Here is a 72,089-nt window from a genome sequence, read left to right as displayed (position 1 = left end):
CGAACCTATTCCCACAACGGGTTCGTCCTTGTACTTTTTATGGACATCACCGAAAACTTCAAACATGGGTCGATCTTGCACCATGAAATCCCAGAAAGGGCCAAAGAGCCTATTCCGGGGATGGAACTTGATTCCACGTTTCTTCCAGTATCGCTCATTCCATCGGCCTTTTAAAAACGCAAGAATTAATATAATTATAACACACACTAAAATGATTTGCACGATCATGATGATGTTTAACAAGTGACTTTATTGCGTCTTGCGGCTTTGTAAAGATTTTATTAACCTTGTTTTTTATCGTGTGTGTATACCATTGTCCGTGTTTTGTTATCAAAACATACTTATCTACGTTAAAATATCAAACTTTATTTTTGCGCCACTTTTTGTTATTGTACGATAATGGAAAATACCACTCTGCACTTGCATCATATTGTACGATGACTCTTCTTATCCCAATTAGCTCTGTTCTTTACTTTACAAGAAAAAAGTTGTAAGACAACCTATATGGCAGCGGGACATAATGGCTTCAAGGTGAAGCAAGAAACTTATAATCATTTTTAAAATATAAACAAACATTAATGTTAAGTTCCCGGTAACAACTTATACTTAGATTATTCTAAATTCGGATAACATACACAAGCTGGTTTTACTAAAGTTTAACTTCTACAAGCTTTGTATGGCTTTAGTTCGTATTAGAGTTACAAGGAAGCACTTCAAGTTTTCAATCTGTATTCATTTCGAATCTAAAAACAAATTGATTTATTTTTCTATAAATACTCATATTACGTAAGGGTCATAAGCATTAATTTGATAACGTTTACTGATTAACGTAAAGTCAGATAAGTTAGAACCGCTCGTGTCTGAACAGGGGTGCCATCGCTTTACTTATTTATTTTTTTGAATAAATGGTATGAAGTATATGGTAAGACTCAGGTACTTAAGATGGTAGAACACACTGTGATTCGCCTCTAGCGGCACCACCGCCACACCTATTTCTGCCTCACTAACAGCAGTGTTAAGCGGTGCTGTGTTCTGGTTGGAAGGGTGTAGTAAGTGAAACACGCTTTTCCGAGGCTTTCCAGCTTAGTTTTCAAGGATAGCGGCGCATCTGTGGTCGAACTCAGCTAAAATCTAATCTTTTCTAGGGTTAATTATGAATGCCCATGGGCGACAGTAGTCACTTTCGATCAGGTGGACCCTACGCTCGTCTGCTACCATATATTATGAAAAAAACAGAGACACAAGAGAAGAACTTAGTCCATAAGAAAAGCAATACTTCCGATATCCGATATCTAGGTCCGCATACATATCATGAGTTACTAAGCTTAGCTTTTTTCATAAGTGGAAATCTAGATGCTTTTTTCACTCATCATAACCTGTATCATAAATACTATTACAAACATAAAGTCTATTACTAGACCCAGAACGAAAATCTGAATTCATTAATTCGTCCGACCGGGGATAGAACGTGGAACTCTCGTGAGTCGGGATTTGAAATAATTCTAGAAGGAGTCTATTCAATCAGAAATAATATAACACTTCAACGGAAAACCTACTGCATAATACCCACAAACGAACACATCACACAATGGTTAGACAGTCACATGCACAACTAATTTGAATAAGCCATTCTCATGGGCTCATAATACGTACTTAATGAATAATGGCAATTGCACTTGCCATTATAGTAGGCTATTACTATCAAATGGTAATGGATAGAATGGTCAATCAGTTATCGCTTGTGTTATAATTGCGTTATAATGTTAGATATTTACTCAAAATATTTTATTATACTGTTATTTTAATTATTTTGTGTTCTTTTCATTATATGTTACATTTACAATAATAGGTTCTCATTCATGTAGTCGCTGGCTGGTACGATTGTATGAGATAGCATAGAAAATAAAAGAACTCATTCAAGTTTGAGTTGTATTATGGGTGGGAATAATAAAAGTTATAAAATTGGTTGGAGAAATAGTTTTATTCCTTCATATAAGTTTATGTTTATTTCATAAAACGGTAACATTGATACAACGGACAGCAAACATTTTAAACCGATATATATTATTATGTATTGGGATGTTTTATGTTATATATAAGGCTAATACTTTTGAAAATTAGTTAACTAATAATTAATGGGCAAATAGTTATATGTTGTAAAACTGACTAAAACTCATTACTTCGATTTATATCGAAAGCATGCATAAATGTAAATTAATGAATCGAATCTCTATGCTGATTACTAGAGCTAGTTCGTTTTAGGGTTCTGTACCCAAAGGGTAAAACCCTATTACTCTCCGCTGTCTGTCCATCTGTCACAGGGCTCTTTAGAGCCGTAATAGACAGACACTTGAAGTTTTCCAGCATGTATAAAGGTGGCCGCTATACAACAAATATTTAAATAAATAATAGTTAAAAAAACTAAAAAATACGCTTTTATAAAAAAATCGACCAAAAAATGAAAAATAAATAATAGTTTAAAAAAACTAAAAAAATACACTTTTTATAGAAAAACCAACTAAAAAATAGAAAATAATGTTTTTAAAATTTGAATTAAGAATAGTGTAAATAAGATAAAAATATTTTTTATTGTAAAAAAGCGTGATGAGCGATGAGCTGAAATCATATATGCCTTTACATTTGGCAGCAAGAAATGGGAACAATGAAATAGTGGAAATCTTGTTAAAGGAAGGTGCAGATGTTGAAGTGCTGAATGAATAAGGATGATGAGACACCGCTTCATGATGCTATTAATGACGCGTCGAAGTTGAGGTCAGGTCAGGTCAGGTCAGGTCAGGTCAGGTCAGGTCAGGTCAGGTCAAGGTCAGGTCAGGTCAGGTCAGGTCAGGTCAGGTCAAGGTCAGGCAGGTCAGGTCAGGTCAAGGTCAGGTCAGGTCAGGTCAGGTCAGGTTAGGTTAGGTGATCGGCGCGCCTGGTAGATTCCTTTATTGGTCTTAACGCAGACCTTCCGGGTCTCAGGAAAACAAAAATCGCTGATCCTGATTATCCTAGTAAGGATAACGGGTCAGAATGTTTAAAATATTGAATTGTCATCGGTCCTTAATAAGTATGCCAAATTTCAAGTTAATCCGACGTTTTGAAGGGGGTTAAAAACATGTTCAAAGATTCCGTTACATACTAACATACATACGTCTGAAGCTAATAAAAGCGTATTAATAATTAATTATAGGTTAAAAACCACGCTAAAATCGCACAAGGAAAATCGTTAATTCCTGACGATCCTGAAAAGGTGAATGGAATAATATTATTAAAATCGTGTATTGTCATCGGTTCTTGATAAGTGTTCAAAATTTTAAATTAATCGGTCCGTTAATGTGGGTATAAATCAATTTCAAAGATTCCGTTACATACATACATACATACAGGTCAAACTAATAAAAGCGTGGTAAAAATAGTTTTTGATTTTATTCATAAAACCGTCATAAGTAGAAAGAACAAATCTTCACAATGAATTTACGAGTCCTTCTATGACTGCTATGATAACGAATACTAAAAATAAATCTGCTACACGTTTTTTTTATTATTTGGTAGATGTGCCACACATATAAGCTATTTGACATTAAAATGATGCATGTCATTGTAGCACTTGCGGTAAACAGTAAAATAATAGCAAGCTTAAATATAATTTATACTGTTGTTGCTATCATACGTATTCAAGCACTTTATGTATGGCGCATTATTTACATTTCAATTTTTACATACTTTATAGTTTTTCTCAGCGCTAATATCAAAAATGTTACTTTTTGTGTGCGTTTAATTTGACGGGGATACTTAAAAGTCTGCACGAAAACGTTTTGCAGAATGTAATCAAAGAAAAGTGTTTTAAAGAAAGTAAGTAGTGCTATTTGTAAGGACGGGCTTTTACAAGCCTCTCCATTTCCGCCGTTGTGTGTGTCTCCGTCATAACGTGTATGATTTGTTATAAGTGTGATAATATCACACTTATAACAAATCATACACATGTGTCATAAAATCCAAGAAAATAAAGAAATTAAATTGAAATTAAGGTTTCTGCTTGATCGAGTATGGAGCCCTCGGCGTCCAAATATGGTGACCGTTACTCTACAAACATCTTTTTTCAATTTTAATGGAGAAAAGTAAATCTGACACGTTATTGTAAAAATTGCTTTGTATTCACCGTGATTAAACGAGGGTCTTAAAGATTAATTTCTTGTTGTCTTTGATACGGTTATCCGTATATTCTTCATTGCTGTCTATAGCAGCTGCTTTATCCGCATCCATCAATACGAAGCACAGCGAAGCGGACGCCCGACTGCGCCCGAGTAATGGCTCGTAAAGATAAATTATTAGCGCCAGCGCGCTTGCTCACTTTCTATTTCCTCTTTGGAAGTGCTCTAATTCTATTGGGAATTCGGTTCAGATGGCGACTTTCGGCGATTTTACTAACATTTATATGTTAGCTAGTAAGTTTAACTTTATGATAGTTATTTCTGTAATGACTTCGTTTATCGGTTACTGTACAAGTGATGTTTTTGTTCTCTGGTTCGATTCTTGATCAGGCATCAGAATAAGGAACATAGATTATATGATGAAGATAAATGTATTCTGTTCTGATTTTGGCTTTTTGTACTTATTTTTACATGTTTGCATCTCGTCTAGGATGCAAATAATATTTGTTTACATTTAACATTCCTTTTCTAAAATATGGCACTTGAAAAAAAATGGTATAGATAATTCCTTCATTTCCTTTTATAGCAGCCGCTTTATCCGCATCCATCAATACGAAGCACAGCGAAGCGGACGCCCGACTGGGCCCGAGTAATGGCTCGTAAAGATAAATTATTAGCGCCAGCGCGCTTGCTCACTTTCTACTTCCTCTTTGGAAGTGCTCTAATTCTATTCGGAATTCGATTCAGAGGGCGGTCTTCGACGATTTTGTGAGCGATTTTCTGCTAGTTAGTAAGCTAGTAGGTTTAACTAAATGTTAAGTACTAATTTCAATGATCTAGTTAATCGGTTACTGGCAGTATACAGTAGGTACACAGTTAGATGTAGACAGTATTACTATGAATGAATGAATTATTGTATTAAATGTATATTGATTATGAATCTTAATAATACTTTTCATACGTAGAATAAAATGAAAAATAAATGAAAAAAATTTCACCCAAATAAAACAAGAATGAATCGATTGTAAATTTTGAATTAAGAATTATTGCTATTGCTATGCTAATACTTATTTAGACATTGCTATGTAAATTTGCAATACCTTCCTGGCAACAATGTATGCACAATACCGTCAGCAGTTGCTCTAATTGGATATAAGTCTCAACTCAAACGCATAGCGATACGTCAGTATGTAGATCTTTGATTTACAGTAAGATAACTGTTCTGTTAAACATTTCACAGTCTTCGTATATAGGTATTTGTTCGTATACGCCATATTTATAGACAATGTATCTTATAATTTTTAGAACGCAAAAATTGTTAAACGTCGATCTTTTGAAGGGAAAACCTTAGCTATTAAGAATGGACGATAGTTGCCTGTACCGTAACTTTTTATACTAAAGAAAGATGTAACCGATATGTTTCGAACGGGAAGGTACCATCAGCACGCATTTTTCTAGCGTGATAGAGCTCTTGTGTTTGAGTAGAGTGTGAACGACTTCTGACTTATATGTGACGCGACCATTTTAGTTCTCAGGAGAGGCTATTATGCTTGGCTTTAGGTGGAATCCATGTACCTTCAAAAGGTATCCGATGCCGTGGGAGCGACACGGGGTTATGTGGGATTCTTACCGCACTAAAACCCCACCGGTGGCCGTCCTCGGCGCATAGAGGACTCCGTGATCTCGCAACCGGAATTCTCTTAACGCGTTGCCCCGTCGGGCTCCACCCAGGGAGCAGGACGCTCGCCACACCGTCTGGTGCGTACGATGGTGGCAACCACACATACAGTCGTCCTTCCAGGGATCGCTGGCCGGGCGGTTCGGGCTCCCACTCCTGCTGTCTGCAACCCCGGAAGCCCCCTTTTAGTTGCCTTACGGCAGGCAGGAGATACCGTAGTCTTATTCTGCTCCCGGAACTATAGGGACGGGAACCCATGTACCTACTGTTCATTATGTATGTTTATCGGTGACTAAAAATGACGGTGCAGTGCTAAACTATTGACACTTAAATCATGTAAAAAAAATACGTGTGGCACTCGGAGACTGCCGCGGTAAAGCTATTGCATAGCATTTTTTATGCTATGAAAACGCTCAGAAGGAATTCCAGAAATACAATATATTCTTCCATAATCGTCAACATTTACATTAATACATCTTTATCCACTATTTTATCATATCTCCATTATATAAGACATTGCAAATATCAGCTGACATTTCATAACTCCAAGCAAGACTGAACATTCTAAAATATAAAATAGAAAAGTATTTAATAAGTGACATAAAGTATTAACAACCAGCAATATAAATGGATCAATGCGATGTGCCTGTGACATTTGGCCGAATGTTACAGGTACATCGCATTTTTCATTAATAAATGCACTTTGTTTATTCATATTTAAAACACTTTGTACACAAATTATTTGTACCATAAATCATAATGGCGTTTTGATTTTGTGCTGTCAAGTCTGTCAGTTGTAATTGTACGTTTAAAAATAACAAACACTCTTTTACGTTATTTTATCAATCCAGAATTCAACATAGCTTATGTTGATAAAACATATTATTTGGATAATATGGTAATATAATTTTGAATTTTATAATGGGAATATAAAATATACTTCACGCAATTTTAAGATTTCTGCACGGATTATAAAAAAATGTGTATTACTGCCATCTGTGTTCAAGTTGACGAATTAAGGTTATCAAATAAAATAATAAGGAATGTAAAATAATACTTTATTCAATTATATCCATATTTTTCTATTGACAGTCAACAACTCGGTTGCCTGGAGACTTGATATCCAACAGTCCTCCACCGCTATTTTCACTTACACCACCAGGGGCGCCGGCAGCATTTGGTCAAGGTGACGGCGCACCAGTATGCCATTTTCAGTTCTGACTTCATAATGGAGTCTACCTAATCTTCGGATGACGACTCCGAACTCCCATTTAACTCTTGGGTTGGTGTAACTGCGGACTTGTACCTTATCACCTTGTCCGAACTCCTGCGTTGGCGGTGCATTCTAATGTAATCTGGATAGTGGGGCGGATTTCTTAAATAAGGCATGCATATAGGTTCTTACCTCTCTGCCGAACATTAACTGATAAGGTGATAACTCTTTTGTATTAGGTGTACGTCTCAAGCGTGCCTTGACAGTTAACAGTTTATCAAATAAACTTCCGCTCTTGCTGATATATAAGAACATTTAGGTATTAGCCGATTATTTTCTTTTTGTACATTCAAAAATTTAAATTTTAGCTTTGTATATATTTCTTCAAATTCGTACCTGTATTTTATTTCCTCTTCTAAATTTTCTTCTTCTGTAAGCCATTCAATTTTTTCTTGAATCGCGTAGAATTTGTTCAAATTTTCTTGTAAAGAATTCAGTCGTATATTTATTTCTTCAATGTCAATTTTTTCTATTCCCGAAATGTAAATTTCGGTTCGTTTCATTAACCCACGTAATGTGGCTCGTATTTCCTTATTGTTTTTTAGTTCATTCGACATCTCGTCGCCAATATCAAATAAAATAATAAGGAATGTAAAATAATACTTTATTCAATTATATCCATATTTTTCTATTGACAGTCAACAACTCGGTTGCCTGGAGACTTGATAGTTGGATATCAAGTCTCCAGGCAACCGAGTTGTTGAAAGGTGTTACTTATTTTCGTTACGGAATTTCTCGATTCGGTCGCCGCGCTCAAAGCCCGCGATAAAAGCTATGCAATAGCTTAATAAATTGCAATTCTAATTAAATGCATCCTGTTTAGTATTCGCGGCTCGAGCGTGACGTCACGTTATTGGCAGGTAACGCCGGGCTACCTGCCAAGTGTAGTCTGCATACACTTGGCTTATATTAGTTTAGATAATGTAATACCTTACTAGTTAACTATATATAGCTATAACGCCTTGGTGGGTTTCAGTTTGATCGTTTCACGGGAATTTCAGGATAAACATATGAGGGTGGTAAAACTTTGTGGTTCGACTCCGACAGCCTTAGAGTTCGCAACGGCATTGTTAAGTGCTGTCGTGTTCAGGTTTGGAGGGCATCTGTAATCAATCCCAGATAACATTAGAGTCCTATCAACGGTCGGCTTTAAATGCGTTCCTACCCCTGAGGATTAAATTAGAACGCGTCGGATACATATCCCTTACCACAATCTTCAAATCTGTTACGAAGGCGTGTTTTTCTAGACCTACGGTGCCAACACCTATAAATAATAGATACTCAGTAATTTCTCTTCTATTTAGGGAAGACATATCAAGTACTCTTTAATTATAGACACATTAAGTACCGTGTTAAGTCTTCAACTCGGTCTAGTCTAGTTATTAGGTGAGCGACCTTCTAGTGGCCATTAACATGAGAGGCTTCGATAACTTTGAGGACGTTAGTCAGCGGTTATTAAGTCGAGTACCGGGCTCACTGAATAGTTGGGAGGTGACTTCATTAATGGGTTTAAGTATCGTAGTGGAGTAAAAAAGTATCGCTTGCGAAGCACTTTTGCGCGAGTAACAATAAAATGTATGTATTATACTTTGTTATTTAAAGTAACAAAATAATATATATTTTTAATTTCATTGGGTATTCATTAATTAGTTAATTCATTCATGTTAACTTTTAGCGGGTAGTTGGATTTTAGTATGTATGTGTATCATTCCTCCATCGCACCACTCGTCGAAGGATGAAAATCCAGTCACACTAGCTGGACTCGTAGCGGTCCTCCATGGTTCTATTTACACGGACATTCTTGCCACGAACGTGCAAGATGTGAAATTAACTTCCTTATGATGTATTCCCGGAGTGTTCCGGGAATACCTCATAGTGTTATGATATGGGGCTCTGCAAAGGAGGTGCAAAATAAGCTCTCCTCCAAAGCCGGCGTTGCATTGGCGAGTACTCTGGTGTTGCAAATGTCCCTAGGCGACGGTGACTGCTTTCCATCAGGTAACCCGCCTTCCTCATCGGGGTATAAATATAAAACAAAACGCAACATATGTTACATTGTTATCTAACGAGAAAAAATACATTTAATAATTGATTAAAATGTTATTACTTAATTTTCAGCGGATGATTAAGAACAAAAACGAAACTAACAGAAATGGCCACCACTGCTTCCTCGATACTTTTAGGATAGAAAGCACACTGTACTAACTATAGGTAGTCCTACTCTGAGACCCGTGCCCAGCAGTAAGACAGTGTTCAGTAATAAATTGATGACTATAGCGAGTTAACTCCACTATTAAAATACTTTCTTACCATTATATGTTTGTTACTTGGTAGTTACATCACGCAAGACGACGCTTCTGTTCGTATTATAATTTTATTACCTGAGGTACCTGTAATACTCCTGCAAGGGTCATAATATGATTAATTTACACAAAGTAAAGGGAACTTCGCACTTTTGTTTTTATTTTACTTCATGAAAGCAAATTACATTCCATATAAATGTAATAAAATATATTTGTTTACGCGATTCCATAAGTATTTCTAGCTTAGTATTTTTTTGCCAGCACTAAACGTCATAAACCCTTAACATTAAGTACATTGCATGTTGGTAAGAAACTTATGACAAAAACAAAAAAAACACATTACGTTAGGTAAGTAAGTTTCTCGTCGAATACAAATATAAAATTAATTCCCTTTCCCCACGGTTCTAGTTAGTTAGCTGTACACATACATACACAGTTTAATTACACCTTCAGTTTAAAAAAATGATCAAGCACCATTCGGAATATACGGAGGGTTCCGTACTACAACTTTTTTATTTTTTTATTCCTAGAATTTGCTATCACAGAAACTATAGAAGTACATAGTATTATCAACATTTTAATAGTATTTTATGGTGCTATAGATAAACTGAAAGACGTTGAAAAATACTTGTGTGTATGGGATACAAAATTAGTTATAAAATTGTTTTTTTTTAGTATTTTTGGTATAGCACCCCAAGTAATATACACTCTGTAAAAAGTGAAGTATCTATATAAAAAGACCTGTGACAGACGGACAAACAGCGGAGACATAGTAATAGAGTGCCGTTTTCACTCTTTGGATACAGTACCCTAAAAATGTCTGAAAGTTGCAGAAACCACGTACTAAATGGATTTGTTTTCTGCGCCTTATTTAATTCTCTTTAAAAGTTTTAATGAGACGGCGGAGTTGGCGTTAAACGGTTCCCTTTTCTTTTGTAGGGAGCAGATGGGATTATGATGGTTATACGAACTTGTATGTTATACGCTTTTTGTGGATTTCCTTTAGGAACTCGTAGTTCGTTTGCGAAACTTTGTTATAAACAGTTTCTGTTGAGTTTGAGTTTGAAGTTCTACTTTTTGTTAATGTCGTATACGGTAACGAGTGTGCAGTTCAACTGATGGTAAATGATCATTGCAGCTCATACCAGTTCTTTCTTTATTTTTAATCGTGATGTTCGTATCCTGAAGTTTTAATTACGTCGAAGTTGCTTAATTTGATGTTTAAAGTAAATTATTCGGATGGGAAAGAAGGAGGACTCTGATCTCATTAATATACAGTGTTGTAGAATGATAATGTTATTTTTAGAAATAGGATAGTATTAAATAAATTTTAATCTTATTTTTTCTACCCGTAGTCGGGTCGGAGGGTAATATTTTTCGAGCGTATGTACATATGAGCGTATGTTAAAAACGGTTTTTAACATATAGGTACGAGGTCATTGGATTTGTATTTATGCAAAATGGATCCAACCCACAAGAATCGCTTTTTTAGTTACTATCACAAATGGCATTTCCACATCAACTTTCGTATATGCAAAAAATATTCAAGCTGCATGGTACATTTTTTCTTTTGAAATATAGATATCAGTGATACCAACCATGAATTAACCAATTTAACTTTTACTAAAATACCTACTTTCTCAAAACCTAGTTTTTGTGGTTGGATCTATTTTGCATAACTACGTCCATTTGTAAGTAGTTGGCTATTTAGTTTTATAATAATTCTCTACTTCTCTATGTTGGTAAGATTCTAAAGAAAATACAAAAACAGACACACCCCTAATGTTTCCAATACATTCAATGACAACTCCATTGTCCTTCGATACCACACAAAAACATTTTTCAAACTAACTTAACGGTACCTATTTCCTACGATCCAGCAGAGAATTAGTACAAGCACGATCAATATGTTCCCAGTACACGGCACTGCTTGCCCCACGAGAGCTGTAAGGCGTAAGCGTGGACATTAATCTTGGTTAGCGCTGATAAGCCTGATTTTTCCTTATACGAAATTCGTACGTAATAAAACAATGTTTTCAATATGAAATAATCACATAAAATTGTAATCAAAGCAATAATAAGTGATCCATCCATCCATCAGCCTTTTGAGGTCCACTGCTGGACATAGGCCTCCCCTAATTGGCGCCACTCCAACCGGTCCCACGCCCTTTGAAGCCAGCGGTAATAAATAAGTGATATAATGAAACAAAAACAGATTTCTTAAAATAAAAAAAAAACTCGTACGACTGTCCCCCCATACAAACCGGCAAATTAACATATTTCCGACATCAGAGACATGTGGACTAAATAGAATGTCAATAATTTGATTCACTAGAGTTTTTTTCCGATCCTATAGACCTTTCGAATCCTATAGACGCTATGCCTATCAATGAAACGATAAATATCATAATCATAACCTTTTCTTCATTTACTATGAATCTACACAATCACATCACTAGTATTAAGAACAACACTTCATTAATCTATTGTTATTCATAAAATATTTTTATATCGCTGTCATGATGAATTAATTTAGATTAATTTTAATTATGTTAAGTTTTTTTTTCAAATTAATCATTTATCGATCTATAAACTAAACGTATAAATCTAATTTATACGTTTATATTCTTTTTTTTATTGCATTTGTTTTGAAACCATACTATCCGTTTATTTTATTATCTTTTCGCAGATTTTTCACGTGCAGCATAAAACTATGATTCAATTTGAACGTGACAAGTTCAGAGATTTGAATCGCTTTCAACAATAGACTTGAATGAACAAAAGTTTAAAGGTGGCAAAGTTTTATACAATTGAACGTTGTTGCTTCAATGATTGAACTTGTTCAGATGATATCGTTTTAGATTTTTTAGTTGATAAACTAAAATTTACTCTTTTGAAGTATAAAACAAATTACGATAGAATTTTGTTTATTCGTTGACACTGAAAAATATATAAAAATGGCTAAAAACCTAATTAGCACATGGAAGATTCCGTACCACCAATTTTTTATTTTTTCTTTTTTGTTATTTCTTAGTTAAGCGACCTGGTAGGAATACATACTCTATAAATTTTCAAGAGTCCGTCTGTTATGGTTCAAGAGATAGAGCCCTATGATAGACGGACAGGCAGTGGCTTAGTAATAATCGCCAGTTTTAAATCTTTGTCTACTGAACCCTAAAAAGTGGCTTAAGCCTTCATTTTTGCTTGCAGCGTTACATCATTATTTTACACGGTATTCCCTCTACCGACCTACGTATAAGAATTAGTACAAACATAATCAATAAGTTCTATTATTCTTAGATCTCTGTGCACGTTCCCACGAGAGCTTTAGGCCGTTAGTCTTGTTTATCGCTAATAAACTAGATTTTCTTTATCTTGCGTTGTAAGGATAAAGAAAAGGTATAATAATGATGAACAAATTTGCTATATGTTTGTAATATTCAGTAACACCCATTGGGTTTTAATATTGTCTTATATTAAAACTTCAAAAAATCATATTATTTAGTTTTTTAATGAATTATTACAAATTTAAAATTTGGATGTTTGGATGGATTTTCACAAAGTAAGACCTAATACTGTGCCAATACAATGAACTATTTAGAATTGTCAATTTTCTATAATTGTCAGGCTTCAATCGGAAATTGGTTACTAACGGGCCTTAGCGCAGTATGGAAATCTTAAACAATAAAAGCATAACTTTGATAGAAGTGATAAATGAATACAATTAACGTCAGTCGTATTAATTCAAAAAGCCATTTAGAAATAAATTTGTCTGCAGAAACATTCATCGTTACAAACACAATTCTTTCATTAAAGTTTCATTAATTTCAATTTCAAACTTCACAAGCTATTCAAAACATTTCCACATCTGCATTATTTGGGGAGATTTCGTTGGTAAATTTAATATTCTCTCTTTATTCGAAATGAGTGGTGTATGTTTAAGCTTCGTGAAATTCGGCCGGAACTTCGGCGGGATGATCTGTAATCAACGGAACAATTAAATGACTTGTTCCACTAATAACAAGTCACGATGAGCGAATATTTAGGAGATAAGATATAAGGCAGTGACTAACGTATTTTTTTCTTTGTACGGGATATTCTTATACCAAACTTTTAACGACAGAGAAAACGGCAAAATAATCAAAATAATAATCGCCACTATTTATGTTTTCAACAAACTATTGTGAAACATTTCTATAACAAAGCTTTAATATACGTTTATCTGGCTTAGCATACTAGGACAGACAGTTGGTACACAAGGACCATACTAGGATTTAAGTTGGTATGTCAACGCATACATGCATGCATGCGTAGCTATGACCAATATCACTTTTTTTTATAATATAAGAGTAGCAGACGAGCATGCAGTCCACCTGATGGTAAGTGACTACTGCCGCCCATGGACATCTGTAATCAACCCCAGATAGGATTAGATATTCCTACCTGCGGTCGGCCACAGATGCGCCGCTACCCCTGAGGACTAAGCTGTAACGCCTCGAAAAAGTATGTCTCCCTTACGACACCCTTCAAACCGGAACACAGCAGCGCCTAACACTGCTGTTATTAGGTAGAAATAGGTGTGGCGGTGGTGCCGCCGGAGTCGAACCACACAGGGTTCTACCACCTTCAAATCGATAATTGGCAGGCTTATTATCTGTATCTCCTGGAGGTATGTATTAACTCATTGTAGACGTAACTGCGTGTTACACTATAACTTAAATTTTAATCTCCTTTTCTATCGTCTATCGCTGAGCTCGTGCTAAGGGGACAAGTTCCTTAAGCTAGCCGTGTAAAATTTGGAACTTGTTCATTTTTTACTTTACCCACCTGAGCCTGTGCTAATAAATGACGAGGAAAGGAATTGTTAAATATATTGACGTTGCTATAATAAAACCATTTTGGAGTTTATTATAAAAGTGTATTTTTGTTATTTTTTGTTTTGTTTTCTTAACATTCTTAAATATAGTAGTATCAAAGGAGACGTAGTACGTGGAGAGTGGTGAGTTAGTAAGTGGCAGGGGACATGATAGTGTGGTATCCACCCCACTTTTAGATTCTAACATAGTCCTTAGGGATAGCGATATATGATGGTAGAACTTCCGTGGTTCGACTCCATCGGCACCACCGACATATCTATTTCTGCTTAAAACAGCAGTGATAAGGGCAGCTGTATTTTGGTTTAAACGGTGTGTTAAGGGAGACATATATACTTTTCTGAAGCATTCCAGACAGTCTTCAGGGGTAGCAGTGCATCTGTGGCCGATCTCAGGTAGGAATCTAATGTCATCTAGGGTTGATTGCAGATGCCCATGGGCGGCAGTAGCCGCTTACCATTGAATGGACTACATATTATACCTACTACTTCTATATTTCCGTAAATAAATCAATATACTAGCAGGTATAATCAGCTGAATAAGTTAGAACATTCCTACTTTCTGGCAGCCACAAACGCTAAAACATATCAAAACTCTTTTATGGATTGCTAAAACCATCAGAAGTTGGAATATAAAAGTTAAGCGAAGAATGCAATATCACATTTGTTTTTCCGAGAACAAAGAAGTCATTTAAGAGGAACAGTAGGGCCAAAGTGTGCCCTCCGGCGCCCCATAGCCGCCGGCGATGTGACGAGTTAGTAGACTTCATTGTGCTTTTTCGAATTTATTTTTAAAGTTCCGTGCGTTACGCGAATTGTGAAATTTCTTGTAATTGGACGTGTGCGCTGATTTTTAGGGTTCCGCTTCCAAAGCGGAACCCTATTACTGAGCCTTCACTATCTGTTCGTCCGTCTGCCACAATGCTCTGTCTCTTGAATCGTAATAGATATACACTTGAAAATTTTCTCAATCATACGGTTCAAAGTTCAAATCTCCGACACACACCAGCTGATCGATCAAAAAATCGTACGGAAACCTACACACATGAGATATTTTGCAAAAAGTTCTTGTCGGTGTGTGTTAGACCCTATCACTGCGAAAGCCCGCGCAGCAGCGTGACAGTAATGCCTGTCAACTATTAATAAAAAAGCCTCAACCAAGTGTCAAACCTGCATTTACTTTTTACGGACACATCCCTAAAAACACACGCAAAATTTACCAACAGAGAAATGTTCCATCCATAAAAGATTGAGTCCCCAGGGGAGGCACTTTCACCCATTGCTTTTTTTATCCAACCGTGTGTTAAACTAGGATTTATATCCAACACCGCATTTTCTTCGTAAACGTTTCAAGTAATGTAATACGCTCGTATATCCTCGTTGCGAAGCCGGGGTTAATACTGTTTAGTTTTAACCAAAGATATTAGATTTTTCTTTCCGAGCTCGACACAGACTGGTCTGAGGGAAATTGATATAGGAGCGTGCGGGATAATGGTTTTAAGAATGTTTTAAGAATTAACAGTGTCAATAAATTGTAAATATTGTTGAATATTATATTATAAAAACTTAGTAAGACGAGTATGCACTATGTTTTAGTTTAATAAGGAGTTATTGTGTAATAAGGGAGAGACGTAATGGTACACGAGACATTCCAATTTAGTCCCTTAGTAACATTTTGTGTATTACAGAAATAATTGCGGATTTTTTCACCAATGTTAATGAGCGTTGTTATAGAACTTGGTTCAGGATGTTGACTCCTGTGTAACAGATGAATAGACGGTTGAAGTTTATAGGGTCCCATTTTGACTCTAAATACACAAGGCTAAAAAATCAAACATCTCAGTGCATGCAGGTGTTAAAGTTTTTATCGAAACTCCAGGCGAAAAATAGTGAAAATATAATACTGAAAAATGTAAGATCAAAGAGGTCGGGCAAGTTTGCCGACAGGTTACTGAAACATATTGTTATACATTATTTATAGGTTCGACCGCCTTTGTGTGAGACTAAATCCGAACTTCCAACATCCTACTGAAGATAAAATTAATTATAACAATAAGAAACCGACGAACAACCAAGAAAAAGTAAACAAAATAACGTTTTAATAAATCCACCTTGAAAAGTCGATCCGCCCCTTAATTGTGAAACTTTGCGGACTAAGCTTTTATCGAGAAATTTCGCTTTGCAAAATTTTATTAAAATATTTACTACGGCTGTTCATACTAGCGATTTGTGGACGCTTGGTTTAAATATGAATTGATGAAAAACATTTGCAAAATGGGTTTTATTCATGGGCTACCAAATTTGGAGGCGTCTAGTTTTCATTCACAAACTGAAAGTTTGTAAAAAAAAATCATGTTACCTTAAGGGATGATACTGCAACAATAAGGAATTTGTATATAAAAATGTTTTCATATGAATATAAGCTGCCTACTCTACTACTAGTTTTAAGAAAGTGTAATGACTGCATGTCCAACAATAATAACCGATACCAACGACTTAACTTTCCTTCCAAAGGCAGTAGCGATCATACATTAAACTTTTCGCAGCGCCTGACGTCGTATACCTTCATTACGATCTACAGAAGCAGAAGTGAGATCATTTTCTTATTTAATTGTAATATATGGCTTTTACGCTTCAATCCTGGCGATATTGTTCGTCTGTCCTAATAAAATTCCCAAGACAATCCATATTATTACATCCTTTCAGTAATAGTCAAATGAAATGTAAACGTAATGGATTATGAAGTCATTTGCGTAAATTCTAATTATATAAAACTAATTCTTATTGGAACTAATTATTAATTATAGTGCTATAAAACTAATTTTCTCTAATTCTTAGAATCAAGCGCTTGCAGATCGCTAGTATGAAAGCCCCGTAAATAACTCAGGGCGACTTTTGCTTTAAACGCCTACATGGTAAACATGCTTGCAATAGTCTGGTTAACGACGCCGCCCGGGGATTAAATTTCAGATATCAATTTGAAGGCTTATAACTGAGCTGACAAAGCTTATATTTTGTGGCGCAACTGGAAAATTGTTGGCTAGTTCGTTATCGGCCTTTGCTGTTAGCGTGTTTCACTGTGAGAGAGTGACGAGTAGCTATAACAAAGTAAAATTAGCTTTAAACTGTATGATAGGGACTAAATTGGATTCATACAATTAAAATCGATGACGGACGTTCAAAGTAAAGAATACAATAAAGATGCATATAGAACTGCAAAGTATTTCGATAATATTGTGAAAGCAAAGGATAACCTCCTGTAAGGAGTGTAAGGCGTCGGAAAAGTATATAAGGGAGACAGACTTTTCCGCGGCGTTTTGGTTTAGTCCTCAGGGGTAACGGCACATCTGTGGCCGACCTAAGGTAGAAATGTTATCCTGTCAGGGATTACAGATGTCCATGGGCGGCAATAGCCACTTACTATCGGGTGGACTAATTAATAAAAATAAAAAAATAGTATTAAATTGTCGTGAAGTAAAATTACGTGAAACAGTACGAATTTTTAATGCACTGTTGTTTATATACATGTTAAACATTAATGATCCCTTAATTTAACGGGGCAACTTATGTCCAAACTTTAATGTCAATATTGAATGTATCTAGCCGTAGTCAGATATTTTTAAACTTCACAAGGGCTCCGAAAAGGTATAGCGACTGTTATCCATTGATAACAACTGGGACCGACGGCTTAACCTGTCAAAAGACCGCATAATATTGGTAATATCTACTAACGGTCACTACACTTGAAATAGTTAAGATTCTAGTGCACTATATATCCATTTGATTTTTTATTTTGTTTGCTTTATATTTAAAGTGCGCTGTATATTTGCTTCGACTCTACCACCACCACCGCCACACCTGTTTCTGTATACCAACAGCAGTGTTCAGTGCTGCCGTGTTCCGGTTTGAAGGGTGTGGTAAGGGAGACATAACTATCCGAGGCGTTCCAAATTCATCTTCAGGGGTAGCAACGCATCTGTACCCGACCTCAGGTAGGAATCATATCTGAGGTTGACGATGTCCATAGGCGGCAGCAGTACGGTCAGGTCATGCTTGCTTCTTTAATATTAAAAAAGACACATTAAAATTTATGGCTCTTCACAGTGATTGAAGTAAGGGTAGCGCGGCATTAATAAAGCACGTAGAATTAATACTGGGGGTGACACGAAATCCTTTCATCACGACGGATACAAAGAATGCTTTATAATAATCCTCCTCATCCCACCTCTTTTATCGGAGCGCCGCGAAAGTATAGCAACTGCATAAATAATGGACCAGGAGTGTTGTATTCAATGTAAATTTAAAATTACTTTAAATATACCAAAAAAAAAGAAATAATAATCAAAGAAATAATTATAAGCAAACGTGGGAGAACCCTTTGTGGTTCGACTCTGGCGGCACCACATCCACACATATTTCTACCTAATAATAACAGTGTTTTTCATAAAAGCTTCATACACAATAATATCATACACAAACTTACGCTTATCAACCAGATGGCTGTCTGACCAAGGCTCGAACAGTCGTTTTGTTACAGGGTGTTTTCTACGTTTAATTATTTAAACAATCGAATCTCCATCTGGGAATAAAAGGTATTTAAGTATTCTGTAAGTACCTTTCAGCGTAACCTGTAATTATCGAGTGAACGGAACGTGTTGAAGATGCTGCGGTGAGTCATTAGTGCCGTGACCGCTGCCAACTGTGATTAGAACAAAGGTGTGACCCTAATAGTGACTATATGGGTTAATAGTAAGAAACAGGAAAACTACATATCGTTTGAAAATATAAATCACTCTCCAATTTTGTTATTATACTTTATTATCAGAAAACATATCCGGATTTATCAATTTAGGCTAATACTTAGTTTATAGAGTAAGATTACGAAGATTGGCAGAAGTAGAATGAATTAACATATCATAGAATACCTACTACAATTATTAAGGTTTAGGAGACTTCTAGTGGTTGGGCTTTTAAACGTTATTTTATTAGTATTTAATTTGTTATTTCTGACATTATTGCTACTGCTTATCTCATGTATTCAGTTAGTGTGTACTCTAATCGTAAACCATCTTATGCTTAAATAATATTTTTACTGTACCCTTTAAAGTCCTTTAAAGTGTTATACCTTAAAAATATTTTAACAAAACTTTGCAGTTCTACTACTGCTACTACTAACCTATCATTTATTCCGATAAGTAAGAGTTAATCCTGCAATAACATTAAGGAAAACAATGAAAATATGTTTTTGGTTATTATATATTAAGTCAGAGGAGCGAAGTTGCAGGAAAATGATAGTGAGAGAGATAATATAAATACCATAGACACTCTCGGTCCATTAGCGCTGTCTCCATCTCTGCGCCATTAATCTGGCTCTGTGTGTAATATTTCTTAGTAAACTGTGATATTCGGTTATGAAAGTGATTTCTTTGTGGTAACGGGATTTGACGAACACTTGTCTAAAGGTACGATATACACACACTTAACAAACACTTCACATACACACGTTTTTAGGACGTGATTTTTAGTTTCGTTACTCATCATCAGACTGATAGTCTAGTCACAAAATTGATAGTTAATTGTATCAGGCGTTACTTTGCGGAAATCAATACTATTAAGTTGCGGAGTAGTTTTAATCTCAACTTAACAAAATTGATAATCTGACAACGAAAAGCGTTCGGTTGCTGATTTTTCAGTTGGTAAACAGAAGTCTAACTTAATTTTAAAATCAAAGAGCCACTAATTCCAAAGCATCACCACACCACATAGTAACTGTATGAGGTAATGACGGGCCGCATTAAGGAAATAGTCTCTGTAATTTGACGACGAAAAAAGGACGTCAAGAAATAATTATCTCCGTAATTTGAAGTAACGCGAGGAATTAGGGAAGGTCCAGTTCCGTAACGAGAGCCTCGTGGCCGCAGACAGAGAGGTAGAGAGGGCCACATGCGAACGGCGCTATGAACAAAAGGTGTCTATGGGGTCAAGAAGAATCTTCAGACCACGTTTAAAAATCATCAGCAGGATATCTCTATCATTTGGTTTCATAAATTATCGCCACGACCTGAAGCAACGAAAATAATGTTTCATACCAAATCAAAACAACAGGAGACTGATCCTATGATGTCTAGAACCGTTCAATTCAGTTACATCACTCGAAATCATGAACAGAAGACTGATCCTCTCACCGAGAAGCGTTCAATTCAGTGGCTTCTCTCCAATTATATCTGGAATAAATTAGGAGTCGCGCGAATGAGGAATGAAAACCGGCATAATCGCGCCCCAATAAAGGAATCCAATTTCTATTCGGAATTAATAAGGGCGCGATCCGGCCGATCGAGCAGGTGCTTGATATACAGGGTGCTCTTAAAATGTTAAACTGACATTTAAATTTACAATGTTAAATTAGAGTATTGTTATTGGATAAGCTGTAAGCTGGTTGTATATTATCTGTATGATGATGTTATAGTTGTGTTATAATGTTTTAATCTACAGTCATAAGTACATTTTGGCGGTAATGTAATAATGAAATTGCTATTTTAATATTTTTATTACATTATATATATATATAAAAAAGACAGAATGTGGAAAGTCTCAGCATAGTATATATGCTGCTATAACTATTTTACATGGATGTATGAATAATAATTAGTATTTTTAAAATAAAATAATTATTGTAAATTTTCCTTAGCTTGATATATTATTATATACGTAATAACTGAATTACGTGAAAATTTTAAATTACTACACTTTTAGATCATCCTGTGTATAGAGCGTCGAAAACTGAAGTTAGTATTTGATCTCCGAACGGAATTGGTATGGATCGCGTGGAGCGGCACGTCGCCAAATCAAACCGCGGCCGAACGTGTGCTTCTAAAATATGTCGCTAGATTTCTGGGTACGGAACGGGCACACGAGGCGTTCCAATTTTAAATTTTATTTAAGGTTTGTTGTACGTTGTTCCAATTTTAAATTTAAGATATTTTATTTAAGGTTTCTTGTACTTAAGTACAGGATGTTCTAAAATTAGTCAACAGTTTTTGTGGCGGAAAATAAATATTTTTGTAATAAAGATAAAATGTTATCGATTACATAAACTAAGTAAAGAAATGTTGAGAAAGGAAGTCCAATTGAATTGATTTGGTCTTAGACAAAATAACGTTACATCGAAACCAGTTTATTTTATACCTCGAAACAATTTATTTTTTACATCAAAATAGTTTATTGTTCTATTTATTTATTTCAGATTTCATATTTGTCGAAAACTTTTAAAGAAAATCTACACTACTTTTAGGTATACCACTGTTTTGGACATCCCCTTTAATAAAGTTATTGCAATATCCACTATTCTATAAATTCTATTTTTCTATGTTACTCGGTCTACGGTTTGATTATACAGGATGTCTTTTAAAAAAACATGTCATTAATTCCTTGCCTGACGTGAATCTGCATTTTTCGCTCAAAATACCCAAAACCGCATTTTTCACGATATATTTTACTTTTATACGAGGACTTTTTGCCTAAAACTTTTTCCTAAAATTTTGCTCGAGCGAATATACAGCACAAAGGCTAGAATATTTACCACTGGCGGGTAAAAAATCTGGAGTCCTTTTTTGATAGTTATGTTTTGTAGAGTAAAACATATTTATATTTTTGTGGAGGCAAATATTGTGTATACGGATATCTATAACTTGTTTGATAAAGGTTTCAATCAAAAATTGTTCCAAAATCCAAAAGAGTCGCCATTCTGTATTTCATTCTTTATTGTCACAACTTACGAAACTCTTATTGATTGCGTGATGTTTTTTATAACCGAAAATTCTTAAACAAAAAGTGATAGTATAGGAGTGTAGTACAGGAATCGAATTTGCTTTGAATAAATAACACGTGAATTTGAATTTCAGATGTGCTTCAGGCCTTTTTTAGTTGTAAGGGCTTATGCCCAGTAGTGGGACAATTTTTACACCTATGTAAGAGAATAGAAAAGGGTTTTGCTATTTCAACTTTGCTTTCAAAAAGCGTCTTTTAAAAGATACAACTATAGCTCGGAAATGGTTACGAGTGAGCACCAAGGAGGCCACTAGCGACCTCCTGTGGCCGTTTCAGTAACCATTAATGCAAGTCCAGAGACGATTGAGGTTAATGGGTGTAGATTTAAGTTTCTGTTTAAAAGAAAATATTTGTAAATAAAGAAATGAGTACATATTTTTTTAAGTAAAACTTACACCGTGGTAGCTAAGTACGAATTAGTAGACTTCACTCATATATGAGAACTTTTTTAAGAAGTCTGAAGCGTACAGATTTCCACACAGACGATTTCCTTCACTGCTAAAGCAAATTATTATTTATTTCTAATGCGGACATAACTAAAAAAGCCTGGGATTCGAATCTTGGGCTATTCGAGTGAGAGATCGACTATCAATCTATAATCTATGGTCGCTAAAGTTTTTAAACTAGAACATGCATTTAAAATAATCATTTAAATGTAATTGATTAAATAATCATTTAAATTAATTGAAATGCTAATTTCAATTTTAAACTAATAAACAAAAAAACGAACCGCTGAAATCATAAAATCTTTTTGTTATTATTATTTAACTCAAAACTTCAATCACAGACAGACAGACAAAGCCTTCAAACTTTTCACCCTACGGGGGTCTATAGAACGTTCCAAATCATTATACGTATCCGGGGAACGAACCGAGGATAGCGTAATAGCCTGTAATGTAGACGTTCTGCAATGCGCAGCTCCACTGCATTATTTTTAGGGTTCCGTAGCCAACGGGTTTAAACGAAACCCTATTACTGAGCCTTGTCTGTTCGTTTGTCATAGGGCTCTGTAGGGACCTGTTGAACCGTAATGGATAGACGCTTGAACTTTGTACAGAGTAGTAACAGTGGCCGCTCAAACAACAAATATTAAAAATAACAAGCCTGAAAATAATGGGTTGTCATTATAAGAAACCGCTATTTTTCGGCGTTATCCGCTTTATATATTGGACCGTAATAGGTATATAGGTAAAAATTTCACAATGCATTTCTTTTATGGCTGCTATGATAATAAAAAATAGAATAAAAATACCTAAAAATTGTAAATAAATGAAACTTTGATGGTACGAAACCCTGCGTGTGCGAGTTCGACTCGCACTTGGCCAACGTTTGCAGTTCACGGCAGTTATGTAAATGATTGCAGGAAACTGTGTGCGAACGGAATGCCGCCGTTAATGAATGTTGCGCATTTTTCAAAAATTCATAATGATTTTCCCGAAATTATTTTTTCGCCATAAACCAAATTTTAAGATAGTATTTTTTATATGTACGTGACTTTGAGAAATAAAGGTAATTGTTTTTAATGACGCTTTATGTGAACTAAACTCCGCTTAACAGCGGAGGGTAATGTTTATCGAGTGTATGTGTGTACGTGTATGTCTTATTTGGCATGCGTTCCAGTCCCGGTTTTATAAATTTTGACATGAGTTCTGTCATATTTATTTATGTTGTGACCGGAGACGTACTATTGACACCTATGAAGGTGGTAGAATCCTTTATGGTTTGACTCGGCACGACGCGGTACCACCGTCACACCTACTTCTTCCTCATCACAGGAGTGTTAAGCGCTGCTGTGTTCTGGTTTGAAGGATGTAAGGGAGACAAGACATACTTTTAAGCCTCTTAGCTGTTTCGCCGCTGCCCCCGAGGACAAGCTGGAACGCCTGTCCAGCTTAGTCCTCGGGGGCAGCGGCGCATCTGTGTCCGACCTCAGGTAGGAATATCTAATACTATCTGGGGTTGAATACAGATGTCCATGGGCGGCAGTGACCACTTACCATCAGGTGGACTGCATGCTCGTCTGCTACTCCTATATTATAAGAAAATATTACTAACTTGGAGCTCTTATTGCGTTTCCATGGAAGAGTGTGGATTTCGGCTGACTTACATAATTATTACGAGACAATTTGATATGCAGGAGAGGTTACGCATAAGTGCTTTGATTCACATTGAACCTCTTATCGATATAGAGTTGGGTATCTATTGAACTCTAGTGCCTTTTTTTGTTAACGAGGGGAATCTTCAAAAGGTACCCGGTGCCGGGCCGTTCTAGATTATAAAAAAAAGTTTAACATCTGACGTATTTGAGCATTTCATGTTCATAGTTCGATGCTAGTATTCGTTATGCTTATATTCGTAACCCTTACATCAAGCAAGATAGAAAAGCAAATGTGAATATATTGGTAAAACGTATCCCTATATCCCTAAAGGTCTGTCAGGCAAGTCGCTCCCGGCTCTTAACATCCCATCCAATATGCCGCATTGTTTATTCATAAACTTTTATGATTAAGTTCTCGAATTGAATTCGGAGAAGTGGAACTCTGAGCATTTGCAAATGTTGTGGAACAGCGTTAAGTAAAATTGACAGTATTGTTAAATATCTACGATTCTTCAAAAGTTCCCAATACTGTTTCTTTTTTATAAATGCTGAAGATGGGTCGCCAACTTAGTGTCGTAAATGGCCAGTGATGTCATTAATTTAGTCATTCGTTTTCTTATTTCAATAGATTTAAGAATATTATATTATAATAATATATTATATTTAATAGACTTTCGAAGTCTATCAATTTGCAATGGGCCAATTCGGTGGACCTAAACCACTCTTATTAAAGGAGACCCGTGCCCAGTAGTGGGTTGTTGTTGTGGGGTGACGTGATCTTCTTCCATTTGACGACCTGCGTGGCGATGAATTTACACATCTGTTCTAGGTCTGAGTGTTGGTGTATTCGCCTTTATGTGTGCCCAAGGGACCCATGACACAGGGAATCCTAATGTCCTATGAGTGTAGAAAGCGTATTTAAAGTATATTTTCGCCGGTGATCATTAAGAAATAAAATAATAAGCCCGATCACACAGTAGCTAAACTAATAATAAAGTAGGTACCAACCTTGTTCGTCATTCTTGTACTCCGTGTGTCATACCAACGTAACTTGTTTATTGACTCGTATTTGTCAATCCAATCGCAAGGTTCGCGTCTGTCAATAAAAATGTTTGCGGAGACGCGCCCGTGGCTTCCACGTTTGTTTTAGTGTTGTGGAAAAACGTACAATCACATATTTCGTTGTTAGTGATACGTGCGAGCATTTTGTATAATATGAAGATACTTATTAGTATTTCTTAGTATAAGGTAGGTTGGTTCGCTTTTGAATGTTGATGGTTTGTAATTGCAACGCAGTGAAGGCATGATTAGAAACTCTGCCTCTCGATCGGGAGGATCGTGTTTCGAATCTCAGGCACGCATTGATTTTCAAATTATGTACGTATTGGAAAACATACGAGTAGATGTAGGTATTTTATTCCTCGGGGGTAGCAACGCACTTGTGACCGACTTCAAATAGGATTTTAATGTTGTCTGTGGTTGATTACAAATGTTCATGGGTGGAACTTGATACCTTTTTTTTCTTTTTATAATGTAAGAGTAGCAGACGAGCATGCAGTCCACCTGATGGTAAGTGACTACTGCCGCCCATGGACATCTGTAATCAACCCCAGATAAGATAAGATATTCCTACCTGAGGTCGGTCATAGATGCGCCGCTACCTCTGAGGACTAATCTGGAACGCCTCGGAAAAGTCTGTCTCCCTTACCACACTCTTCAAACCGGAACACAGTAGCTCCTAACACTGCTGTTATAAGGTAGAAATAGGTGTGGCGGTGGTGCCGCCGGAGTCGAACCACAAAGGGTTGTACCACCTTCCGACATGATCATTTTCTACTCCTTTCGTATAAAAAATGTTGATCAAGCGCGATGAGGGCAAAAGTGTAGATAGGGTTTTTTTATGGTGGTAAAATATCACAACAACAATGTTGAACGCTCCTATATTCAATTTTGAGAGGATTGGTAAGGGATAGACCTTTACCAGGTTTCTCCTCCTCTTCAAGGATAGCAAAGCCTCTATAATCAACCTTAGTTAGGACTCATTTTACAAATGATAGCTTTATAGAATAATAATACAAAGGCAGAATTATTAATATTTTAATGTTAATTTATATAAACATTTATTCACACACAAATCTATTGGTTGATTTATTCATTAATTTACTCACACACAGACCCTCTTTATATCTCACTACCTTTAGAAAACTATCTGAATGGAGATTTGAGTCCAATCCGATTAGCTGTTTCTGTGTGGAGACGAGAAATGTGTTTCTATGAAAGCCGATTTAGATAAATGAAACAAACACCTAAGTAGCTTTTACTTAATTCTGATAATCTTTTCTTATAAACAACTCTCTCTGTCTTATAAAATACGCTATAATACTCTCATCTCAATTCATCAATCAGATGTGTGAGTGGCCGGAGATCGAACCGGAATCCTTTGCCTTTTTTTTTTGAGGGGGAAACCTTCAAAAGGTACCCGGTCCTTCCCCTTTCCCTGCCATCGTTCGCCTGCCAGACCGTTATCATCACGGGTTGTCATATAATAACTTTTTGGTATAATAACTCGAGAACAACTGATCTGATTTACATAGGTATGACGGTAATGTTTGCGTTCGAAGTGTAGGATATATTATGTTTTAAAATAAGTGTCAAAAGTGTTGAAACGCAACTATTCAGACTAATTTTTATTATGTAACGGGTGCTCACGATATGCGTTTTTTATTGCCGATATTTCGACCCAGTTGCATGGATCGTGGTCACGGCGAAACTCGTGATCGTTACATAATAAAATGTCTCAATTCCGCGATAATTTTAGTCTAAAATCATATATTCAGACTAATATTTTAACTATTATCATAATACGTTAATGTGATTCGATCCTTTCGGTGCAGTAATAGGACTGACGTAGAGAATTCCGGATTCAATATCAGACAAGCAGACATCATACCAGCAGTGTTAAGCGCTGCTGTGTTTTAGCTTGAAAGGTGTGGTAACAGAGACATACTTATTCGAGGCGTTCCAGATTAGTCCTCAAGGGTAGCGACACGTCTGTGGCCGATCTCAGTTAAGAATCTAATCTTATCTTGGGTTGATTACCGAGGTCCATGGACGGCAACAGCGTAAGATGGACCGCATGCTCGTCTGCTACTCCTATATTATATAAAAAATATGAGTGTAGAAGGTATTTTCAAATTGAATTACTACGTAAACCCGATAAAATTCGAACATAAGACAAATACAATAAAAATATTGTTCCCAGCTTCGTCGGATTACAACACATCATCGGGTCGTGGCAATCTTCAGATTCTCTAATCGTGAACCGCTGTCAACTAACGGACGGATTTTTCCAATTCCAATACTATTTCCAGTAATATTGGTGACGTTAGCTTTAAGTTCGTATTGGAAACGTTTGGTTGTGGGCATTGTAGATGAGTACAGGGAGTAGTGCGTAGTAATAGTAGAATATTATAGGTATTTCTTTGTAGGCTCACGGCATTTCCGATACCAGAAATACAAGTAGGTACTATGTTAATATAGAGAAAGTGTTTCCATATTTTACTCTACCAAATCCAATACATAAACTCAATAAAATCCAACATGGGACAAATGCAATAAAAATAATGTTCCCAGCTTCGTCGGATTACAACACATCGTAGGATCGTGGCAATCTTCAGATTCTCGACTCGTGAACCGCTAAGTCAACTAACGGACGGATTTTTCCAATTCCAATACTATTTCTAGTAATATTGGAGATGTTAGATTTTAGTTGGTTTTGGAAATGTTAGCTACGGGAATTGTAGATGTAGTGATAAAGGCAGTGCGTAGTATTAATACATTTCGTGATGGTGTGCGCGCATAAACCCGCTAATTTGTGGATCATTATACCTTTTTATATAATTGACGTATCGATGTTTAATTGAAACAAACAATTTTAGTCTTTCATCATTTCATTTCATTTCAACAGTAACATGTCGAATTTCGGAAATAGATACAGATTTTCACAATATTATAAAAATAATTAATCACTAGGGGTAGCATACACCGGCAAGTTCAGGTAGGACTCCAATCTTTTGTTGTTCTCAATTCAATCTCCAATTTGAAGTTGAGTAGGTACAGTCCATTAGAATAACTTCTTACAGTCAGATGGGCATTGTAACATAAGGTCTTCCTCCTCTCTCCTCTAAAAAAAAGAAAATTAGTTGTTTGAAGATTTTCGCGCGTAGATAAATGGTGCCGCGCAATTCCTTATTAAGTCCGCAAAAACCTTAACTTCACTTTGACTTTCAGTAACATTGAAAACATACGGTTTCTTATTTGACGCGTCTCTATGGAAACTTTGAGGAACGTGATTATAGCTTGATCAGGAAAAATAATTGAGCAGGTGGAAGGAAATTAAAATTGAATCAAGTGTCATGCACGTAGTATGCATAACATAAACCGATGCCGCATGTTTAATATTTCATTATTTATGTAAATATCCGCATTTTTTTATAATATAGAAGTAGCAGACGAGCCTGCAGTCCACCTGATGGTAAGTGGCTACTGTCGCCCATGGACATCTGTAATCAACCCCAGATAGGATTAGATATTCCTACCTGAGGTCGGGCACAGATGCGCCGCTACCCCTGAGGACTAAGCTGGAACGCCTCGGAAAAGTATGTCTCCCTTACCACATCCTTCAAAACGAAACACAGCAGCGCCTAACATTGCTGTTATTATGCAGAAATAGGTGTGGCGGTGGTGCCACCGGCGTCGAACCACATAAGGTTCTACAACCTTCAAAAAAAAAGTACGTAGTATGTTCAGTCGGATACCTATCACGTATCACACATTTAAAAGAAACAACCAATTAAGTATATACCGTATGGATAGCGTACATTAGTAATAGGGGCACTATATTCTAGATAAGAACTAAAAGGGCTTTGCTTATGTAACTAGCTGGTACTTTTGCTATCGGTTAAAAGAAGGAAGCTTTGTACTATCTATTGGTAAGATTAAGACTTTGTACAATCTATTGGGAAGATAAGCGATATTTAGTTGTTAATTTTAATTTATTTTGCCATTTTTATATCTCCTCAAGCTGTCAATCAGCCTTATATTTTAAATTTCATCACAAAAATGACACATGGAAATAATTAAAACGTTAATAAATCATAAGTGCTACGTTGCATCAGTGTTTAACGTTAAACATAATTAAAACGTTGTTGACACGAACGCCTATGGAGAGTTTGTTTATCACTGTAATTTATGAAAAATATTCATCACTCTTTTGCAAACATTTGTTGACAGGCTATTTAAAGTACAGAGTAAAGTATTCAGTGGAATTGATGACATAATTTTCTGCAAGGACACTGACGACTATGTATTTAAACTTAAGACGTAAGAAGCCTAATGACTGATTATAATAATTATGTACTCTTGCTACGTGGTCATTATAAATCTTATATATAAAATTCTCATGGCACAGTGTTGTTACCGTACTCCTCTGAAACGGCTTTACCGATTTTCACCAAATTTTATATGCATATTCAGTATGTTTGAGAATCGGCTAGTATCTATTTTTCATACCCCTGATTGATAATGTTCACCCTTTAAAATTTTTTCGGGTTAGCTAGTATACTAGAAAATAATCACGTCTACTATAGTCCGATGCAAAATTAGGTGTCCAAAATTTAAACAAAGGTGTTGACCTATCAAGAAAATACGTTGAAATGGTAGTTAACTTTGACGATATTAAATTAATACAATCAATCAATTCATATTTTCTAATATTTATATTAACTCAATTTCGTTTCATACAGTAATAATAATAAAAAACAAGGTATATGGTAGAAAATTAAAATGTGATAATGGTTACATAATTGAGATCCAAAACATTTTTAAGTTTCGTAGTTGATGTTATTAATTTTCGTGATCATGGTCAAACTCAAACGTTTTCTCGTTTTCATAGTGCGTTTGTTAAATTGTGTGTAGTTATAAAGTTTTTGTTTATTTTTTGTTGAGTTTGTTAAGGTTTTTATTTCTTGTTAATTTGTAAGGTTTACAATACCTGTAATCGTATATTGACAATGACATTTCTTTGTTTACATTTTGAAATCCTAATTATGAATCAGACTGTAATAATATTGCCATCGTCAAACGACTCTAATGGCCTTGGGTAGACATAGCCATGTCCAAAAAATAGGCTTTCAAAACAGCTGTACCACTTAATAATGTCAGATCTTACGATCCATCGTAAAATCTGACAAATTAATAAGTTAATAGACATTGTCTGTTCCAACAGACGACACTCACAAAATTTAATTAACTGTGGTTAAGTGGTACCAGATATTAACAAATATAATATTTAAATGCGAGCAACGCGTAATATTTAAATGGAAACCGCCTATTTGTTTTAAAAATTAAGTTCAATTATTTTGTGTCAATAAGGCGTCACGTTAAAACACATAAATCAGTTCGAAAGCACTCTGCGCTTTTATTTAACAATCCTACAGTATATTTCACGGAGCATGACCGCACCAATTCCTTCCCCGTGTGTTCGCAAACTAAAACCTCTTAGTCCGATGATTTATGTAGAAAACGCGATGTGTTTCCAAACTCCCGAGTTTAGGCGTCGGCAACTAAAGCGCGATTCATTGCATCACTCAGTTGTAACTTTGATTTTTGCTAAGTTTAATTCCGGTGAGATTGACGGATTATTTCGGGATTCTTTAAGAGTTTCGCTGCTTAATTGTTCTTCGTATTGTGGCTGGGGTTTGGACTATTTTAAATCCGGAAGTTAATTGACAAATGAATAAGTTAATTGAATGCAAAGCGTTATAGATTAATTGTAGAGATCTACCTGCATGTTTTGATGGAAGACAATGCACATTATTTGATGCATATTATTACACTGCATATAATTCAATAGAAGTAGCAAACAAGGATGCAGTCCACTTGATGATAAGTGGTCACTGTTCGAAAAGTCAGCCGGTGTCCACACCTTTTCATTAAAACGCAAGACCTGCTTCACGTTATATAGATGTGACGGATCTATCTTTCAGCATTAAGGTTTTATAACCCTCTTCATTTTTCAAATCTCAATATGCAATATGCACAAATACATACTTTTATATATATTTCAGGTAGTTTTATTTCCTACATTTGAGCGCACGGTCCGGTGCGTTCACTCGGAATACACCATCCAATCTATCCTGTGCTCTAATTACTTTCTGAAACGACCTCTATTTATTCTTCGTTGCAGGTTGTGGTACTGTGTAGTGATTTATAGATACAACCATTTGTTTAGTTATTCTGCAGTGAACCAAAAATATTGTGTGACAGATAGCTTGAATTGATGTTATTAAACACAATTTTATTCCCGGGGCTTCGTCCGCGTTAAAAAAAATGACCTACTAACTTACATAAACCTGAAAATTCGTACCTTCATTGGAATGACAGTGTCGCCATCTGGCGAAAATTGGTCGTACCAACTCTGAAACCTTCGTGGGCTCATGGACAACAATTTTGCTAAAGACTTGATCAAATGCATAGTTTACGATTAAATCCTTGCTAATATCTATTAAAATAATCGATTTTTTTGGTCCAAAAGATCGATTCTCCGATTAATCGATCTTAGATCGCCATCCCTGGTTCCCGTGGGATTTCTGGGATAAAAGCTATCCTATGTCCTTTCTCGGGTCACAGAACATCTTTGTAAAAAAATTCATTAAAATCGGTTCAGTGGTGTAGGCGTGAAGAAGAGATAAACAAACAGACAGACAGACAGAGTTACTTTCGGATTTATAATATTAAAGTAAGGAAGTAAGGATTTTCTACTATCTGTTTCAGGTTGCTTATAAAAGTTAAAAAACCTATACTTAAACTACATAGTATATATAGTAGTAATTAAGTGATGTATGACATAAAAATAACTTATGGTCCATCCACCACTTAACGAATTCAGTGACACCTCATAATATGTTAAATCCGACAAGTCGTTTTCGCTGTAAGGTGTGCCAAAGCAAGAGACATACTCGTACATAGATAAAAAAAATACCAAAACAGCGTTTCAATTTTATTGTTCCTTGTTAGTAAATTATTTTGAAACAGACGGTTTCTATAATAATTTATTTAAAACGTAAATAGGTTTTATGGCCAAAGCATTATCATCATCATATATTAATTTATTTATGCATACAAAAAACAAATTACAATTTTAAATTACTGCTTGTGACGCTTATGATTGTTATAATCACTTTAATTATCAAAGAACTTAATTACATCTATTAAACCCCTCTATCTAATAAATTGAAACCATTTTGTCTGTTATTTTGTGATGCCTGTAAAGTATAATATCAAATGACCATTTTGTCGTCTTCTATTCTTCTTTACCTCGCTTTGGACAGATTTTGATCGTTTTGTCGAAAGTGGCAGCTTTAAGATCAAACATCTAATTTTCTACTTCATTATCGGAGTCTGGGACTCTTATTCCAACACTCCATCTGTAGTCAAAATCAATAACAAAAAGACGTATCTTTTAGTTACAATTAATAATATTTTGGTGTCAAATTACCTCTAAATTAGGGTGTCATCCTGAATTTCATTCCTTTACGTACCGTATGCATAAATATGTATCTAAAATTTAAGTAAGCGAAATTGATATACATAGACAAACATAAATATCGTACATTATGCATTTTTCTTGTTTATATTATTGTATGAGGTCATTCAGAATATATAGTAATCTTTATATATATATTTCTTATGTGCGTGTGTATGTCACTGAACTCCTCCTAAACTACTGGACTGATTTTGTTGAAATTTGTTGTGTATGTTCAAGGGGTCTTGAGAATGGTTTAGATTCTCAATTTAGTCCGTGGAAAAAGGTTTTTTTAATTAATTTCTAATTCGTAAGTAGTTATAGAATCGGAAACTATGCATTTGATCAAGTGATGATGTTTAGCAAAGTTGTTGTCCAAGAGCCCACGAGGGTTTGGGAGTTGGTAAGACCAATTTTCGACAGATGGCACCACTGTCATTCCAATGCAGGTACAAATTTTCCGTTTTATGTATGTCATATTATTTCTTTAAAATGCGAGCCAAGCCGCGGGCACTACTAGTATAATTATAAGATAATTGTAAGTATCTAGTTTTGCTTCATGGTATTTATCCGAGTGCACAACAGGAACTATCCGATACACAAGCGTCTTGAAAATGCTTGGTTTGTCGTTATGTATCTGTTTAGTTATCATAGTAATAAAGTACATAAAATCCAATAGTGACTACTGGAAAAAGAGAAATGTTAAATCTGTGCATGGATTAATGTCCAAATTTGTGATGGGAAATCGGTCTTTGTCTGAAATTTTCAAGGAAGTGTATAATGCTCATCCAAATTTACCTTACATTGGTACAATACTTGCTATGAAACCTGCTCTAATTGTTCGGGATGTAGATAATATACGGGCAGTTTTACACGGAGATTTTCAAAGTTTTTATGCTAGAGGCTTTACTGCAAATACTACGGATGTACTTGCCGACAACTTATTGTTTGCTGAAGACTACAATAGATGGAAATTAATAAGGCAAAGAGTCTCTCCCTTCTTTACTACGGAGAACCTTAAGAATATGTTTTATATAACAGAAAGGTGTGCAAGAGACTTTACTGATTATATCGAAGAAAATCCTCAAATCACAGAAAATCCATTCAATGCAATATATACATTTATATCAGCTTGCATTAGCTCCGCTGTATTTGGCATCGACGAAGAAACACGGAACACTATGAAAACCCCATTCAGTGAAATGGCGTATCAATCTTTGAAACCATCTTTTAAACTCAATTTGAAATTTGCCATTTCGAATATTTCACCAAATCAAATCAAAATCAAATCAAAATTTTTTATTCAAAATAGGTTCTTTACAGATCACTTTTTGAATGTCAAAGCAACTACCACCACTTCACAAGGTGTTTCGTTATGGAGAAGAAGCGGCGAAAGAAACTCCATAACACACATCTTTTAAAAAAAATGTTTTTGACAATGTTACCTTAACGTAATGGTACATGTGGAGCTGGAGCTAATTCAGACCACACCGTTTTGTCAGTCAAATAATCACTTACTTTATAGTACGCTTTTTTACATAGCGTTAGTTTAACGACATGTTTAAACTTTTTTTCTGTGAGATTCAAAATGTGGTCGGGTATTTTATTGTAGTAGCGAATACAGTTGCCCACGAAAGATCTAGCCACCTTACATAATCTATGTTTAGGAATTGCTAATTTATTTCTATTTCTGGTATTAAAGTTATGGTGGTTACTATTTTTTTCAAACATATCAGTGTGTTTTCTTACATACATAATATTTTCATAAATGTATTGACTATGCACCGTCAATATATTAATAGTGGGAAACAGTTCTCTTAGGGACTCACCACGCCGCAGACTATATATTGACCTTATTGCTCTTTTTTGAATAGTAAATATAGAGTCTATGTCAGCAGCACTGCCCCACAGTAGAATGCCATAAGACATAATGCTGTGAAAGTAACTGAAATAGACAAGTCTGGCAGTGGGTATGTCTGTTAACTGTCTAATTCTTCTGACTGCAAAAGCTGCAGTACTAAGTCTGCTGGACAAAGCAGAGATGTGGGGACCCCACTGGAGTTTAGAATCAATGGTAATCCCCAAGAAAACAGTTTCATTGACGAATTGCAAAGTCTCACCATTTAGAGCGACATTCATCCCCGTACTCCTTACATTTGGTAGCATAAATTTAATACATTTAGTTTTATTAGAATTTAAGAGTAGGTTGTTTGCATCAAACCAGTTCTGAATCAAGCAAAGAGTTTCATTAATATCGTTCGTATCCTGTGATTGTCGTTTTACTCTAAACACCAAGGAAGTGTCATCAGCAAACAAAACAACCTCAGATAAATCCTTTACTACATTTGGCAAATCATTTATATAAACTAAAAATAGAAACGGACCTAGGATGGAGCCCTGAGGTACACCTATTTTAATATTAGAACCTGCTGATAATGCTCCATTTACTTGCACTCGTTGGACTCTATTGTTTAAATAAGAATTTATCAACTTTAGAGAATTTCCCTGAATACCATAATATTGTAATTTTAACAATAAGGTTTTATGATCAACACAATCAAAAGCTTTAGACAAGTCACAAAAAATACCTATAGCATCATGTGCTTGTTCCCAACAATCAAAAATATGTCGCAGCAATTGAACACCAGCATCTGTGGTAGAACGGCCTTTAGTAAAGCCAAATTGCTTTTGATGTAAAAGATTATTTAGTTTAAAATGAAGCAACATTTGCTGTAAGAGGATCTTTTCAAAAATTTTACTTAGAACAGGCAGTACTGAGATGGGTCTATAATTGTTGGGATCTTTAGTATCACCTGCCTTAAACAATGGAATTATTTTGCTATGTTTCATTAAATCAGGGAAACAGCCCTGATCAACACACATATTAAAAATAGTGACTAAGTAGGGAGCTAAAGTTTTAATGATTGATATACAAACTTTTACTGACATTCCCCAAATGTCCTCTGTATTTTTAACAGTTAATTCTTTAAAAGCTTTTAATATGTCATTAATTAAAATATGTCTAAATTTAAATTTAATGTGACACTGACTTAAATTCTCTTTAAGGATGGTCACTGCTTTAATTGGGGATGATTTTAAAAATTTAGTAGTATTAAATGGTATATTCGAGAAAAAAGTTTCAAATTCTTGTGCAATTTCTTTATCTGAGGTAATCTGACCACGTTCAGTAGTAAGAGATACTTTACTGATACTTAATCTGCAAGTTCGTGTTTCGGCATTAATTATTTTCCAGATTGTTTTAATTTTATTATCAGCATTTTTTATTTTATTATGTATGAACTTAGATTTAGCTGTCATACAAACTGATTTAAATATTTTAGAATATTTACGAACATATTCATTGAAGTGAGGGCTACAGTTATTCTCTCTTTCACTATAAAGCTCGAAAAGTTTACTTCTACTTAGACGAATACCTTTAGTAGCCCATTCACAAAAACTAAGTCTAGTACTCTTTTCATACCTAACTTCAGAAAATATTTTTTTAAACTCTGTGTGCACTGTGGAGAAAAATGCAGAATATAAATTATTAACACAAGTGCTATGGTTCAGAACTGACAACTTATTTAGTAGCACTTTATTATATTTTAATAAACGGTGACTTGTAATTGGTCTATGAAGAAACTTTATGTTCCCTTCCTTGGATATGTTATATTGGATATGGACAGACTGCCCCTTGTGATCAGATTTAATCTGATTTATTATAGATTTTTCAACTACAGAGCAGTTACAGAAAATGTTATCGATGCAAGTAGCAGAGGATGAAGTCACCCTGGTTGGCTCAAAAAAACTATATTCTAAGTTATATGATCTAAATAAGGAAAGTAATTTTACTTTCAATGTGGTGTGGTTACCAAAACTTTTGCAGTTGCTCAAATTGAAAACGTTTGGTGATTATGAAGAATTGTTTGTAGAAATGATGAGGAAAGTGATGGACAAACGTCGAAGAGATCAAAAAATCTGTCATGACTTCATTGACATATGTTTAAAATTAGAAGATGAAAGCGTTATGAAAGATTTTGTAACTGGTTATAAAACTGATGTAACTATAGAACTCTTGGCTGCTCAGGCATTTGTTTTCATCCTTGCTGGCATCGATAGCTCTGCGAATGCTATGCATTTCACCCTATTAGAATTGTCGAATAATCCAAATATATTGCAAAAGCTCCACGAGGAAATAGATGAAGTATTTAAAAATAATGGTGGCACTCTAGTATTTGATGACATAGACAAATTGGAATACATGGAAAAGGTAAGAAATGAAGCAATAAGAAAATATCCACCGATTGGAACGATACAACGAAGATGTTGTAAAGAGACTGTTCTACCGGTTGGAGGACTCAAAGTGGAGAAAGACACGACTATGTTTATACCAATATATGCTTTGCATAGAGATGAAAAGTATTTTCCTAATCCAGATGTATTTGATCCGGAAAGATTTTCTGCAGAAAATATATCAAAAATTGTCGACTATAGTTATATGCCATTTGGAGCAGGTAAACGAATTTGTATAGGTACGTATGACAATATGTTTTACCACTAAAACCTTATGACAAACTATTAATAAACGGTTGCTACTTACGCCCATCATGGACATCTTTAAAAAGCCCTAGATAAGAGATAAGCGCCCTATCTGAGGTCGACCACTAATGCTTTGCTAGCCCACATGATTAAGTTAGAACGCCTCGAATGAATGTGTATGTCTCCCTTATCACCTTCAAACATGGCTGTTCTTAGGCACAAATCACAAAGAGTATTATTACCTTCAACATTGTCCTATTTTGATTGTCCTATTAAACGAAATGAATGATTAAAGTGAATTAAAAGTTATCCGAAAAATATTTAGTTAACAAAAAGTACAAACATTATGTTTGTTTTTCTAGGAACAAGATTATCTCGCATCGTAATGAAAACTGGCTTGGCGTGGCTTCTTCGCAAATATACACTTAAGGAACAGTCGTACACCCCAGATCACTTTGAGCAGAGTTTCTTCAGCGTTCGAGATCCAAAAGCTTACTACGAAATTATTCCAAGAAATAATTCTTGATTTAAGATGTCTTGTATGTGTTTGTATTATAAATATGAAAGTGAGGTTTTATGAGTCAGTGATTTCCATGGATTTTTGTGCGTAACAATTTTTGAAGACTGAAGTAGCAAGGAAACTACCTGATAGTATCATCACTGCTATTCACAGTCATCTGTAACGACCTTCGTATAAAACTATATTTTTCTGCCAATAGCGATCACACATGAGTTGCTATTCCTGACGAATAAGGCGGTCGCTTCACATGTAAGTCAGTTTACCTAACGACAGGACCATAGGGTTTTATAACAATCCACAATAAATATGGAGCAAGTAAACAACAGATGGTTTGCTTTATGGTTTTGATTATATAAGTATATGACATAACGTTATTTTGTTGTCGGTGTTATTTTGGATACTAGTTGAATATTTGGTTTTATGGTTTGTCTTTGTATTAACTATGTTATTTTGTTTATTTTGTTAGTGATATGTTCACATACGTTTTGGTTAGATGCTTGATCCTTGCATTAACCTTACCTAACGTCAACCGTATTCCAATTTTGATTAAGCAGTCTGTGACTTAGTGGGTCGGTATACAATTTATGAGCTACTTAAGCGATGCAAGCTAAGAAATGGAATATATACAACGGAAATACTTAATAATATGAAGCGTCGTGGAGAACATTCTTATTCTCAAATGTGGGGAAAATGTTGGTGCTTTAATGTTAGTAGGAAATAACCTTACCACACCTATTACAGCTTTATAGCAGTGCAGAGCAACTGAGTTCTGCTTTGCATCGTATGCTTTAGCAGTCTATGACATGTGACGCTGGGATAACCAAACTACGAAGGGTTATCAAATCCTTATTTTTAACGATGATGAGACCACAAGAAAAAACTGTAGCGACAAACACCAGTTTAGATTTTTCGACCTTAACAAAATTTGCCGTAAGAGTTACTTTATTAGCTACTGGGATAAGTAGCAATACCTTTACAAGTAATATACCCGTAAATTCACTCCATTACATAAAATATAATGAACACCTTAGACCCACGGAAAGCTATTTCAGAGCTTAATTATACTGGTCCTATCAAGTAGCGAACATAACAGTTAATTAGGTCTGTTGGGGTTAAGTTCTATTTACAAGTATATAGAAATTAGGAAAACCAAGGTAATCAAAATTTGGTTTGCTGACGAAAAATAGTTACTTATTTAAGCAATCTAAAATGCTAATCCCTTAGTGAAACGCTTATGGAAGACTCTTGACAGATATCATATGTTCTAATTAGCAAAATAATAGTTTTAGGTCCTAATAGAGATTCTACTACTCAAAATCACTTTTTTTATTCAGTACAAAAGTTATTCAAAACAAAATAGGGTGATTAATTTAGCGCCACTCTGTACATATCTTGAAAGAAATCTTCCGTAGTCGGTATTTTCCACATACAGATAGACACTTCGATTTCATTCATTTGTACAGACTGCTTATCAATAAAGCGAAGTACCTAACTGTTTATTTTTCCGCACGGTGCTTCTAACCGAGCTTTTTTCGAAAGCTTTCCTCTGGCTTTTGTGATCGTATTGAATGCGATAGGCAATTTGCATTTGAATAGTCTGGTTTGGGGCAAAATAAATCATTTCAGACAAACAGCCTAGACAAAGACTGCTCTTATATACTGATATTTATTAAACCTTTCAGATTTTTCTGGTAGATTTTTTAGGAATACATAGGACCGCTAGTAGTAGTAGACTTTGAATATAAAATACAATATGGAACATATGCTAAAAATAAAAGCATATGCTTAAAATTTCACATAAATATTCGAAAGTAAGTTAGTTTTTTATACACGATAAAAGCTTAAACATATATGAATTAAATAAATTACTTAGGTCTCAAATATTGACCATGTTTTATAAGTCAATATAATATTTTCTGCCTTCATTATAATTAATATCTTCCTTGCTACAAACCTTTTTTATAATTTGACACTGTAGGTTTCATGTACTTTTGAAACATTACGACGTTCATCTAATTATGGTCCCAGTTGTGTTTAGCTTGTGTTTAGTTACATATGAACGCTTGTGTGTATACTGTATACGTATTTTGAAACCTTAATCTGTTCATTTACTTTTGGAGCTGGCTGTACAATAACATGTACACAAATATTCACATTGTTGCCTAAATATTTTAATGACCAGATACAGCTTTTGTTGGCGTTGTACCAGGGAGTCAGAAGACCGCACCACTTAAAGTTCAACTAAGTGTTCGCACTTAGTGGGCTGGTATACAATTTATGAGCTACTTAAGCGATGCAACCTAAGAAATGGAATATATACAACGGAAATACTAAATATTATAAAGCGTCGTGAAGAACATTCTTATTCACCAATGTGGGAAAAATGTTGGTGCTTTAATGTTCGTAGCAAGTAACCCTTTTTTTTCTTAACGAGGGGGAAACCTTCAAAAGGTACCCGACGACGTGGGAGCGACGCTGGGTTATGTGGGATTCTTACCGCACTAAAACCCCCCCAGTGGCCGTCCTCAACGCTTGTTGGAGAACTCCGGGATCTCCGACGGAACGCAACCGGAGTCCTCCAAGCGCGATGCCCCGATCGTGCTCTGCCTTGGGAGAGCAGTTTTCGCTCCTCCCGCAACCTCTGGTGTTCACGACGGCTCGAGCTCCCACTCTTGCCGCCCGCAACCCCGGAAGCCCCCTTTTAGTCGCCTCTTACGACAGGCAGGAGTTACCGTAGCCCTATTCTAGTTCCGGAACTACAGAGACAAGCAGTAACCCTACCACACCTATTACAGCTTTATAGCAGTGTAGAGCAGCTGAGTTCTGCTTTGTATCGTACGCTTAGGTAGAAACAATATTCCTCAAGAGTAGTAAAGAATTTGTATGTTAGGTAGGACTCCAATTTTATTTATTAAGTTTGGTTCGGGGTGTTAAGTTTCACATGTCATGCTGCTGGGCTGCATATTTGTTTGTGATTTCATAAAAAAAAACCTTACCTATGGTTAGAATTTAATACAAAACCAGTTAGAAACTTGTATTAGAAGCGCACCATTCAAGAGCATATGGTACAGTCGCGATAGAAAGTATTTGACAAATTGGTGTCATTTTAAAATTCGAATACGTAAATACGTTGGGTGACAAAAATAAGTTTAAATTACATTGAATAATTATAATAAAGTGATTAAATCAATCAATCAGATTCTGAATTCTAATTATCATTTTAGGTTTTAGCTGTGACCGCATACAAATTTTGTCCAATTTAACTAACTGAGCCGTTAAAATTCAAACAACTTTAAATTACAGGATACTTTCAGTACTAACGACTCAATTTACTCGGTTTTACACAACGAATACCAAAGTGCTCAACAATACAAATTGTACCTTATTTACAAACCGCAGTGAATGAATGAACGCATGATTGAATGAATAATCATTGCTTTAAAGAATGAATTATTTATTTAGCGTACATCTACGCCATTATGGTTAAGCTGGAATGGTCTGTAATGTTTTAAATTCTTTTAATAGCTTTTATTCTTTATTTTTTGTATGTAAATCTAGAAAGTAGTATGCTAATTTGTCTATAGAATAGGTCTTATTCCAAAAGAATAAAAAAGATTTTGACGGCAACACACTTTACTGGAAGTATCATGGTTTATCATAGTCTTACTTCAAACATTAATATTCTTGCTGCTTTATTAAGCTTAGGGCTCCATAGGTAAAAAAAAACTGATTATTTGAGTAAAATTGATTGTTTGTATTTACCAAAATAGGAATGTTTAAAAAACATATTGTTTTTATAGTTTAAAACTTTTTACCTTTTAAAAGAGACTGTACCACATGATTGTCCATTTGTATTGTATTATAGGCACTGTTATATGGAGCATAATCGATTGCCTGCTTATTGTTAGAGGCAGTTAATAGCTCTTCAAGTAATGGTTTCGTTCTGAATGCAATCCTGCAAATATTGACCACAGTGCGGAATGAGTGTCCTCACTGTTGGGAAAATATTGGAGTTGAGGGAAACTGGCTCGTTTCGTGGAAATTGTATTGTGTGTATGCACAAAGCATGTTGATCGAGTAACTTGGTTGCGGGTAGTATTTCTAAAGAATAGAGTGAAGAGAAATAAAAGTGTTTTTATTTACAAATATAGAACCTTATTCCACCTTATATTGCTGGGCCACATACGTCACATCTAGAGCGTCGCCAGACTTAGAGGGTCAGCTGGGATATTGAATGGTGGTTTTTGGATTTCTACAGGAGGGGGGAGGGGGGATGGTTTGTGGACATTTTTCGCAACTCGTCAAGTGATGGCGCCACTAGTGATCCTGAATCACCATATCGGGTTTTTACAACATCTTAAAAAAACCAGTATTGAGACAGTTGAAGCACGGTCGCTCCCCGGGTAAGATACGGCAATCGGACCAGTAGCATTACCATGAGTTGGCATAGAAACGCCACTATAGAAATGGTAAATAGAAAACTATTGTCATTTTGCTAGTGAATAACATAACTACTATCGTTACGGTATTTCTTGACAACGTCTGTCAAATTAATGACTCATGGGACCGAATTTGTATGGCAATAGATCATAATGACATTCGCTAGCGATTTGATTTCGATAGGTTTTTTACGTATCGAGTTACGTCACTACGGATTTTAGTTCTACGAGTAACCACCAGAGGCGCTGTACAATTTTTCATACATTTATTTTACGCAGTCGCTAGCGAGTAATACTTTTGTAAACTCATGGTAGTCCTACAGTGGTTTCGGGTTATAAGTGTAAACTCGGACACACAGATGATGCATTATATTATGGATTTGTATACTATTATATAAATTACCTTTTTTGTTGTTTATTTACCTTGTGCAAGACTGTGACCGTCACAGTTCTGTGAACTGTTTATCCTTATTTATTATTATCCCCCATTAAAATTAATTCCTCGTTAATATCGTAATAAAATAAATAAAATTACGCATCTTACGCTCTTTATGTTATCTGTTACTTCTAAATTATTGTGTATATTATTATAATTACGCATATTAAATATATTATTCACTGAAAGAGTTGTGACATTCAAGTGATTTAATGATTCAAGTAATTTGATGATTGAGTGATTCAATTAAAATTTGGTTTCTCATTCTGGAGGAACGAGTTTCAAATCACAGGTCCCCTGATTTTTCAAAATCATGTGTGAAGTTATGAGCGTAAAGCTAGTGATGGTATTAAACATTTACCTATTATCACTATTCATATCTGAATATTATGTATACTTGCTTTTTTATTGCATGCCACCTGATGGTAAGTGGCTACTACCGCTAATGGACATCTATAATCAACCCCAGATAGAATTAGATTCCTACTCCGCTATCCCTGAGAACTAAGCTGGAATGCCTTCTAAAAGTATGTCTCCCTTACCACGCCCTTCAAACCAAAACAGCTGTGTTTAACACTGCTGTTATGAGGCACAAATCATTGCGGCGGTGGCGCCGCCGGAGTCGAACCACAAAGGGTTCTACCACCTTAAAAAAATTATTCCAGCAGTGGGACAATAAGGGGTTGACGAAACAGCTGGAAGTATAAAACATCGTAATTAGTTAGGAGCACTTATGCGGCACTTTAATTAATTGTTTGGAAGCCACAGGGCTTTGAAGTACTTACCTAATCAAGTGTCTGATAAATTACCCGCATTGATTAATTGTGTCCGTAATCACGAAGGAACCCTAGAATATCCTTAAGTAGAATGTAAGATGCTATTTTCTCTCTTTGAGTACGGAGGGTAATGTTGCCTACAGCCCAATTGTCTTGACGGATTTTTACATTATGAGCTGTTGTTGAATTCGTGTAATTTGTGACAATGACATGGCTATGTTTTTAAGCACCGTTTTTTATATATTTTTATAATAATGACCAGTTACTGTAAGACATAACAACGATTATTTTTATAGCTTCAGAAATAATTTAATATTTGACATTCGACTCTGGAGGTAGCGGGTTTGAATTTCATTTGTAAGGTTTATTTTTTTGAACGGCACAGTACAGTATGGTACTGTATAGGATACGTACCTATTATTTTGTGATATTTTGTTTTAATTTACTTACTGCGCGTGTGCACATTGTACACAGACTGTTCACACAGACATTTATTCAATAGGTCAGAGAAGTATATTTTCTTAAGTACATACACACACACAGTGAGCAGTGATAGCCTAGTGGTTAAGAAACTCGGCCTCCGAGCGAGGGGTCCGAGGTTCAAATCCCAGGCACGCACCTCTGATTTTTCAAAGTTATGTGCGTATTAGAAATTAAATATCACTTGCTAAACGGCGAAGGAAAACATCGTGAGGAAACCTGCATACCTGAGAGATTTATAAAAAAAAAATATCAAATGTATGTGAAGTCTACCAATACGCACTTGGCCAGCGCGGTGGACTTAGGCCAAATCCTTCACATTATGAGAGGAGACCCGTGCCCAGCAGTGGGACAGTAATGAATTGATGATGATGATATCTACTCACACATACGTATGCCATCGGGTATTTTTATTACCAGTAGCAATTCGTAGATTGCTTGTTTATTCCGAGTACTTTAATATTACAAAATTTTAACCAACTTCATTAAATCTACAATACGTTATCAAACTGTAATACTGTAATATGTTTACGATATCAGTGACAAAACAAAGTTCAGTTGACATTAATGATAGTAATTTAGTATATCATACTCATTAAGTGACTTTCTTACCAATGAGTACCCATTGGTACTAATTGCAAACAACTTGTTCGACTACAAGCGATGCACGAATTATTAAGATAGTAAACTATAAAATATCATTGGGTACATCCCGTTTATTTGCACAGACGTTCAACGTGTTGTGTCAAAAAAAATGTTTTTATACAATACTAGCTGATCCGGCATACGTTGTGTTGCCATATAAATAAAAAAAATTTAAGGGTGAACAACCCTTATCACTTAGGGGTATTAAAAATAAATAGTAGCTGATTCTCTGACCTACTGAATATGCATATAAAATTTGGTGAAAATCGGTAAAGCCGTTTCGGAGGAGTACGGTAATTACCATTGTGACACGAGAATTTTATCTACACTAATATTATAAAGAGGAAAACTTTGTTTGTTTGTTCGGTTGTAATGAATAGGCTCAAAAACTACTGGACCGATTTAAAAAATTCTTTCACCATTCGAAAGCTACATTATCGACGAGTAGCATAGGCTATACTTTATGTGAAATATCCTTACTAATATTATAAATCCGAAAGTAACTCTGTCTGTCTGTCTGTCTGTCTGGTTGTCTCTTCTTCACGCCTAAACCACTGAAACGATTTTAATGAAATTTTGTACAAAAATAGTTTGAGACCCGAGAAAGGACATAGGATAGTTTTTCACGGGAACTAGGGCTAGCGTTCTAAGATCGAAATCGGAGAATCGATCTTTTGGACCCAAAAAATCGATTATTTTAATCGATATTAGTAAGGATTGAATCGTAAACTAAGCATTTGATCAAGTGATGATCTTTAGCAAAGTTGAAGGTACGAATTTTCAGTTTTATGTATGTTAGTATGTTACATTTATTAACGCGAGCGAAGCCGCGTGCAAAAACTAGTATTTGATAAATAGATTTTGAGGCGGTACAAAGTTTGCCGGGTCAGCTAGTATATTAGTACATTACGTGTGTAATGTACTAATATACATCCGCGTGTTGTATAAAATTTTATATTACGGGGTCGGAAATGGGGGTTTTGCGCACGCGAAGCGTGCGTAAAACGTCCATTTACGCACGCCGTGATATAAAATATTTTAACAGGTACGGCCCGTGTCGATGCAGTCGTGTTAAGGAAGATATAAATACGTTCATATACAAAGTACAGAATTACATGATACTGTTTTTGCCACAGACGGTCACACGTAAGATATTTTTAGATGTAAATGTAGATCCACATACCTAATACAATTAGACAGGTTGATCACGAATATTGTAAGTTTTTTTTTTATAATACGGGAGTAACAGACGAGCATGCATTCCGCCTGATGGTAAGTGGCTACTGCCGCCCATGGACATCTGTAATCAAGCCCAGATAGGATTAGGTATTCCTACCTGAGGTCGGCCACAGATGCGCCGCTACCCCTGAGGACTAAGCTCGGAAAAGTATGTCTCCCTTACCACACCCTTCAAAACGGAACCCAGCAGCGCCTAACACTGCAGTTATGAGGCGGAAATAGATGTAACGGTGGCGCCGCCGGAGTCGAACCACAATGGGTTCTATCATCTTCATAAGAATATCATACTCTCGGAAAAAAATACCATTGTGTGATACTACGTGGGCAAATATTAACATATCGGTAAAATATAGAATAGAGTTTATTGCAATGTTTGTCTGCGGTTCGATTAAGTATATCAAGTTTTTAATTCCCAACTTTTATGTTCATCTATTTTAATGAGACAAGTTCCTAAGATATGCCATGCTTATTGTGGTAATTGTATACTATTATTATTAAGTTAATGAGTTCATTTAATCGGCAAGTCATTCCAAAGTGTTATTAAGTGACTACTGATATAAGCACTTGTACACTTGAAAGTTACTTATGTTTTCTTTTAACTCAGTTAATTAAATCGTGTCTTTAACAATGTTTCTTTTCTTGACATTGATTGGTATTGTGACAGTTTTATTATATTTTTATTTAAGAAAAGGAAACGAGTATTGGCAGAAGCGCAATGTAGTGTATGCAGATAATGTGATGTTTAATTTTTTGTGTGGTAATCGTTCTCTTGCTGAAGTCTATAAAGAGCTATATGATCATTACTCTGATGAGAAATATATTGGAATAATCGTGGGTAGAAGGCCGGCTCTCCTCTTAAAAGATGTAGATGACATAGCATGTGTATTGCAAGGTGATTTTCATAACTTTCATAGCCGAGGAATTGTCACGAATCCAAATGATATCTTAGCGGATAACTTACTGTTCATGAACGACTATCGGCGGTGGAAATTGTTGAGGCAAAAAATCTCCCCAGTGTTCACACATATGAAGCTGAAGAATATGTTTTATATTATGGAAAGATGTGCGCGAGACTTCGTCGAATTCATTGAAGAAAACCCGAAGATTAGAAGTAAACCTTTCAATGCTCTTTACACGTACACCACAGCTTCCACCGGTGCTTCAGTTTTCGGAATAGACACACAAACACAGAACACCATGGATTGTCCCTTCATGGAAATGGCTTGGAAAATATTTGAACCGAGTTTTTTTAACAATATGAAATTTCTCATAGCCAATTATTGCCCAACAATATTCAACATGCTGAATTTAAAAACATTCGGCGAACACGAAAAATTTTTCATCGGCGTCATGAAAAAAGTGCTTGAAAGTCGTAGAAACAGCAAAGAAATGAGACACGACTTCATAGACACGTGCTTAGAATTGCAGCAAAGCGGAATTTTACAGGACTTGACAACAAACTATACACTGGAGCCTACAGATGAGATTCTAGCAGCTCAAGCGTTTTTCTTCTTTATTGCTGGAGCGGATCCTTCAGCGAGTTCCATGAACTATGCATTACTGGAACTGTCGAATAATCCTCCTATCTTGAAACGTCTTCACAAAGAAATTGACGAAGTGTTTGACAATTGTAACGGTACACTCACTTATGATGACATGGAGAAACTAGAGTATTTGGACATGGTGCTTAATGAAGCTATGCGGAAGTATCCGTCTATTGGTAGCATACAGCGAACTTGCATGAAAGACACTATTTTACCGACCGGGCTAAAAGTTGAAGAAAATACAGTCGCTTTCATTCCGGTTTTCGCGATGCACAGAGACGAAAAACTTTATCCCAACCCAAATTTATACGACCCGGAACGATTTGCATCAGACAACGTCTCAAATATTGGAAAATATACATATTTGCCATTTGGCGGAGGAAACCGCGTATGCATAGGTTGGTAATCCTGTTAACATTTACAATATTTTATTGTACTCAATGATTTATGAATATTTCTCTTATATCATAATTTCAAACCGTTCTTACCGTTACCGTAATGTTTTTCAGAATTAGTAGGGTGACTTCATCTAGGGTGCAAATGTTTTGTTTTGTGTTTTTCTATTTATAGAAAATGTGATAATTATTGTGTAGTGCACATATGGTTTCGAAAATATGGCCTAAATTCCGTTTTCACTTATCTTCAAATCAAGTGTTGAAGGTCGTAGAACCCTTCGTGGTTCGACTCCGGCAGCACCACCGCCACACCTATTTCTACCTAATAACAGCCGTGTTAGGCGCTGCTGTGTTCCGGTTTGAAGGGTGTGGTAAGGGAGACAGACTTTTCCGAGGCGTTCCAGCTTAGTCTTCAGGGGTAGCGGCGCAGCTGTAGCCGACCTTAGATAGGAATATCTAATCCTATATGGGGTTAATTACAGATGTCCATGGGCGGCAGTAGCCACTTACCATCAAGTGGACTGTATGCTCGTCTGCTACTCCTATATTATAAAAAAAAAAAGTGTATTATTTTGTAGTGCGTGCACTTACATGATCTTGAACTACATGACGCAGCTGGCTTGTTTTTCTCTTATCTTTAAACAAAATGATAATTATTTTATAGTCCACACGTTTTGCAACAATATGAGTTAGATGACTCGTGTTTTAATTTATACTCGTATTTATTGGTGATAAATATTTTATAGCATGATTTTGAACGTGACTTAGGTGCCTTGAATTTGAGTAAGACAGACGCGACTTTATTAGCAATTTGCAACAGTAACATAATAACAACATTAATTTCACAGATGATTAGGAAATCATTTGATTTATATTTTGGATGATTACAGCATGGTAAGTGGTCATTATCGTCAATTGATAGCTCTCGCTGTTCCAATTAGTGGTGTCCGCTAACCACAAATACGTTCATGACACGATACTCATTATACATGGCATTTGATGAATTCTCGGCACGTCATAATTATACGGGCGTTATGTTGTTTGTGGCAATGTTCGGATGTCTCGTAAAGTTATTCTCTTTTAGGTTTATTCTTGCAAAGTTTATCGAAACAACGTTTACGTACGTGCAATAGTAGAGTAGACCCTCACTATTTCGACCCCTGTTTAATACTCGAAACTGGTTAGGTTATTAAACCTTGTGTTAGTTTTTTTTATTGAAATCTTCTCATAATGCAAACATGCATAATACATTAGGGGTGTCTTAAAGATAAGGGATAACTGCACTAATAACAATATTTTATATTTCAGGATTAAGATTCGCTCGACTTCAGATGAAGGCTGGTTTAGCGTTACTGCTTCGTCGTTTCACTGTGAAGGGACAAAACTACCAGACGGTCCACTTCGAGCCTAGCTTCTTTGCAGTTCGAGACCAGAAGGTCACTTACGAATTAGTATTGAGAGAGCACTGTAAATCCTAACGAAAGATCCTATTCATTGTTAGTTGATAGAATGAATAAGAATCTTGTTGTCCGAAAACTCCCAATAGCATTTAAGCTAGTATAACTTGGTTGAGTAAAGATTGAGCTTGAAAATTGCGGAAAATAAAACTATTTTTAATCATTTCAGATAGTATCTATAATTAGTTAGCGTATCGCATTTATTGCGGATAATTAATTATAAATACTGTTTTAATAACGAGATTTTAGATTTAGATTATAATTAATTATTTTAGATTATTTAAAATAAAAAATAAAATGAAATATTTGTTTATATTCTTGTCGGTTGCATTATTACCTTAATAACAGCGAAAACGTTGGTATAGATGTTCATATAGGGAAAAGCAGCACTCAGAAATCATTTTTTTATTAAATAAGTCTCAAGGGTGAAAATTTAAATACAATTTTCGGTCACGGTTCATTTGTACACACTAGCACGCGAAGTGTTCGGAACTTTGTACTTATAAGTAGCTTTACACAATGAAATAACGTGTAGCTGTTCGCGGAATGCTAGCGCAGAGCAATACGTGTCCGAAGTGAGGAGGGTTGGTACCGGCTGGCGGGTCTCATTACTGTCCGCACCTCGCACACCTGTCCGGCTTGACCGTCACGTGCGTTTTGGAAATATATTACCTACAGAAGTTATACTTCTTTGTCAATAACAGGCATGAGAATCAAATTTTAACAAACGCACCGTCATATCAGAACGATATGATCTGTATATTCTTTGTAAATCCTATATGTTTTGATTCATTACTTGTGTAAATACTCGCAGAATGCTTGGTGTAGAGCAATACGTGTCCGAAGTGAGGAGGGTTGGTACCGGCTGGCGGGTCTCATTACTGTCCGCACCTCGCACACCTGTCCGGCTTGACCTTTACGTGCCTTTTGGAAATATATTACCTACAGAAGTTATTCTTCTAAACCCGTAACAGGCACGAGAATGAAATTTTAACAAACGCACCGTCATATCAGAACAATATGATCTGTATATTGTTTGTAAATCGTATATGTTTTGTTTCATTACTAGTGTAAAGAATACTTGGTTTAGAGTAATACGTGTCCGAAGTGAGGAGGGTTGGTACCGGCTTGCGAGTCTTATTACTGTCCGCCCTTCGCACATCTGTCCGAGCTTGACCTTTACGTGCGTTTTGGAAATATATTACCTGCAGAAGTGACACTTTATCCGTAACAGGCATGAGAATGAAATTTTAACAAACGCACCTATTGTTCATACGGGACACCGTATGAACAATAGGTTGTGTATTATCTTTGTAATTCGTATATATTTTCTTTCATGAAGAATACTACTTACAGAATACGTGACCTAAGTGGGTTGGTACCAGCTCACACTGGTCTCACTTCTGTCTGCACTTGGCGCATCCTAATGCGCGTTTTGGTGCTATATTACCTTTAGAAGTTATACTTCTTTAAGCATTACACGTAATTTCTGAACTTGACCTTTACCTGGGTTTTGCAAACATATAATATATAATATAACCAGTAGAAGTTATACTTCTATAGCTTTTAAAGGTATGAGAATGTAACAAACGCACATATTGTCACGTGAGACCGACAGGATTTCTAAATTTTTTATACATAATTTAAATTCAGTTATATTTTCTGTTTTGTTTCATTACTATTTTAACTATTTAATTTAGTAAGTTTTGTTTATATTATTGCCGGGTTTAAAACAATACATGTCCAAAGTGAGAGGGGTCCCGTACTGAATGTCAGATCTCATTACTGTCCACATGTCTACACCTTTTTTCTTCTCGAGGGGGAAACCTTCAAAAGGTACCCGACGACGTGGGAGCGACGCCGGGTTATGTGGGATTTTTACCGTACTAAAACCCCCCCGGTGGCCGTCCTCAACGCTTGTTGGAGAACTTCTCCGACGGAACACAACCGGAGCCCTCCAAGCGCGATGCCCCGATCGGGCTCTTCCCTGGGGGAGCAGGTTTCGCTCCTCCCACACCATGTAGTGTTTACGACGGTATGCGACCACACATACCGCCGTCCTTCCCGGGGTCGCTTGCTGGACGGTTCGAGCTCCCACTCTTGCCGCCCGCAACCCCGGAAGCCCCCTTTTAGTCGCCTTCTACGACAGGCAGGGGATACCGTAGCTTTTTTTTATGTTTGAGCCTAACGATAAAGCAGACGTGCTACCTGATGGAAAGTAGTTAACGTCGCCTATGAACATTTGCAACACCAGAGGAGTCGCCAATGCATCGCCGGCTTTGAAGGAGAGCTCTTTTTGCACCATTTTTGAAGAGTCCCATGTCATAGCGCTCTGGGAATACCTCAGGAGGAAGTTCATTCCACATCTTGCACGTTCGTGGCAAGAATGTCCGTGCAAACCGAACTGTGGAGGACCGCCACGGGTCCAGTTGGTGTGGATGGAACTTCATCCTTCGGCGAGTGGTGCGATGGAGGAATGGTGACGTAGGCATCAGGTCAAATAGTTCCTCGGAGCACTCACCATTGTAAAGCCGGTAGAACACACAGAGGGAACCTATGTCCCTCTGCAAGCTTAAAGGTTCTAACCGATCGGTGGTCGTGGGGTCGTTGACGATTCGGATAGCTTACGTTAATTTATGAACAGAAGCAACGAGACCATAACTCTTTCATATTGCTTATCACATGCGACGTGATTTTCAATGAGTTTTATTAGTATTTAATGTCGTTACTTATCATAGATAACTGAATGCAGTTATATGGTTAAATTATTTTATTACCATTACACGACAATACATTTTTCAACATCCACCTAAGTTGGCTTGACAATGCTTGGTTTGTCATTGCTTTTAATATGTTTGGTATTTATTTTAATAAAATATTTCAAAGCCAACAGTGACTATTGGAAGGAAAGAAATGTTAAATGTGCGAATGGTTTATTGTGGAAGTTTGTGATGGGAAATCGGTCCCTGTCTGAAATTTACAAGGAAGTGTACGATGCTCACCCAAACTTACCTTATGTGGGTACAACACTTGGCATGAAACGTGCTTTGATTGTTCGGGACATAAACAATATACGAGCAGCTTTACATGGAGATTTTCAAAGTTTTTACGCAAGAGGTCTCATTGAAAATGCTACTGACGCTCTTGCAGACAATTTGTTTTTTATCGAAGACTATAATAGATGGAAATTAATAAGACAAAGGGTTTCTACATTCTTTACCACAAATAAGCTTAAGAATATATTTTATATAACAGAAAGGTGCGCAAAAGACCTCATTCAACATATTGCAGAAAATCCTCAAATCAAAGAAGATCCATTCAAACTAATGTACACATATACCACAGCTTGCATTAGCTCTGCTGTATTTGGCATCGACGAGAAAACATGGAATACTATGGAAACACCATTCAATGAAATGGCGTATCAATCTGTAAAACCAACATTTAAATTTAGTTTGAAATTTGCCATTTCGTATATATCACCAAAATTATACAAATTATTGAATTTGAAGGCTTTTGGTGAGTATGAAGAATTGTTTATAGAGATGATGAGAAAAGTGATGGAAAAACGTCGAAGAGATGAGAAAATTTATCACGATTTCATAGATATATGTTTAAAATTAGAAGATGAAGGCGTGATTAAAGATTTTGTGACTGGATATGAAACAGATGTAACTATACAGCTTTTAGCTGCTCAAGCATTTGTTTTTATACTTGCTGGCATCGATAGTTCTGCGAATGCTTTGCATTTCACGCTATTAGAGTTATCAAATAACCCAAAGATATTACAAAAACTTCAAGAAGAAATTGATGAAATATTTAAAAACAATGGTGGCAATCTCGTATATGAGGATATTGATAGATTAGAGTACATGGAAAAGGTAATAAACGAGGTAATGAGAAAATATCCACCCATTGGTTCAATTCAAAGAAGATGTTGCAAGGAAACTATTCTACCTGTTGGTGGAATCAAAGTTGAGAAAGATACGATTATTTTTATACCAGTATATGCTTTACATAGAGATGAAAAGTATTTTCCTAATCCAGACGTATTTGATCCGGAAAGATTTTCTGTAAAAAATTTATCAAACATTGTTGATTACAGTTACTTACCATTTGGAGAAGGTAAACGTAATTGTATAGGTATGTACTATAACCCACTGGATGACAATAAATCAAAATTCTTAATAAAAAAAACAAAAATGTGGGTTACTTACATTTATAATCAGTATTTTTTTATGGTTCTAAGACCGTACTCGGGTATCTCGGGTACACAAAACTGGGAGAGGTTTGCAGAATATACTATTTTTTTGATTCAATACGAATTGGTGCAGGAATGGAAGGATCCTGGAATCAGCTCCTGTTGGATGGTTTTTGAATAATTCACGACACATAATTAATTATTTTTTATAAATTATGTTAAGATGAGATATGAAGAAATATAATATTTCATAATAGTTTCACATAAAAACAACAAATACATTAATTAATTTAAATTATTTATGGTACGTTGACATATGAAAAATAACATACTATAATATTGCAGGTACAAGATTTGCCCGTATCGAAATGAAGGCTGGATTGGCGTGGCTTCTTCGCAAATATACACTCAAGGAGCAGTCATACACGCCCGATCATTTTGAACCCAGTTTCTTTGGTATCCGTGATCCAAGCGCTTACTACGAAATTATTCCAAGAGTTGATTCTTAATTTAAGATTAAAGATAATATTTGGTACTTCATTACTTAATTATGTAATTTTACTTAACATATTTTTTATTAATTTGATTTTGAGAGCAATGCGCCTTTATTAAGCGCTTATTTAACGCTTTAAATAAATTTTATTCAGTAGATTTATATTCCGTTTGTTTCCTTCTCGAAAAGTTCTTTTACTACAGTTATACAATAAGAATAAAACCAAAAAAAAATTATGACAAGTAAATACCAACTTATCCTACATTCATTTCAATTTAAAATTTATACAATATCCAATAAGCTTCCGTATATAATTTTCTTGGAGAGTTAATAACTTAATTACTTGGTTCCTCAGTCTTTTTACTAAAACCGAAATAAAGTCTACGAAATTTTGCCAATTGCTAATATTTCATAGCACTATAATTACTATAGACTTACCTTGGAAGCTATGAATATGCACAATGCCTTCTACTGGTCTATGTTTATACTCAAAAACGGAATGTATTAAATTTAACTGCAGAAATAAATGACCACGCCTCTCCCCAAATCAGAAGTGGTCGATGTTGGTTGTAGATATCTCTACCTCAAATAGGACTAGAATCCTATCTGCGGTCGACCAGATGCACCGTTACACAATCTTTAAATAAGGCCAGTACGGAACATTATTTCCGAGAGCCCAGGTCGATCTTATTCGGTTATTATAAGGTTAATTTTTTGTGTAATTAAAATAATGATTATCCGTACTATATTAAGGGTCTGTATATTTGTAAGACAATATATTAATAAGATTCCTCACACCCACAAGTGCTTTGACAATGTTTAATTTTACATTTATCTTAATAATAATATGTTTGATATTAGTTTTTATAAAATATTTGTCAATTAATCGAAATTATTGGAAAACAAGAAATATTAAACAGGTGAATGGAATAATATGGACTTTTGTGACAGGCAAACGATCATTGCCTGAAATATTCAAGGAAATATATGACGCCCATCCAAAGTTACCTCATGTTGGTACATTTCTTGGTATCAAACCAACCCTCGTTTTGCGAGATATAGAGAATATAGAAGCCGTCCTACATGGAGATTTTCGAAGCTTTTATTCAAGAGGTTTAGTTGCAAATACTTCCGATCTTCTTGCAGATAACTTATTGTTCGTCGAAGATTTTAATAGATGGAAATTAATGAGACAAAAAAACGCTCCGGATTTCGCAATAAGCAAACTTAAAAATATATTTCATGCAATGGACTCTAGTGCAAGAGATTTTATTGATTATATAGATAAGAACCCTCAATTTATAAAAAATCCGTTTCATGCAGTTTATGCTTACACTACAAGTTGTGTTAGTTCCTCCTTACTTGGTATACAAAAAGAAACACAAAACACAACGAAAACACTAGTAAGTGAAATAGCTTACAATTCTGTAAAACCATCTTTGAAAACCAATTTAAAATTCGCTTTGTTAAATGTATCTCCGACATTATTCAAATTACTGAATATAAAAGCATTTGGAGAATATGAAGATTTGTTTATAAATATAATGAAGAAAATAATGGAGGAACGTCGAAACGATAAAAATGACAATTTTGATTTTATCGATACGTGCTTAAAAATGGAAGAAAGAGGAAAGTTGAAAGATTATGTAATTGGATATGAAACGGATGTTAATATCCAACTATTAGCAGCTCAAGCCTTTGTTTTTCTTCTTGGTGGTATAGAGAGTACTGCAACTGCAACACATTTTACACTGCTAGAGCTATCATACAATCCTAAAGTGTTAAAAAAAGTGCATGATGAAATTGACGCAATCTTCAAAAATAATAATGACACTCTCACATTTGAAGATATTGATAGACTTGTATATATGGATATGGTAATAAATGAGTCTTTACGAAAATATCCGCCCATTGCGTCCATTCAACGAAGGTGTCGTAAAGACACAGTACTACCCGTTGGTCAAGTCAAAATAGAAAAGGATACCCTTATTATTATACCAACATATGCACTTCATACAGACGAAAAGTACTTTCCGAATCCCGATGAGTTTAATCCAGATAGATTTTCGAAAGAAAACAAGTCTAAAATTGTTAAGTTTAGTTACTTACCATTTGGTGAAGGAAAACGAAATTGTATAGGTATGTATAAAATTATTTCAGCAATTTTTTACTAAATTAATAAATAATATATTGAACTTGTATATTAAAGATACTTTGTTCAAATTGTCAATTAAATCTTGCACCAACATAAAAGTTGTAGAATCTGATATTTGCATTTGAAAACAAAATATATGCAAGTAATTGTGTAGGGCAGAAATACGACTGTCAACAACTATGCAAATGAAATATAAACCCAGTAACTGATACACTGACAAAGATTTGTCATTGTTGTTGTTAAGTTGTTGTCAGAGACGTTGGGTTTTGTAATAGTATTCAAAGAAAAATGAAATAGTAAATAGGATTTTGTAGGATATCAAATAATTACTTTTGCAGGTATCAAATTAGCTAATATCGAAATGAAGGTTGGTTTAGCGTGGCTTCTTCGCAAATATACAATCAAGGAACAGATATACACGCCGAGTCATACGAACCGCTTTGAGCAGAGCTTCTTCGGTCTTCGTGATCCAAACGCTACCTATGAACTGGTCCCGAGAACTTAAATATCATCATAATAAATAAGATTTATTATAAATTATTGGATATCGTAGGGGATATACTAGTAATAAAAAGGTCGAATCCGTGCCGCTGCGTTCTGGTTTGAAGGGTGTGGTGGAGGAGAGATTCTCCTGCGAGGTGTTCCACTTATAACTTGGTACTTAGGGGCATCAGTGCATATGAGTCTTTCCCAGTTAGGGATTAAAATTTTATGTATTTCTTAACATTTTAATAATAAAATAATTAAAGTATAAATACTGATTCATGTTTGAAACTTTTATTTCAAAGATTCTTGATATTTCTGAATAGAGTGTTAATTTCATATATCCCTATGTGTATGTTTTTCAGTCCCGTTCTTTTCGTGGCTGATAATATTATTCGTATTATTTCTACTCACTATGCTACTTAATCAAATTAAATTGTTATTAGACTGTTTTTAACAGAGTCTAACATAGTGAGTAGATAGTGAATCCAGAAAAACATCGCAAGGTTAAACGAGACAATAGAGGGTTCGCTAAAACAAAAATACCTATTCAAGTGTTTACTCAACGGTGCGTTCTGTTCCCGGAAATAACTTTATTTAACATTTCCTCGCTTTTCGAGGTTCACTTGTTGTCTTGTAAACAGCTGCGTTCGCGCTTCAATGCGTTCTGGAGTATTGGTGAATTCTCTGAAAGACTGACAGGCGCCAGGGGCTAATAGGAGTGGTGGCGATTGATCTTTAAGAGCTAGATCACTTCGAAGCACGTATTTTAAAAAAAATGTTTTTCCTTTAGTTTGTCATTATAATTATTTCCCAAAATTTGATTCTTATAAGCGACATTGTTCTATGGCGCTGGAATACAGGTTGTGTTTTTTTCAAAATGAAGTCGTAAACTTACCGCCTAGGTAAATATATTGTCTAACGTACGTAGTGTAAGTCCTTTCGGCACTTTTCCCTTATCCTTACCACGCACACTTTACCTTTACGCAATACACATATGTATATTGCGTATGCGTAGTATTTTTTGATCCAAGAATTTATTTTCTAATATTTATTAGGTTAATTAACTTAATAAGTTCAACTTGGTAACATGATTTTAAAACTTTCAAGATTTAGCATGGAATTAACAGGGTTTAATATTAGACCAACTACATTTACAACTATATATACATATATCATAAGATGACAAAAATAACACATTATTTTTCATTGAAAATACATAAAAATAACCCACTTGAAATAACATTAAAGTTACTTCAAATCTACACAATTCCTAAGTAAACAGTCCACGAAAACATTTGGACAGCTACAAACTTATTGGATATCGTGTTTGCGCTATAAGTAAATATTTGCAAAGGTCTATTTATATTAGTGTGTTGACGAAAGATTGAGACACCTTCATTTGATACTAGGTTTAGGATCAAAGTCATATTTAAGATCAAAGATTATAAGGTGTTTGCTTTTCTAGTATGCTCTGACCAGGAGGTTTTGGGGATAACCCCTATTGAGCATAAAATGTTACAGGTCATCGTGTTGCCTAAATAGAGCTTGGTAGACTTTATATCCTTTTGAGCGTATACTTGAAAGCTTCGTGTTTCTTTTGCATGGTTTCGCTCGTCTAGTTAGCGATATTATTTGGGGTTTTGGCAATCCCTGTGGGGCAGAATTTGCGATACCGGTTCGGTACGCACAGAGTTCTGAGTTCGATCCTCGGTCAGGCATACACCTAACAGATTTATATCTGCTTCATGGATAATAAGGATGATTGTGTACACATTTATGTGTGTCAACGGTACCCTTGAACGGTAAGGAAACATAGTGTAGGGTTAGGAGTTACGTCAGGACTTAAATTCACTCTTATAAGTCTATTACTTCTCTTATTGCACCATAAAGCTACATATAAGATGTGAGCTAATTTTCATTAATGCAAATTTTAACCGACTTTAATCAAATCTAACCCACTAAGTTTAGAAATTAAGGATGCCGCCTACTACATCCTGCCGGGAAAACATCTCCAGATTACACTCCAGTTAATTGAATACTGTTTACGAGATGGGTACCATTCGTTATAATTAGCTACTACGGCGCCGGCTTGGTGGAATGTCGATTAAGCTTTATCTTAAATAAATCATTATCATTAAAATTTATTTTACGAAATCACAATGCTTTGTACCGTCGTTTTGTAAGTAGCGACGAGTATGGAATTTTTTATAAGATAAGTGCACTAAGCAGTCCACGTGATGGTAAGTGGCTACTGCCGCCCATGGCAATGGCGGACTAAGGTTGTCAGAAGCCCCGAGCGGAAAGTCGAGCAGAGGCCTCCAGTGTAAAAAGTTGATCTGATTTTACAAAATTACAAATGTGTATCCTATTCGTTGAATAATACGAGTACGTATTATTCCGATGACTTTTTTTCGCTGATTTATACACATAGCATAGATTGTTTGGTTCTGACAACTTTCTCCGAACTGACCCCTTTATTCTGCTAGAGGCCCAACTTTCTCCGAACTGACCCTTTTATTCTGCTAGAGGCCCATGGACAAATGTAATCAAACCCTAAATCAAATGGAAGGTGGTAGAACCCTTTGTGGTTCGACTCCGGCGGCAGTGTTAGGCGCTGCTGTGTTCCGCTTTGAAGGGTGTGGTAAGGGAAATATACTTTTCCGAGGCGTTCCAGCTTAGTCCTCAGGGGTAGCGGCGCATCTGTGGCCGACCTCAGGTAGGAATATGTAATCCTATCTGGGGTTGATTACATATGTCCATGGGCGGCAGTAGCCACTTACCATCAGGTGGACTGCATGCTCGTCTGCTACTCTTACATTATAAAAAAAAAAACCCAGATAGGATTCCTACCTGAGGTCGCCCACAGATGCGCCATTACCCTTGAGGACTGAGCTAGAACGCCTCGGGTAAGTATATCTCCCTTACCACACCCTTCAAACCAGAACACAGCAGCGCTTTATACTGCTGTTATTAGGCAGAAATGGGGGTGGCGTTGGTGCCTCCTGAGTCGAACCACAAAGGTTCAAACCTTTCTATTCACTATCTCACTAGTTGAGCCGCATCTGTTTTAGATGTAAACCTCAAATGATCTTGTACTAACAAATACTGTTTACTGGATAAATGCCATTTATAATCATTAGGCGCCGAGCACCAAGGTCGGCTCTGTAGGTTTTGCGGGTTTAACAAGAAATTATTGTAGATTGGTTTGTATTGTGTCCTTAATGTTATGTCTTTATTGCGTAAATGTCTTATCTAAATTTAGTTAAAGTTAGTTTGTACGATATCTATGTTAGTAGCCTTAAATTAAAGCCTTAAATTAGCCGTAATAAAGTATCTACTCTACATGGCTTGGCTCTGAAATATGTTTTTAGGGTTCCGTACCAAAGGGTAAAAATGGAACCCTATTATTAAGACTCCGCTGTTTGTCCGTCTGTCACAGGGCTCTACCGCTTAAACCGGTATAGGTAGACACTTGAAATTTGTTTATCTTGTATTTATGTCTTACCCTGTTTTAGTTCTTTTTTAATATATATCTTAATCTTATTTTTAATCTCCATCACCCCTAAAATTACATTCGCATTAGAGCGCCGGTCGTAACTGCTTTTCAACTCTAGCTGCTACAACAGAACGGGAAAAACGTGATGCAGTTTTAATACAATCGCTAAAACCCGCGTTTTTGATACCGCGTTCGAACGCAGGAAGTCGCAAAACGATGCAGTTTCGATGCAATAAATCGATATATCTGCTAGAGTCGTAAATGCCAAGACGAACAGAAACTCAATATCAAATCACTTTCTAAACGATATGATGGTTGTTCACAAGTTTTCAGGGTTTTAAAGTAGCCGGAATGCTTATTTTCCTTTTTTTGGAAATAACTAATGGCATAATAATAATAGCGCAAATCCTGCCGAAAACGCAAAAACAGGCTTAGAACTGTACCAGGAATAATTTTACCCTATCACACATAACAAAATATTTACCACGCATTAGGAAAAATCATAAACAGGCTGAAGTAAAGCAAAAAAGAGGGTATGTCTTGCTATTTGACAGGTCTCATAAAACCCGGTCCCGCGGGGCGACGTGACGGACAAACCTGACAACTTGACGAATCGGCCGTTTGGAAACATACAGGTGGATCTTTGCGCCGAGCACAGGTTTTAAGTTTAGAAATTGTGACCTGTGTTTTAGGGTATTATGTGGTTGAGATAAACCTGACAACTTGACGAATCGGCCGTTTGGAAACATACGGGTGGAGTTTTTCGTCAAGCACAGGTTTTAAATAAAAAAAATGGTCTAAAACATAATCATGATGTGGTTGGGACAAACCTGACAATTTGACGAATCGGCTGTTTGGAAACATACGGGAAGAGGATTACACCGAGCACAGGTTGTAAATTTTAATTTTTTTTTCTTAAAACATAATTATTATGTGATTGGTATAAACCTGACAACATGACGAATAAGCCGTTTGGAAACATACATATAAGTCTCACTTAAAACCTAATTAGGATAGTGTTGGGATAAACCAACTTAATGAGTCCGGAATGAATATATTTAAGCTAAATTACATTATGTTAGGTTACATTAATAAACTGTTGGTATTAAAAAAAATAACTCGAATTAACATTAACAATTACCTATATTTTATACAACGTTTCTGCATTAGGCTCAGAAGCTTAAGAGATGCTTTTAGAATCGTAACACGTTACGTGCATTATTTTCAATTGGTTGCTCGGTCATTTACATACCCGTATAATTGAGGTTTTCTAGAAAATATTTCGTAAAACGCGTCTCGCTAGTTGGGTCCATACGTGAGCGGTTACGTGGTGCAAAATGGAAGGATGTAGTCATTTTTATAAAGAACAGAGAGGGTTTTATGGTAACTTACTATTTTGCTCTATAAAATAACAATGAAATGCAATTTATCGCAGTGCTTCACTGCGCAGTAATTTGGCTTTTTTATTTCCATGGAGTAAACGGGTATACTGTTTATCTAATAGTAAGTTTGAGAGGTGGTAGAATTAGTGGGTTTCGACCAGGGAGGTAGATATAGGCATGTCATAATACACGTTTTCATTAGATATAGTTAAAACACTGGTTATATTGGTTAACTATAACATTAACTTTGACGATAACAATGGAATGTAAGAATTGTGTGTTGTATTAAGTTATTTGTCTATAACGTAATTTATGTCACTGTCACTATATTTATAGTCGACGTGTACAGATACGGATGTTGAAAAAAAACAATAACTTTAATTGACCAAAATATGACAGTTAACGTTAAGTGTTGATCATGACGTCATGTTAACTAAATAAAATGGTGCAACCCTTTTTTTACGAGGGGGAAACCTTCAAAAGGTACCCGGTGTCGTGGGAGCGACGTAGGGTTATGTGGGATTCTTACCCATCGGGGGGGTGGCCGTCCTCGGCGCTGCGTAGAGGGCTCCTGGATCTCCAAAGGAACGCAACCGGAGCCCTCTCAGCGCGTTGGCCCGTCGGGCTCCGCCCAGGTGAGCTTGGCGCTCGCCACACCGTCTGGTGCATACGACGGTATGCGACCACATATACCGCCGTCCTTCTCGGGGCTGCTGGCTGGGCGGTTCGAGCTCCCACTCTTGCCACCCGCAACTCCGGAAGCCCCCATTTAGTCGCCTCTTACGACAGGCAGGGGATACCGTAGCCCTATTCTGGTCCCGAAACTACAGGGACAAAAAAAATTGTGCAACCCATATATTGCTTAGCCGTAGATTAGACAGCTGGTTAAGCTATTGTTAACAAAAAACTTAGATGGTGCAACCCACCCTAACTATATTAAAATAATCTAAGCAGTAATTAGTATAAAGCAACAATAAAGAAAACTAACGCAGAACACTTGTTAAGCCAACTTAGAAAGCTCCATAAATCCAGCGGCGAGGAATAGAAATAAATTAAACTATGCTATTTTCTTTACACCTTCCCTCTTGGAGCGGCAATCTAATTATGTGGAAGCAACTCGGTGCTTGCGGATGCAATTTTCCTAAGAGCCAGTAGAAATGGATGCGGCATATTCGATTTAGATGTAAGGGCGAAGGTTTTTATGTCATAGTCAGATTTTACTAACATTTTTAGCGGTGTTGTTATTGTTCAAGGGTTTCTTTGCATCTATAGACTTGTGTGTGTCTGAAGTATTGAGCATGTTTGAAGGTGGTAGAACCCTTTGTCGTTCGACTTCGGCGGCACCACCGCCACACCTATCTCTACCTAATAACAGCAGTGTTAGGCGATGCTGTATTCCGGTTTGAAGGGTGTGGTAAGGGAGACAGACTTTTTCGAGGCGTTCCAGCTTAGTCCTCAGGGGTAGCGGCGCATCTGTGGCCGATCTCAGATAGGAGTATCAAATCCTATCTGGGGTTGATTACAGATGTCCATGGGCGGCAGTAGCCGCTTACGATCAGGTGGACTGCATACTCGTATGCTATACCTATATTATAAAAAAAATACCATGACTTAAAGATATTGACAAAAAATGAAGAAGACTGGATTGCACTGGCACAGATTAATAAATAGTTACTACTTAAGTACTGGATTGAATTGGATAATATTTATGGAAATGTAATTATATTCGAATATTTAAAGATAACGAGAAGTTTAAAGTTGGTAGGCAAAGTGTGGTTGAACACCGGAGGTTAATAGGCATGTTAAATGCCGCTGTGATCTTCATTTTTGAAGGGGATACACCACTTATTAGAGGCATTCTCGCTTGGTCCGCAGGGGTAGGGCAGCAATGTATTTGTGTGAAAGCTGTAAAATTCCTACCTTATCTGTTTGATGATTACATATTTTCAGTACCGTTACCATGAGTTTTCAAAACATCCCACAATTTTACGCTACGTTTACTCAATCCATTATTTTGTTCCGTTTGCTTCAGTAGACTGAGTAAACGTAACAATAAATAAGTGCTCAAGTGACGATACATTTTCTATCTCCTTCACATGTTCGCAAAAAAGAGAGACGAAACATAAAGCGCCATTTTGTCAATTTAGACATTTAAGGTTACGTTACTGACACTATAGTTCTGATAAAATCCGCTAGGGGCGCTGATTGGAAATTGTATGGGAAAATACGCAAACAAATACCAAAATAAGCCATATTTGTCAAAACGTAAAATCTCATGGTAAGGGTACAGGCGGCAGTAGCCACTTACCATCAGGACTGCTCGTTTGCTACTTCAATATTATAAAAAATAAAATCAATTGCCGCATCCAGCACACACACATTGCCGTCACGGGCAGTTGCACCTCGGAATCGCAACACAAACAAAAAAGTTCCCGCATAACAAGCGCGGGTTGCGCTTCAACTCCGGAATCCAATTCCAGTTTCTTGCGAGTGGTGTGCGGGAACATATTTTAATACTCGTTAGTATGCGAGTATTTCTATGCGTTTTTATTTTTAAGTTTCTCCGATATGCGAGTAAAGCTTTATAAATATTTGTTCATAGGTATGTACGTTTTTTGTTTTCTTTCGAGCGTAGATATATCGGAGATCATAAAGTTATTCTTAGTAGAGGAGCGTAGTACATTTTAGTGGCATATTTTGATGTTAGTCAAAGGTTTCACTTGAAGTAGAAGAATTTAGTCTTGATTTGGTCGATTTTTTACTTGCGTGTGTATTTCTATCGCTCTCTTGGTGAATGTCCTGTAAGTGTTATGGTGCGTGAATTTATGGCACCATTAAAATATTTTCTTGTATGAAACAACGCCTTTATTAAAACATGTCAATGGGGAAGTGTTAATCAAAAAATACCCACCTTCAACACTTTTGCTACAGGTGGACCTGTAGCAAAAGTGTTGAAGGTGGGTATTTTTCAAAATTCAATATCAAAGCGAATATTGCCGATAGATATAATAACAGCCTCAGTTCTGAACAATATACGACACTTCCAGCATCATGTAGACGAGTACAACAAACGACAGGAAATGTTCACGGCGTTTATTGCATTTTACCTGTTTTTATGAAGTTTTTGGTTAACTGTTCAAGTATTTTATAGGCTATTTTAACTATACTGATTAAAAGTTATTATTTATAAACTTTCGGATCCTTTCGGTTCCTTATGTAGCCCGCGCTTTTTTTTGTACAAAAACACATTATCTATTTAGGTTCCGAAATATTTATTTTCACTCAGAAAGTAATTAAGATCAAATCCTGCTTACATCAGTTTTGAGAGACACAAATTATAAAAAACCGGTAAATTTATTTTATGCTAATATTTATCGGATTTAAAATAAAGCAAGTACATTTCAAGTTCTATACCGAATAACTCTATTCATACATAATTATGCAATAAATTGCAATAACAGACTACGCGTAACATGCTTAAGTTAACCTTTACATACGGTTCGAAGCAAACATCATTCTTGGGGCAACGTGTAACAAACGAGCAGTTTCCGTAAAATAATTTCAGCTTCAGAAACTTTCGTCATTGCTCCAACCACAGCCGCACAACCAAATTCTGGGGAAGTTTCACAGAAAAATGACCCGTTTCCTGACATAATACGGGCTATTTCTCCGTACACAATCCCCGATCCTCTACTGTCACCGCGCACGACAATGGTGCATCACTCAAAGTCGAAACTCTAAAAACAATTTCAATTCGGTGCGGATATTGAAAAATTGGTCCAGAGGAGCATTGTGTGCTGGTTGTTTATTCGTTCCAAATTGAATATATCTTCCAGGAAATTGGTTTGGAGAATTGTGGCCTATTGGCTCTTCTTCATTGGGACAACACGAAACGGCACCAGCACCAGCGCCGACAGGACACTGGCAGCTGTTTTTTTCATTTTTGATCAACAACGGCACAGCACAACACTGCAAAATTTTGATTCTATGTCAATGAATATCCACAAAATATGGAAGTTTACATGTGTACACAACGCGTATATTAAGACGCCAGCACGTCACGTGACTGAAGTGTCCATGTGCCGTCAACGAAAGTCGGTGACAATAATATTATTATAGAATTATGTGTACAGTGGCGTTGCTATCATCGTGTCGTGTCATTGTGTTATAACGAAGAAGAGTCCATTGGTTACGCTTTCAGGACATCTACGATAGAACTTTTGGCAGCAAGAGGGAAGTTTTTAAATATTAAGAAACAATACATGTTTGGAAAACAAATTACGGGCATAATATATATATTAAGATTAAAACAATAAGCCTCAATGTTTATTATGATTTCAATCAGATAGTTGGAAGTTTATGTTGGTCACCAACTAACGAGAATTGTGAATTAATTTGATCACATGCAATCTTTTCGCCCGGTTCTTCACTGTAACAATATTTCGCTAAGTGGCTACTGTTGTCTATGGGCATTGTAATATGTACTAATCGAATAAACATTACACTCGAAATGTAACAGTATTTTACCAAGTTGCCACTGTTGTCCATGGACATTTGTAATTAGCACCAAAACTGTGTTATGCAGAATGTTACAAATAAAAGTTTTTCACATATCACACCTGACACTTAGAACAAATCTAAAAAAAAAACTAAAACTAAAACGCTTTCTACACTCACAGCCCCACACTAGGATTCCCTGTATCGTGGGTGCTATGGTCACACATAGAGACAAATACACAAACACCCAGACCCAGAAACAGAAATCTAAATTCATCATTTAGAAATCTGTCTGGCCGGGGATCGAACCCGGGACCCTCTGCGCGTCAGACCGGCATGGTGACCGCTCCGCCACGCGGGTCGTCAAAAAAAAAACATAATTCAAAAGGTTTAGATGCGTTAAATTCCTAGAAATATAATAGCAGAGAATATCAAAAGAAATTGCAAAAGGTATTACAGTGGGAATAATCTATACGAACGGCACATAATACTTGATGATAGCTATCATGTTGAAATGCAATTACTGGGTACCTCTCGAATAAACGTTACACTCGCTTCGAAACGAACTTCTTAGTAATAGTATTTGAAACTAAACCAAATGGACTTTTAAATTCTGCGCCATTTACGAATAGGTACGTTTTAGAGGTGGTGAGCTCTTTGTGGTTAGATTGCGTCATCTCTGACTAATAATGGGAGTATCCTGATCTGAGCGAACGTAACATTAATTTAGGAGAATATGAGAATTTAACTTAGGCTTTAGGAATAGTAGCAATTATTCGATTGCATGTTTCTACATGCATATTTCATATTCATATTTTCTTTCCCAAAATCATGGAAGACTTAAACTATGTTCTACAATACTGGTTCAGTTAAGATTGTTGGAGGTTGTTTGTATCTTGTTTATAAGATTTAACGACTACTTCCCGATGTTGAAAAGCCAAGGAATTAAAAACTTCGATAGATCGGTTCAGAATTACTATGCAGTGTCTCTATCTTGTGATATGTTGCGCAAAGTCGCCACGTCAGATTTCAATTTAATGAAAAAAAAAATTCACATTTATTACACTATTCTATAGATAAGTCTAATACTTGTCCGAACCTAACTCTGTCACAATTCTATATTTCTTCGTTTCTTCCTAAAAATAATATTAGGTTTAATTTAGTTGAGTGCTCCGACGGCTGTCTAGTTGATTGTGTCGTTTAAAAAATAAGAAATTCCTCCATTACTTCCTTCCACTTCGTGGTTTTACGGTGTCGTTTATATCCGAAGTGGATTATCGGGACTTCAGATAATAAAAACTGGAGATAATTCGATTTTGTTCCGTGTGCTGGAAATTAGTTGGAGACTTCCGTAGTTTGGTTTTTCGGGTTCATCTTACCATACATATCCACAAATTGTGGTGTGGGACATATTTCCTTTTTTTATACAAAATAGGTGTAGCAGACGAGCATGCAGTCCACCTGATGGTAAGTGGCTACTGCCGCCCATGGATATCTGTAATCAACCCTAGATAGGGTTAGATTTTCCTTCCTGGGGCCTGAGGACTAAGCTGGAACGCCTCGGAAGAGTATGTCTCCCTTATCACACCCTTCAAACCAAAACATAGCAGCGCTTAACACTGCTGTTATAAAGCAGAAATGGGTGTGGCGGTGGTCCCGCCGGAATCAAACCACAAACGGTTCTCCCACCTTCAACTTCTTACGGCTTCGTTAACAAAATTTATTTTAGAGTTGCATTTAAAGCGGATAGTGGAATTTTAATTTATTTGGTGATAATGTAGCGTGTAGAAAAATAATCAATATCTGGAAGATAACCTGGTGTAAGTTTCAAGTCGCACAAAGATTTTTTTTATCTTGGACTTTTTTGACCATTGACTGGTGAAGGAGTTATAGGATAATATAAACGAACTTGCAGGATTAATCACGATATATTACTTGGAATCTGTACACTACATTATACATACACTTGACAGACAGATGATCAAATCAAAGAGTGACACATAGATATATTTAAAAGTAAATTAATTTACATTGAGTTTATATATGTATCTTCAACAACTAGTCTCGATGGAACACCTGTTGTAGGCTTTGTGATTAAAGCTTATAGATTTTTATAGTTTACAGTCTAAACGATAGACTTATATATAGGTATTTCGGACGAGCTACTAATCGACCACTTTAGGACCCATTTAAAACATTTCTTCTACTAAAGTCTAACTCTTTCAAAAACAAACAAACCAGTTATGACTATTCCAGGCATCTGCAGCCGGCACTAATGTACTAATTTGGTTTTTAACGTCCTGACAACGCATTACGCGACGTTATAAGCACGTCCTCTTCGTTTTATCGCGTTAACGCCACTCAGTGCGCGCTAACGTACGCTCAAGCACGTGCCGCCTCTTGGCGAGGTACAGATTTAGGTCCAGTTACATAATGCGCACGGTATAGAATAATCAAATTAAATGACGACGACTGTAAGAAATAGTTTAAAGGCGTGTGATAGAATCCTTATTAGTTAATTGAGACCTATAATAATAGAGTTAAGCTATGTGTGGTTATGGTATCAGGTCGATCATTCGATATCCTTGCATGAATTTCTAATGCAATACTCGCAAACAATCTACCGAGAAATTTGTCAAAGAATGAAGAATATGTACACTTCTACAGCGTACAGAATAACGTGCAGAGACGCATAATTCTTCGATTCAGGTTTAAAGAAATTTATTCTCATAAAGACAGTTGTCACTTACATAAGAACATAGTAAGTTAATACAATCAGTTCATGCTCAAAAACATACACTCCCGGAGAACGAACAATAAAAACCCCTATTTAAAATCTTTCTTATACTTAAATCTGGCTTTCCAATAACTGGTTTGTGTCTGTTACAAAACAGTTTACATTTTTTGACATTCAAAAAGTGCTCTGTAAAGAATCTATTTTGAATGAAAAGATTGATTTGATTTGATTCCAAGCATCTTCACTAATGTATTAATTTGGTTTTTGACGTCCTTACAACGCATTAAGCAACGTTATAAGCACGTACTCTACTTCGTTTTATCGCGTTTTGATTCTGATTGTATTTAAGGTTCATTACAGATGTCTTAAGTCCCTATTAGGTGGGCTTCATGTAAAAATAATTCGCCAAGTACGAGTCGAACTCGCACATGGAGGCTTCCGTACCACGAAATGATTTTTATAAAATATAATATTAAAATATGTTTTATTGTTCTTATTTGTATTTATTATAATAGTAGTTATAGTAGTAAGCGGATTGTAAAAATTTCAACTGTCTTCCACGGTTTAACAGTTAGATCGAAAAATACCGGTTTGTTGTATGTGTCTCCATATTCTTTAATATTCACTTATATATAACTTTATTTTATTTATAGTATTTGTTGTTATAGCGGCTACCGATATGCATCATCTGTAAAAAAAATCAGGTGTCTATCTGTTACGGTTCCAGAGATAAAGCCCTGTGACAGAGGGACAGACAGCGAAGTCTTAGTAATAGGGTTCCGTTTTTGCCCTTTGGGTATGGAATTCTAAAAAAGAGCGTGAGAAAATGTAAAAGAAATATTTTCAATCGCTGCGATTCCACGAACAAATCCATTTATAACAATAACTATAACTCGAAGTAAAATCTACTAACATCACAGGCGAGCAGACTCGCTAACAACAGAAGAATTTTTACAAAGTCCCGCTTACCAAGAAGTTATGTTGTAGAACTAACGAAACGTGATTTTCATTTTCTTCTCTAGGGTTGTCAATTTGAGTATGAAAAATTAATTTATAGTTTTATACGTCACGACAGAATCTTGAAGAGTTTCATCGCCTGACGTCTCTAGTAGATTAGCTAGTTTTAGCGTCAGCGATTATATTAAATCAAAAATATTTAACAGCTAACAACGTTTATATTTTTTATATTACAGTTTGGCAAAGTTCTACGTGTATGAAAAACGCACATTTCAGCGACTGCATTAATAATTAATGTATTGATTTTCTGCTCTAAGTTGATATTTGACCGCCCCAAAGTAGTTAAGACTTTAAACGTTAAATTTGTATGGGGTGTATCGGAGCATCTAGCTTCCGAATAGCCGTTAAATTGTCGATAGCCGATGCTGAAAGTACCATGTCTCCCTCAGCCCTAATATACAGTTAAATATTTTTACAATAAGAAATTAATGCTGGCTAATATATGATTTAAGATAGCGAATAAGATAGTGTACCCCTGTACACTAGTTTAATAGAGAATAGTGTGTCTAAACTTATACTAGGCGTTCCAAATTAGTCCTTAGCGGTACCAACGCATCTGTGGCTGACTTTAGGAAGAACTCTAAACCTATTCGGTGTTAACCATTTCCCATCAGTTAAACTGCATGGTCGCTTGCTAATTCGATTTAATAAAAAAAAGGTTATGTCAAAAAAGAACCAATTTTTGATATATTTTTCTTCACCTTTTCAAAGACGCTTAATAATATCTTGTAGTTTTAGAGATACAAAGTAATCAAGTTTAATTTATTTCACTCGCGTATTAACTATCTCTTAATACATGCAGTGCAATTTCATATTCCACTAGTAGGCACTTTGTATGCAGATTTCGGCCCGAAATGACTTCCTAAGCTATTATTTTGTCAACAAGTAACGATGCATGCATCGCTTCCGTTCAAAGAAGACAATCTACTGTAAAATAGATTCATTTTACGCTGTATTTACATTTTTATAATATAGGAGTAGCAGACGAGCATGGAGTCCACCTGATGGTAAGTGGCTACTGCCGCCCATGGCCATCTATAATCAACCCCAGATAGGATTAGACAGTCCTACCTGAGGTCGGCCACAGATGCGCCGCTACCCCTCAGGACTAAGCTGGAACGCTTCGGAAAAGTATGTCTCCCTTCAAACCAGAATACAGCAGCGCTTAATACTGCTGTTATGAGGCAGAAATAATTATATACATGTATGATAGATTCGAAAGTTATAGGAACCAGTATAGTTCGACCGGGGGGCCATATGGTGTCGAATTTCGGTGAAAAGGTATGAATGCAGACTGCCTTACACATAAAGTGACTATATCCGTCTTCAGGAATGGCGGTGGAGTCTATACAGGTGTCTATAGGCTGCAGCGACCACTTCCTATGAGGTGTACTGTGCTCATTTGCTACTCCGAGCTTTTAAAACATACGAGTAGATTAGGCTGCGACTCTTTTGATATATTTCCGTTTGTTTTGAAATACCTGTGTCCCATTGCTGGAATAATTGTTTTAATAAGGATTGATGCCGCCACACCTATTTCTACCTAATAACAGCAGTGTTAGGCGCTGCTGTTTTCCGGTTTGAAGGGTGTGGTAAGGGAGACAGACTTTTCCGAGGCGTTCCAGCTTAGTCCTCAGGGGTGGCGGCGCATCAGTGGCCGACCTCAGGTAGGAATATCTAATCCTATCTGGGGTTGATTACAGATGTCCATGGGCGGCAGTAGCCATTTTCCATCAGGTGGACTGCATGATCGTCTGCTACTCCTATATTATAAAAAAAAAACCAAAATACTTATGTTTTATTTTCAGTAATAATTGTCAACCCTATTTTAACTGCTAACGGTTCTTGTTGCACGTTTGTGAAATTCCTAGCGGTCACTATGCATTTTCGGTTATTATTTTATATTTTTAGTGTAAATCATTTTTAGGGAAGGTAGACTTCGTGGATTGACTGCGGTAGCGCCGTTACCATAGGTATATATTTATGCCTTATAAAAAGAGTATAAGTGCTATGTTCGGGCTTTGAAGTGTGGCGAGGCAGAAGCACAAATCCGATGCGTTCCAATACAAATATTGGAGGTTTTGCTCTTTCATCTGCTATTCTGAATGCTGATAGAACAAATATAGTTCGCCTGGAAAGAAACCACCGCCTTACTTATTTCTATCGGCGTGAATGCTGGTTGATTTACATATGAAGGAACCAGCCTAATCTTCAGGAGTGGCCATATAGGACAGGAGTCAACGTGCTACTCCTGTTTTATATGGAGTTGGTTACAGGTGTGCTTGGAGGGCAGAAGCTACTTACCATCACACGGACTGAATGATTGGCTTCAACTACATACCTACTTATAAAAACAATATACAAAACC

General features: G+C 36.0%; 4 protein-coding genes across 4 annotated transcripts in view; 3 read left to right on the top strand and 1 right to left on the bottom strand.

Annotated features, from left to right (window-relative positions):
• LOC140747156 (cytochrome P450 6k1-like) overlaps nt 1-310 on the bottom strand; it is a 1,604-nt gene extending 1,294 nt beyond the window's left edge. Inside the window, exon 1 of the mRNA XM_073079431.1 lies at nt 1-310. This exon is cut by the window's left edge and continues 1,294 nt beyond it. Coding sequence (XP_072935532.1) covers nt 1-228 — 228 coding nt within the window. The 5' untranslated portion in view covers nt 229-310.
• Nucleotides 311-33,336: 33,026 nt separating this feature from the next.
• Nucleotides 33,337-49,278, top strand: LOC140747524 (uncharacterized). Its single transcript, XM_073080032.1, has 5 exons — nt 33,337-34,063; nt 36,631-37,319; nt 37,689-37,844; nt 46,472-47,803; nt 49,109-49,278. Exons 1-5 carry the CDS (start codon nt 33,402-33,404, stop codon nt 49,276-49,278), a joined length of 3,009 nt encoding a protein of 1,002 aa, XP_072936133.1. The 5' UTR covers nt 33,337-33,401.
• Nucleotides 49,279-52,082: 2,804 nt separating this feature from the next.
• Nucleotides 52,083-54,044, top strand: LOC140747523 (probable cytochrome P450 6a13). Its single transcript, XM_073080031.1, has 3 exons — nt 52,083-52,089; nt 52,549-53,400; nt 53,804-54,044. The coding sequence occupies exons 1-3, from the start codon at nt 52,083-52,085 to the stop codon at nt 53,965-53,967; spliced, it is 1,023 nt and encodes a 340-aa protein (XP_072936132.1). The 3' UTR covers nt 53,968-54,044.
• A 707-nt stretch (nt 54,045-54,751) lies between these two features.
• LOC140747155 (cytochrome P450 6B2-like) lies at nt 54,752-56,784 on the top strand. The gene is made up of 2 exons (XM_073079430.1): nt 54,752-56,090; nt 56,445-56,784. The coding sequence occupies exons 1-2, from the start codon at nt 54,767-54,769 to the stop codon at nt 56,609-56,611; spliced, it is 1,491 nt and encodes a 496-aa protein (XP_072935531.1). The 5' UTR covers nt 54,752-54,766; the 3' UTR covers nt 56,612-56,784.
• Nucleotides 56,785-72,089: the final 15,305 nt, after the last annotated feature.

The sequence above is a fragment of the Epargyreus clarus genome, unplaced genomic scaffold (genome assembly GCF_041222505.1).
Source record: "Epargyreus clarus isolate Ecla_fem2 unplaced genomic scaffold, WU_Ecla_fem_2.2 ptg000014l, whole genome shotgun sequence".
NCBI lineage: Eukaryota > Metazoa > Arthropoda > Insecta > Lepidoptera > Hesperiidae > Epargyreus > Epargyreus clarus.
Note: the sequence above shows the minus strand (reverse complement) of the source record. Positions and strands in the feature narration are given on the sequence as shown.

What these genes read in the sequence shown, in the direction of transcription:
- LOC140747524 (XM_073080032.1), top strand. Translation starts at nt 33,402, where the DNA reads ATGCTTGGTTTGTCGTTATGTATCTGTTTAGTTATCATAGTAATAAAG. An exon ending in AGGTAAACGAATTTGTATAG is followed by an intron (nt 37,320 to 37,688) that starts GTACGTATGACA and finishes TTGTTTTTCTAG; the next exon opens with GAACAAGATTATCTCGCATC. An exon ending in CGAAATTATTCCAAGAAATA is followed by an intron (nt 37,845 to 46,471) that starts ATTCTTGATTTA and finishes ACTCAGTTAATT; the next exon opens with AAATCGTGTCTTTAACAATG.
- LOC140747523 (XM_073080031.1), top strand. An exon ending in AGGTAAACGTAATTGTATAG is followed by an intron (nt 53,401 to 53,803) that starts GTATGTACTATA and finishes ATAATATTGCAG; the next exon opens with GTACAAGATTTGCCCGTATC.
- LOC140747155 (XM_073079430.1), top strand. Translation starts at nt 54,767, where the DNA reads ATGTTTAATTTTACATTTATCTTAATAATAATATGTTTGATATTAGTT. An exon ending in AGGAAAACGAAATTGTATAG is followed by an intron (nt 56,091 to 56,444) that starts GTATGTATAAAA and finishes TTACTTTTGCAG; the next exon opens with GTATCAAATTAGCTAATATC.